The sequence below is a fragment of the Hyperoodon ampullatus genome, assembly GCF_949752795.1.
Source record: "Hyperoodon ampullatus genome assembly, chromosome: 4".
NCBI lineage: Eukaryota > Metazoa > Chordata > Mammalia > Artiodactyla > Ziphiidae > Hyperoodon > Hyperoodon ampullatus.
This window is the reverse complement of record NC_136917.1, coordinates 21796205-21868293: the sequence shown is the minus strand read 5'-3', so window position 1 is coordinate 21868293 and position 72089 is coordinate 21796205. Positions and strand designations below refer to the sequence as shown.

Here is a 72089-nt window from a genome sequence, read left to right as displayed (position 1 = left end):
ACTCTTAATGAAACTTAAGCAAAATAAACATGAAGAAAACTACACCAAGCCATATCATAATTGAATTGCTTCAAACCAGGGATAAAGAGAAAATCTTAAAAGCGGCCAAAGAAAAAAGACATTATATGAACAAAAGAAACTCACATATACTGCTGATGGGAATGTAAAATGGTACAATATTTTTGAACATTGGTTTGGCAGTTTATTAAAAAGTTAATCACACATCTATCAGACAGTCAACCATTCCATTCCAAAGTATTATACCCAAGAGAAATGAAAGTATATTCCATACAAAGACTTGTACATGAATGTTCATGGATGTTTATTTGTATCAGCCTCAAACTGGAAATAACAAAAATATCCATTAACAGGTGAATGGATAAACAAATTGTGGTATAGCCATATAATAACAGTAATGAAAAAGAATGAACTAACAATTATGCAAACGAATCAAAGAAACTCTCAATAATTATACTGAGTGAAGGAAACCAGGCTCCCCTCCCCCCACAAAGAATACATACTGTGTGATTCCATTCCAACAAAAATCTTAACAAGAGGAAAGCTAATTAATTGTGTAGAAATCAGCAATACTTGCATGGCAGGTGGGAAAGAATGGAAGGGAGAGAATTCAAGGAGTGAAAAGGAAAGTTTTGAGGGTCATGGACATGTTCATCTGTGGGGATTTCACAGGAGTACACATATGTCAAAATGTAGCAAATTACACATTTCAAATATGTGGAGTTCAGTGCACTTCAAGTATAACCTAACAAAAGCCAAAGGACAAAAGCACCCAGGTCCTGGCTCCCACAGGCTTGGCCGGCTGGTGGGGCAGGCATCCTGGGCTAGGGAAGCATCAGTTCACCACCCTGAGCCTCAGCTTCCACCTCGGTGTCAGGTAAACATCACAGCAGAGCCAGGTGAAGACAACCAGTGAGACCAGCTAGCCCAAACCAGGCATTTGGCAGGAGCTCAGAAACTTTTCTCTTAGGAATGTGGGTTTAATCAGTGACTCCCATTGGCATGCTGAGTGAGTCTCTTCTAAACCACATCCGCAAACATTTCCTTAAAGGTCCCTGTTCAGTCCCAAAATACAGAAGTGTGTTTTGAAAGGTTTGGTCTGCAAGCAAAATGCAAGTCTTCAGTAATCGTTAATTCACGTTCCCATTCATTATTTTTCAAGGACACACACATGACTTCCCATCAGAACCCACTTTCTAAGGTTCATCACACTGGCCTGACAGAAAGAAATCCCATCAACAGCCATGGGAGGGGAATGAACAGTTTCCATCATGGCTTCTCCTTTTTCTTTTAAAGCCATACAGAGAGCCTTGTGGGATCTTAGTTCCCCAACCAGGGGTTGAACCTGGGCCCTCAGCAGTGAGAGTGTAGAGGCCTAACCACTGGACTGCCAGGGAATTCCCTCCATCATGGCTTCTGACATGTTGAGGAGAGCCCTCAGGCTGCTCCCATGTGTGGCCTCCCAGCCTCCTCCATGCCACAGCCCAGCTGCCATGTCAGGCCTGCTTGAATCCCCACACTGGGCTCCACCTGTTCCTGCTGACCCTTGCCCTCTTCATCCTGCCCACACTGAATGTCTGGAGTTTCCCTGATGTGTCAAGTCTGATTAGATGGTGGTATGGGCTGAATCGTGTCCCCCGCCAAAATTCATGTGTTGTAGTCCTAACCCCTGATCCTTCAGAATGTGGCTGTATTCGGGATAGGGTTTTTAAACAGGTAATTAAGTTAAAGTGAGGTCAATAGGGTGGGCCCTAATCCAATATGACTGGTGTCATCTCTTTTTTCTTTTCTTTTTTTTTGCGGTATGTGGGCCTCTCACTGTTGTGGCTTCTCCCGTTGCGGAGCACAGGCTCCAGACGCACAGGCCCAGTGGCCATGGCTCACGGGCCCAGCCGCTCCGTGGCATGTGGGATCTTCCTGGACCGGGGCACGAACCCACATCCCCTGCATCGGCAGGCGGACTCTCAACCACAGTGCCACCAGGGAAGCCCCTGGTGTCCTCTTAAAAAGAGGAGATTCAGACGCTGATACACACAGAAGGAAGACCATATGAGGACACCGGGAGAACATGGCCATCTGCAAGCCGAGGAGAGAGGCCTCAGGAGGAGCCAACCTGCTGACACCTAGATTTTGGACTTCTAGCCTTTAGAATTATGAGAAAAGAAACATTTGTTGTTTAAGCCACTCTGACTGTGGTACTTTGTTAGGGCAGCACAAGCACACTGACACAGATGGGGTCCCTCAGACACCCCGACCCCAGCCCCATGCCTCCATCAGATTCCCCACCACCCCCAAGTGAACTGAAGTGAGAGAAGGCTGAATGGACCTGGGGCCTTGATGCCAGGCAGACTGAGAAGTTTTCACCTTACCGGCCCACAGGTGATGAGAGGCTCTGAGGGTTGATGGGGTGAGGAGATGGAGACACCGCTGAGAATATTTAGGGAGATGAGTGAGAAGAATGCGCAGTGGCCATACCTGCCTACGGCTTGGACTCAAAGAGGCAGCACTAACTGAACAAAAGCCCAGGAAGAAATCATCAGCAGAACCAGGACCAGCTGGGCTGAGTTATCCTATGGTGCTTCTTCCAGCTCAACTCATTCAAGGCCACGCCTAAGGTGTGAGCTTCATCACAGGAGCCAGAAGGAGGAGGAGGAACTGTCCCCAGGAAGGACCTGGCACTGATGTTAACAGTCCCAGCAGCCCCGAACCTAGGATTAGCCAAGTGTGGAGTGGTTAAGGAGGGAACTCCCGGCCCCTCACTGTCCGGGGCAGTCCTGGGAAGGGGCCTTACTGTTCCATCCTCACAGAAAAGCAGTGAAGCAGACACCATCACCCTTTTTCCAGAGGAGGAAGTTGAGGCTTGGAAAGCCAACTGATTTGTCCCAGGACACAGTGGCCAGTTTAGAGGCAGCTCCAGGCTCAAACCCAGGTCTCCCAGCTCTGGAGCAACAGTATGAGCTGTGCCAGGCCCAGTCAGGGGGTCTTCAAAGTGGGACTTCTGTGGGGAGGCAAGAGGTCAGGCTGGTCTCACCCTTCCTGCTTCCTTCCCAGCTCCTATGGGCACATAAGTGTGCATATGTGCATGCACACGCTCATACACACCCCCCACACACTTATATTCATATACACACTTAGACACATATGTGCACTCACATGTATATACACACTCACATACAGGAAGCATGCTCACATACACACCCACACGCATGCACACCTTTGTGCTCTCCCAGCCCTCGCACTGGCTCACCCTCACACACACATACTCTAATCCCATTGCCATGTGAAGTTGTCCTTTTTTCGTCTGAACCACAAGATGTGTCTGAAAACAAGATGCTGTAGATGATAACAGCCCATATATCACACAAAAAGGCACAGTTAAATAAATGGACAGACGCTGGTTTCTGTGTGATGATCCTCCTTGGAGGCCCAAGTTAAGTAGATTTTATTTAAATTGTCTTCTGAAAACACCAGAATTCTTTCTAACTACTTTATGATTTGTTTCACAACATAAAGTTGGAAGGAAATTCTGCTTTAAAAGTTCATATTACCCATTGGAAGGCACTTTCCCCACCCAAGGTTTTGTGGCTACATCAGAAAAATAAAGGTTTTCTCATTTACCAATATGAATCGAAGCAGATGTGTGTGAGGCCTCCAATTCATTAGTTTAATCATGAGCATTTGGGAGAATTTGTGCCATATTGCATAACCACAAAAACAGACTAACATTAATTAAAGCAAATTTATTGGCTGTTTGAAAAATCCATATAATAATTTTTGTGAATACTTAGATTTTTATTTTGGTCAAAACTGAAATTTTTTATTTAAGTGGAAAATCTCATTCTGCTCAAATGAGAGATTGAAAAAACGTGGCTATGAAGCTAATGCAGTCTTTGGCTTTCTTCAACAGCCAAGTCACATTTCTCCATCATTGACTCAGAGACTGGACATGTGTTAATACCTTTTTCGCTTCTGTATGGCCTTAACAGGATGGCAGAACCCCAGTGGTAAAAAGATCTTAAGATCATCCTTGTAACCACAGGACCTCCTGTCCAATTAGCAAACAGAGACATTCCTTCTGGATTCAGTCAAAGAAGAATTCCAACAAGAAGAACGATTTTCAGGATGTGTATGATCCACTGAGCTCTTCGGACATATCAACTTCTTTAATCCCCACAGAAACCTTATAAGGCAAGTAGTATAATCCCCATTTAACGGATGAGCAAACTGAGGTTTGGAAAAACAGCCATTTACCTGAAGCTACACAGCTGAGAAATGACAGAGCTGGGATGTGAACCCAGTTCTGCTTAAAGCTAAAGTCTTCCCCACCACCCTCCACATTGGACACCTGTGGAGGATGTCCACACTGGCAGAAAAAGCTGCCACTGCTCCAAGCTAAAGTATTGTTTCCATGGGGGGCTGCTGTGAGGCTGCAGAAAGGGCTCAGAGCTAGGAGTCTGGTCACCCAGGCTCGGGCGCACACTGCCACCTGGGGCTGGTCACTGTCACTTCTGGGAGGGTGAAGCCTATCTCTCAGGGGTTGGGATGGGGCTGTTAAGAAACACCACAAGGAAGAATACATGACCCTTCTGTCCAGGGCGGGCACTTGGGGGGCCCTCAACTGTTTCCCCTGTAGTCTCCAGGAGTACAGTGACACGCCTTTCTTAAAACGATATCTGCAGGGAATTCCCTTGTGGTCCGGTGGTTAGGACTCCACACTTTCACTGCCGAGCACCCGGATTCAATTCCTGGTCAGGAAATTAAGAACCCACATGCCATGCAGTGCAAAAAATAATAATAATACATAAAATAAAATCTGGTAGGGGAGACATAATATTTTTTAAAAAAACTGTATCTGCAAATTTATTTTTTCTCCCGGTGTTTGGTGCTTAGTACTGAAATATGTTTCCAGACATGATGAAGGATGTTCTCTAAGTGTCTGTGTCAATAATTAAAGATTAATCCTGATCCTACACATGGAGAAAATCGATTGGGGAGGAGCTGGCGGTCGTGTGTGGCCTACAGAGAAGTTTACCGAACAGAGTTACATTTTCTCACAGAATTAGAAGTCGCAGAGCAGACCAAGTGCAGTGCCCGGTACTGCAAAACACTACTCAAGGAGGGTTCTGCACCAAACCAACAAATGAGCCTAATTCTGAGATGAAATTTTCAGAGTTCTTCCAAATCTTATTTTAAGACTTCTTTATCATTTGTTTTTGCTTTTTGCTTTTGCTTTCAAAAACAGCAAGAGACCCAACTGAAATGAAAGTTCAACCAAAAGACAGATTGAATCCACTTTTCCCATCATAAAACTTGAAGCATGATTTCACAGTGGTGTAACAGTTTTGGAATTCCACAGGAGGATGAACATGTATGTCATGGACAAACTTGGAAGGTCCAAAATCAAGATAAAAAACAAGCCCTAAAAATGATCCTCTTTAGGCAGGTACTCTACATCATAAAAAATAACAGAAATAAGAAACTTTCCCCATAAAACCCTCAGCTGTACTGTGCCAACGAAGATGTGGAGAGGCCTAGATGCCGTGTTGATAGAGGGATGCAGATTCCACTGATGGAATCCTATGTGGTCATGAAACATGACCATAAAGACTGTGCAGCACCTGGAAAAATGTTTTTGATAAAAGGTTGGAATATACAGAAGCAAGGTGTAAACGGTGTGTGCACTTAGGTACACATAAATCTGTCCATCCATATAAGAATTTGAAGGGATCGTGCAAAAGGTTAAATGTCCTTGTTTTAGGGTGGTGGGATTATCAATAATATTAACCATGTTAAATCGACATACATCTTGGTTATTTAAATTTTTAAAATGGAGGAAGGTGAAGGGTTGCCAAGCAGGTGTGCTATATTTCCCAACATTGGGTCTATCATCCTAAAGGAGGTGGCCACAGCCCAGGAGCAGTGGGAGCTGGGGAGCTGCTGAGCAAAGAGCAAAGGGTTTGAAAGAACTCTGTCTCCCACCAACACCTAACAATGCCTAGTGGGTTGCAGGGGTCAGAATAATTAAGGGAAAAGGGGGAAATGTGTAGAAATCTGTGGTGAAGAAGAGGGTTCCCTAAAGGTATAGGATTACACCAAAGGCCTTTGGGACCCTGACACTGAAGAACAGCAGGATCTAGTGCTCAGAGCTCACCCTGGGCTCTACAAGCTACTCTGTCCAGCCCTCTCTTCTCTTCCTGAATCACCATGGCCTCTCCCCACAGGCTGAGCAGTGCTCTCAGCCCTGCCTCATGCATAGAGAACTGAGGCTCTGGACCAGCCTGAGCCACACAGCCAGCAGGTGGTGGTGGCTGCTACAGACTGAATCATTCAGCCCCTGGCCCCCCTGTAATGGGATTAGGTGATGGGGGCTTTGAGAGGTGATTAGGACATGAGAGTAGAGCCCTCATAAATGGGATTAGTGTTCTTATAAAAGAGACCCCAGGGAGCTCCCTCAACCCTTCTGTCTGCCATGAGAGGACACAGGGAGAAGACCGCCTATGAACCAGGAAGCGGGCCTACACCAGACACCAAATCTGCTGGCGCCTTGGTCTTGGACTTCCTAGCCTCCACAACTGTGAGAAATAAATATCTGTTGTTTAAGCCACACAGTCTGTGGTATTTTGTAACAGCAGCTTGAACAGACTAAGGACAGTGGCCTTCTGATTCCTTGTCCAGAGCGCTTCCTCTTCAAACTCAGGCCCCTCAAGGCCACCATGACACAAGGCACCAGGCAAAGCTGGGCAACCTCCTGGCCTCACTGCTCCTGGTCACTGGGACTCAGGGCACCCCAACAGATTCCTCCACCAGTCTCAAGAGGAGCCTCCTTTCTCATGAGTACACTCCTAAGAAGAGAACTGTCCCTGGGAAGGAGATGAAAATGGGCTGAAGGGGGACTTCCCTGGTGGTCCAGTGGTTAAGACTTCGCCTTCCAATGCAGGGGGTATGGGTTCTATCCCTGGTGGGGGAGCTAAGATACCACATGCCCCACAGCCAAAAAACCAAAACATAAAGTAGAAGCAATATTGTAACAAATTCAATAAAGACTTAAAAAAGAAAAGAAAGTGGGCAGAGGAAGGTGGGCCCCAGGAGCAGGCGGCCCTGACTGCCCTCGGCTGGACATGAAACTCATATAAAGGGTGGAGAGAACACACCCGTCCTTATCACTCCTCCTTCCAAGGCCTCCTGCTGATCTGAGGGAGCTCAGGCCTGGCCTGTGTGCCTGGAACAGGTCATGGCCTCCCTCTTAGTGACATTTCTCCCTTGTAAAACAATGGCAATAACCTCTGTCTTCCACAATTCATCATGCTGTTGTGGGAAAGTTTTAAGATTTTAAGTTATCCTATAACTTGTTAAGCTCACATTTTGTGATTGCATTATAGTCAGAGAGAAATACAGATTTTGATCCTACAGATAAACCCAAATTTATCAATATACATAAACACCTGCAGAACAAACACCTACCAACCTACTGCCTAGCCCATTAGATCAAAAATCCTTTAGCTGGATTTCAAGCCATTGAGGAAGAATTTCTCCAGAATGTGGCTCCAGCTTGTTGCCCAAGCCTCTCTCTTGTTATTCCTTGGATGGTCATCTACTTGGTTTTACCAGCCCCCTGTCTTCTTCCCCTTCTAATAACAACACTCCAAATTGTCCTTTGGGGACCATCCTCCACTCCTGGTCCTTTCAGCTCCAGTGGGGTACACACAGATGTGCACAGTTGCACACAACACCCCCCACACACACACACAGATCAGAGATGCTGCTTGACTCATCTCAGTGACTAGTGCAGGTAATCCATATTGACCATTGGAGTGAATCAGTGGGACTATTGGGAAAGAGAAACTCTAATGCTGAGGATATGGACCTGGAGCTGCTGACAGTTGCCCTGCCACTTCATGGGAAAGAGTGAGGGCATCCTTCACAAATATGGAGCCAACACAAGGAAACACAAAATCAAGGCACCTCTAGCTGTGCCTGAGCAGACATTTCCCTGGACATTTCAGTTAAATTCCCTTTTTAATTAAGCCAGTCTGAGCTGAGGTCCTGTCACGTTGCTATTTGAAAGTATAAGGTTCCAAAGGCAACTAGAAAGGTGGAATCTAATGAGATGATGCTCAATGAAGGTAAAAGAGACACCCTGCTCTGGGGACCATGATTCTTCCATGATCTCTGGAAGGGGATTTGGAGGCCACAGTGAGATATGGCTGTTGAAAAAGCCAAGGGGGCCTATGGCTGGGATTGGGGTGAGGAGGGGGAGCAGAGCTGCCTAGGCACACCTGATGGGTATAGGGCACCACACACGTTTTCAGGTACACTGATCTCCTTGGTCCTCGGAGTGGCTGGGCCAGTTCCCTCCAGCCCGAGCAGCCTCTTCCACTTACTGCAGGGTGATGTGCAGGTGTCCTCGTTTTTTGTGTGTGCCACGATGTGGAAAGAGCTGGAAAGCAGGACCCTAGAGTGCCATCACCAGTGAGGAGGCCACTCCAGTCAGTCACTTTGGGATCAGAACAGCATGCACTTAAGGGTTAAAGACCACAAACTACAAAGCATGGGACTGAGCCAGAGAGAACCCCAAATGCATCAACCTTGCCTTTGACTACTATGGCTAGATGCAGGGCTGGAGAGCAGGACCCTGAGAGAAACAGAAATTTTGCAGCTGGAGAGTGTTCCCAAAGTGTGGAGCAGTGAAGGGGGCATGGTCATGAAAACTGCAGCAGGACAATGGATGACTTCCCCCTCCCTCCACCCCCGCCCTGTCCTCCTCCAGGGTAACATTCTAGGGCACCCATCTGACACTGTTGGTTGCTCCCCAATAGCCATTCCTAAGCTCCCTTCCTCACAAAGCTACAATTTTGTTCCACTGGCAACATGCCCAGACTCAGAGGATTCACCAACCTTGGCCAAAGTCTCCTGTGGCAACCCCATCACCCCTGACAGGATGATGGTGATCACTGGCCCTGGTTCTGGCTGGTGGCTATAAAGGAAAGTTCCCTAACTCAAATAAAAAAGAAAGCCTCTCAAGAAGATAGCTTTTTCCTGCCCTCTTCCCTTCTACCTTGGCTATTCTTGTGTGAAGACATGTGCTTGGAGCTGCAGCAGCCATCTTGTGACCATGAGGAAAGACCAAGAGAATGGCAGCATTGTGTCTGTGTTGAGGCGTCAGGAGGACCTAGATCCGTGTGCGGCACCCTTCGAGCGGCCTGAGACCCAGACTCAGTTCCCCTTGATCGCCCAGCGCCCCCAGGCCGCTCCCGGGGCTCACGATACACCAGAAATACATCTACAAGTGGAACAACTCCTACAGAACACCTACTGAACGCTGGCAGAAGACCTCAGACCTCCCAAAAGGCAAGAAACTCCCCACGTACCTGGGTAGGCAAAAGAAAAAAGAATAAACAGAGACAAAAGAATAGGGACGGGACCTGCACCAGTGGGAGGGAGCTGTGAAGGAGGAAAAGTTTCCACACACTAGGAAGCCCCTTCGCAGGAGGAGACTGCAGGTGGCGGAGGGGGGAAGCTTCAGGGCCTTGGAGGAGAGAACAGCAACAGGGGTGGGGAGGGCAAAGCGGAGAGATTCCCGCACAGAGGATCGGTGCCAATTGGCACTCACCAGCCCAAGAGGCTTGTCTCTCACCCGCCGTGGCGGGCAGGGCTGGGAGCTGAGGCTCTGGCTTTGGTCGGAGTGCAGGGAGAGGACTGGTGTTTGCAGCGTGAACACAGCCTGCAGGGGGTTAGTGCACCATGGCTATCCGGGAGGGAGTCCGGGGAAAAGTCTGGACCTGCCGAAGAGGCAAGAGACTTTTTCTTCCCTCTTTGTTTCCTGGTGCGCGAGGAGACGGGATTAAAAGTGCTGCTTAAAGGAGCTCCAAAGACGGGCGCGAGTGACGGCTAACAGCGCGGACCACAGAGATGGGCATGAGATGTTAAGGCTGCTGCTGCCGCCACCAAGAAGCCTGTGAGCAAGCACAGGGCACTATCCACACCTCCCCTCCTGGGAGCCTAGGCAGCCTGCCACTGCCAGGGTCCCAGGATCCAGGGACAACTTACCTGGGAGGACGCACAGCGCGCCTCAAGCTGGTGCAACGTCCCGCTGGCCTCTGCCACCGCAGGCTCGCTCCGCATCTGCACCCCTCTCTTCCCCGGCCTGAGTGAACCACAGCCCCCCAAGCAGCTGCTCCTTTAACCCCATCCTGTCTGAGCAAAGAACATACGCCCTCCGGCGACCTACACACAGAAGCAGGGCCAAATCCAAAGCTGAGCCCTGGGAGCTCTGAGAACAAAGAAGACAAAGGGAAATCTCTCCCAGCAGCTTCAGGAGAAGTGGATTAAAACTCCACCATCAACTTGATGTACTCTGCATCTGTGGAATACATGAATAGACAACGAATCTTCCCAAATTGAGCAGGTGGACTTTGAGAGCAAGATTTATTATTTTTTCCCCTTTTCCTCTTTTTGTGAGTGTGTATGTGTATGCTTCTGTGTGAGATTTTGTCTGTATAGCTTTGCTTTCACCAGCTGTCCTAGGGTTCTATCCGTCCTTTTTTTTTACTTAAAAAATTTCTTTTTCTTAATAATTATTTTTATTTTAATAACTCTATTTTATTTTATCTTATTTTGTTTTATGTTATCTTTTCTTTCTTTCTTCCTTCCTCTTTTCTTTCTTCCTTTCTTTCTTCCTTCCTTCCCTCCCTCCCTCCCTCCCTTCCTTCCTTCCTTCCTTTGTTTCTTTCTTTCTTTCTTTCTTTTCTTTCTACTTTTTCTCCCTTTTATTCTGAGCCATGTGGATGAAAGGCTCTTGGTTCTGCAGCCAGGAGTCAGTGCTGTGCCTCTGAGGTGGTAGAGCCAACTTTACGACACTGGTCCACAAGAGACTTCCCAGCTCCACATAATATCAAACGGCGAAAATATCCCAGAGATCTCCATTTCAACACCAGCACCCAACTCCACTCAACGACCAGCCAGCTACAGTGCTGGACACCCTATGCCAAACAACTAGAAAGACAGGAACACAACCCCACCCATTAGCAGAGAGGCTGCCTAAAATCATAATAAGTCCACAGACAACCCAAAACACACCACCAGACGTGGACCTGCCCACCAAAAAGACAAGATCCAGCCTCATCCACCAGAACACAGGCACTAGTCCCCTCCACCAGGAAGCTTACACAACCCACTGAACCAACTTTAGCCACTGGGGACAGACACCAAAAACAACGGGAAGTACGAACCTGCATCCTGATAAAAGGAGGCCCCAAACACAGTAAGATAAGCAAAATGAGAAGACAGAAAAACACACAGCAGATGAAGGAGCAAGATAAAAACCCACCAGACCTAACAAATGAAGAGGAAATAGGCAGTCTACCTGAAAAAGAATTCAGAATAATGATAGTAAATATGATCCAAAATCTTGGAAACGGAATAGAGAAAATGCAAGAAGCATTTAACAAGGACCTAGAAGAACTAAAGATGAAACAAGCAATAATGAACAATAAAATAAATGAAATTAAAAATTCTCTAGATGGGATCAAGAGCAGAATAACTGAGGCAGAAGAACGGATAAGTGACCTCGAAGATAAAATAGTGGAAATAACTACTGCATAGCAGAACGAAGAAAAAAGAATGAAAAGAACTGAGGACAGTGTCAGAGACCTCTGGGACAACATTAAAGGCACAAACATCCGAATTTTAGGGGTTCCAGAAGAAGAGGAGGAAAAGAAAGGGACTGAGAAAATATTTGAAGAGATTATAGTTGAAAACTTCCCTAATATGGGAAAGGAAATAGTTAATCAAGTCCAGGAAGCACAGAGAGTCCCATACAAGATAAATACAAGGAGAAACATGCCAAGACATATATTAATCAAACTGTCAAAAATTACATACAAAGAAAACGTATTAAAAGCAGCAAGGGAAAAACAACAAATAACACACAAGGGAATCCCCATTAGATTAACAGCTGATCTTTCAGCAGAAACTCTGCAAGCCAGAAGGGACTGGCAGGACATATTTAAAGTGATGAAGGAGAAAAACCTACAACCAAGATTACTCTACCCAGCAAGGATCTCATTCAGATTTGATGGAGAAATTAAAACGTTTACAGACAAGCAAAAGCTGAGAGAATTCAGCACCACCAAACCAGCTTTACAACAAATGCTAAAGGAACTTCTCTAGGCAAGAAACACAACAGAAGGAATATACCTACAATAACGAACCCAAAGCAATTAAGGAAATGGGAATAGAAACATACATATCAATAATTACCTTAAATGTAAATGGACTAAATGCTCCCACCAAAAGACACAGAGTGGCTGAATGGATACAAAAACAAGACCCATATATATGCTGTCTACAAGAGACCCACTTCAGACCTAGAGACACATACAGATTGAAAGTAAGGGGATGGAAAAAGATATTCAATGCACATGGAAATCAAAAGAAAGCTGGAGTAGCAATTCTTATATCAGACAAAATAGACTTTAAAATAAAGACTATTAGAAGAGACAAAGAAGGACACTACGTAACGATAAAGGGATCGATCCAAGAAGAAGATATAACAATTGTAAATATTTATGCACCCAACATAGGAGCACCTCAATACATAAGGCAAATACTAACAGCCATAAAAGGGGAAATCGACAGTAACACAATCATAGTAGGGGACTTTAACACCCCACTTTCACCAATGGACAGATCATCCAAAATGAAAATAAATAAGGAAACACAAGCTTTAAATGATACATTAAACAAGATGGACTTAGTTGATATTTATAGGACATTCCATCCAAAAACAACAGAATACACATTTTTCTCAAGTGCTCATGGAACATTCTCCAGGATAGATCATATCTTGGGTCACAAATCAAGCCTTGGTAAATTTAAGAAAATTGAAATTGTATCAAGTATCTTTTCCGACCACAATGCTATGAGACTAGACATCAATTACAGGAAAAGATCTGTAAAAAATACAAACACATGGAGGCTAAACAATACACTACTCAATAACGAAGTGATCACTGAAGAAATCAAAGAGGAAATTAAAAAATACCTAGAAACAAATGACAATGGAGACACGACGACCCAAAACTTATGGGACGCAGCAAAAGCATTTCTAAGGGGGAAGTTTATAGCAATACAATCCCACCTTAAGAAACAGGAAACATTTCGAGTAAACAACCTGACCCTGCACCTAAAGCAATTAGAGAAAGAAGAACAAAAAAACGCCAAAGTTAGCAGAAGGAAAGAAATCATAAAGATCAGATCAGAAATAAATGAAAAAGAAATGAAGGAAACAATAGCAAAGATCAATAAAACTAAAAGCTGGTTCTTTGAGAAGATAAACAAAATTGATAAAGCATTAGCCAGACTCATCAAGAAAAAAAGGGAGAGGACTCAAATCAATAGAATTAGAAATGAAAAGGAGAAGTAACAACTGACAGTGCAGAAATACAAAAGATCATGAGAGATTACTACAAGCAACTCTATGCCAAGAAAATCGACAACCTGGAAGAAATGGACAAATTCTTAGGAATGCACAACCTGCTGAGACTGAATCAGGAAGAAATAGAAAATATGAACAGACCAATCACAAGCACAGAGATTGAAACTGTGATTAAAATCTTCCAACAAACAAAAGCCCAGGACCAGATGGCTTCACAGGGGAATTCTATCAAACATTTAGAGAAGAGGTAACACTGATCCTTCTCAAACTCTTTCAAAATATAGCAGAGGGAGGAACACTCCCAAACTCATTCTACGAGGCCACAATCACCCTGATACCAAAACCAGACAAGGATGTCACAAAGAAAGAAAGTTACAGGCCAATATCACTGATGAACATAGATGCAAAAATCCTCCACAAAATACTAGCAAACAGAATCCAACAGCACATTAAAAGGATCATACACCATGATCAAGTGGGGTTTATTCCAGGAATGCAAGGATTCTTCAATATATGCAAATCAATCAACATGATAAACCATATTAACAAATTGAAGGAGAAAAACCATATGATCATCTCAATAGATGCAGAGAAAGCTTTCGACAAAACTCAACACCTATTTATGATAAAAACCCTGCAGAAAGTAGGCATAGAGGGAACTTTCCTCAATATAATAAAGGGCATATATGACAAATCCACAGCCAACATCATCCTCAATGGTGAAAAACTGAAAGCTTTTCCACTAAGATCAGGAACAAGACAAGGTTGCCCACACTCACCGCTCTTATTCAACATAGTTTTGGAAGTTTTAGCCACAGCAATCACAGAAGAAAAGGAAATAAAAGGAATCCAAATCAGAAAAGAAGAAGTAAAACTGTCACTGTTTGCAGATGACATGATACTATACATAGAGAATCCTAAAGATGCAACCAGAAAACTATTACAGCTAATCAATGAATTTGGTAAAATAGCAGGATACAAAATTAATGCACAGAAATCTCTTGCATTCCTGTACACTAATGATGAAAAATCTGAAAGTGAAATCAAGAAAACACTCCCATTTACCACTGCAACAAAAAGAATAAAATATCTAGGAATAAACCTACCTAAGGAGACAAAAGACCTGTAAGCAGAAAATTATAAGACACTGATGAAAGAAATTAAAGATGATACAAATAGATGGAGAGATATACCATGTTCTTGGATTGGAAGAATCAACATTGTGAAAATGACTCTTCTACCCAAAGCAATCTACAGATTCAATGCAATCCCTATCAAAGTACCACTGGCATTTTTCACACAACTAGAACAAAAAATTTCACAATTTGTATGGACACACAAAAGACCCCAAATAGCCAAAGCAATCTTGAGAAAGAAAAAGGAACTGGAGGAATCAGGCTCCCTGACTTCAGACTATACTACAAAGCTACAGTAATCAAGACAGTATAGTACTGGCACAAAAACAGAAATATAGATCAATGGAACAGGATAGAAAGCCCAGAGATAAACCCACGCACATATGGTCACCTTATCTTTGATAAAGGAGGCAGGAATGTACAGTGGAGAAAGGACAGCCTCTTCAGTAATTGGTGCTGGGAAAACTGGACAGGTACATGTAAAAGTATGAGATTAGATCACTCCCTAACACCATACAGTAAAATAAGCTCAAAATGGATTAAAGACCTAAATGTAAGGCCAGACACTATAAAACTCTTAGAGGAAAACATAGGCAGAACACTCTAGGACATAAATCACAGCAAGATCCTTTTGGACCCACCTCCTAGAGAAATGGAAATAAAAACAAAAATAAACAAATGGTACCTAATGAAACTTCAAAGCTTTTGCACAGCAAAGGAAACCATAAACAAGACCAAAAGACAACCCTCAGAATGGGAGAAAATATTTGCAAATGAAGCACCTGACAAAGGATTAATCTCCAAAATTTACAGGCATCTCATGCAGCTCAATAACAAAAAAACAAACAACACAATCCAAAAATGGGCAGAAGACCTAAATAGACATTTCTCCAAAGAAGATATACAGACTGCCAACAAACACATGAAAGAATGCTCAACATCATTAATCATTAGAGAAATGCAAATCAAAACTACAATGAGATATCATCTCACACCAGTCAGAATGGCCATCATCAAAACATCTAGAAACAATAAATGCTGGAGAGGGTGTGCAGAAAAGGGAACACTCTTGCACAGCTGGTGGGAATGTGGATTGGTACAGCCACTATGGAGAACAGTATGGAGGTTCCTTAAAAAACTACAAATAGAACTACCATATGACCCAGCAATCCCACTACTGGGCATATACCCTGAGAAAACCATAATTCAAAAAGAGTCATGTACCAAAATGTTCATTGCACCTCTATTTACAATAGCCAGGAGATGGAAGCAACCTAAGTGTCCATCATTGGATGAGTGGATAAAGAAGTTGTGGCACATATATTCAATGGAATATTACTCAGCCATAAAAAGAAGCGAAATTGAGTTATTTGTTGTGAGGTGGATGGACATAGAGTCTGTCATACAGAGTGAAGTAAGTCAGAAAGAGAAAGACAAATACCGTATGCTAACACATATATAATGGAATATAAGAAAAAAATGTCATGAAGTACCTAGGGGTAAGATGGGTATAAAGACACAGACCTACTAGAGAATGGACTTGAGGATATGGGGAAGGGGAAGGGTAAGCTGTAACAAAATGAGAGAGTGGCATGGACATATATGCACTACCAAATGTAAAATAGATAGCTAGTGGGAAGAAGCCGCATGACACAGAGAGAGATCAGCTCGGTGTTTGTGACCACCTGGATGGGTGGGATAGGGAGGGAGATGCAAGAGGGAGGAGATATGGGAACATATGTGTATGTATAACTGATTAACTTTGTTATAAAGCAGAAGCTAGCACACCATTGTAAAGCAATTATACTCCAATAAAGATGTTAAAATAAAGAAATTAAATGTAAAGTTGTGAGAGGAAAAAAAAACAATAAAAATAAATAAAAATAAAGTGACAGGGAAAACAAAACAAAACAAAACGAAAAAAAAAAAGAGAATGGCAGAGAATGACCTGGCGCCCAGTCATGGCCAAGTCATTGAACTAACCCAGGATCTGCAGGCTGACTTCCAGGATTCTCAGGTTATGCAAGATAATTCAATGACTGTACTGTTTAAGGAATCACACTTGGGGATTTTCGTACTGACCATCAAAGACTTACTGACTACCACTTTCCTCTACATTATCTTATTTACTCATCAGTACACAGGTAGTTGCGACCATCATATTAGGGAAGAGGAAGCTGGAGCTCAGGAAGTTGAAGAGGTTAGATGCCAGGACTAGTAAATAGTGGGACTGAAACCCCATTTATCATCTACCCCTCTCTGCCTGCTGGTATAAATTCATTCAGTTTTCAGATCCCCGAACTTCAGGAGCGATGTTGCAAATCTTCAAAGCTAATGTGTAAAAGTCCAATTCAACAATTCCAAAATATATCTGTGAAAGGAATGTCCCAACAGTTGGCTCATTCTAAATATGCTGCTATTATTATAAAGCTCTCCTAAACTTCTGCCAAAAAAACAAGAAAAAAAAATGAGTGGAGAGATAAAGTGAGCATGCCAGGAAGTAACTATAAACTTCTGTGGTTTGGGAGCCAGGAAATGTCAAGCAAACAAATGTAGCTATGATTTATACTCCATCTCCAGTTGTGCCATGGGATTCAAAAATTGGCATTTTTATTAAAGCATACACCTTAGAGCAGTCCTGATAAGTGAAAAGCTGCTACGAGGCCAAAAAAAGCTACATTTGATTCTGGGTTATATGGTAAGTTAACCAATATATATAGTTGATGGTAGGGAAGGAAAGAGCTTGAATTTTACCCTGAGCCTCTGGGTTTTTCTTCTTTTCAAACTGATTGGTCTGGAGAATGGAAGACCAACAGCCAACAATAAATCCATTGTAAGCTGAAAATAGTTTCCTCTGAATACAACTAAATATTTCTTTAATTCTTGCATTAAAATTTTTGCTGTAGTATAGCAGCTATTTTATTTACTCTAAAATTTAAGCTTTTATAAAACTGTAACTATAGGTATAACTAATGGGGGGGTTGATTACTGAGGCAAGCTCTTTAAAGCACTTTAAAAGCATAATATAATATCCTTGTTTTGCATTTATATTTTTGGGTCATACTGAAGATGCTATTGTTAATGACTCTTGCTCAAAAATCTTGCTTTTATTTTCTGAAAACCATTTTTTATTTTGTACCATGGGAAGGGTCTTTAATAATGACGAGTTATCATGAATATCCCTTTTTTGTAGCTTCTATATCTACATTATCAGGCACATCAGCCAGTCCCAAATAAGTTATTTCACAGTTCTGTTCCCAAGGGAACAAAGACAGTGGGTCCCATATTAACAGTGGCTTCTGTTGGCTTATTGTTTCCTTATTTTTTTCTGACATTAAAGTTGTGTATGGTTGGTAAGGATTTCTATTCTCTGAAAACAAGCTTGTTGGTAAAAGGGCAAGCTGCAGGCATCCTCACATACACAACTACTTCAGCACAGGCTGAAAGGATGCTTCACTGAGAACAAATTAGAACTGAAAAACATGTTCAAGTACAAAGGTTCTTTCTTTAAGAGATTTTCAGTTCATTATTTATTTGTCCTTCATATCAAATAGTTTTTCTAAATTATCTTCACATCTATTTAAACCCAATTACCAACTCCCACTATGCACCTCCCATGACTCCCCTCATCTCAGCCAGGGACTCTCAGGGTCACTGGCCAGGCCATGTACATTTCCCATCCAGTGACATTTGTAAGAAGAATGGCTAGGAGCAGGAACAGACTGGTGCCCTGGGAAAGAGATGACTTTTCAGAGGGACACTCAAACAGCCAGAAGCTGAACCCCAACTGCATTCATAGTGTGGCATCTCAGATGCTCCAAGTAGAGACTCCTCAACACCAAATTTGGTTACCTAGTAGCACGAAGTGATAAGATGTGTCCTATGCTAATGGTATAGCCTGCAGAATGCTAGAGCGAATTTCAAGTGGAAATCCCAGGATTTCAAATTTTCCCTTCCCCTTACTAATGAAGAGGAAAGAAGTGCGGGGGTGGGCGGGGGGAGGGTGGTATGGAGAGAGAGAGAGAGAGAAACAGAGAGGGAGAGAGAGGGGGAATACTCTGCCCAGTAACTCCTTGGAAGCAGGATGAAGCCTCCTATGATCTGCATAGTTCAGGACTTGAAAATCTCAGCAGTGGCTGCTTTCCCAGGACTCCCCTCCCTATTAGAATGGACACAATTTGCAAGTTCCTTCTAAAAGGTTTTACTGCGATTTCTGATTTACTCAATCAAAGCTTGCAGTTTATTTTTTATTAAGTAAAAGGGCCCCCCATTCGAAAGAACAGCCACAGTTATAGCACTAACAGGGAGAAATTTTACTGGCCCTCCATAAATCAATTCAACATCCTTGTCTCTAAGGATTTGCAATTATGAAAACATCACCAGGAGTTGCCAGCAGGGCTCCAGAGAGATTTCTAAAGTCTGCAGGCACTTTCAAGAGGAACATAGGAAATCACTTCATGAAGCAGCAATTTTGCCCAAAACCAAGTTAGAAGAGATGTAATACTGGCTTAAATTAAAGTGACTAAGAAATAGGTACGGTGAACACAAAGGCATGGTACAGTCTTCTCCCATTCACCTTAAAGAATCCAAATTAACTCAAAAATGGATACACAGCTACATTAATAAAGATCACAGCTGGGCACAGTTCAGGGGAAATGGTAGTAACAGCCCTGCCCATCCTCTCCTCTACCTTGAAACACTGTGGTGCTATTCATACTACAGTTGAGGATGCCCCTTTGGGGAGTATGCTTGCGACCTTGGGGTAGCTGCCTTTCCTAGGAAGAAGAGGATGGCTCAGGCAAGGGAGGCCAGCACAAACAGGGGCACTCTGGCCAGTCTACCACCACTGTTCTATGGGGAGGTGCCCTGCTGGAGGTTTTGATCAGCATGATGGGTGAGAGATTTGAAGTCCCAACTGTGGCTCCTGCTTTGAAGACACATAGCAGCAAACTTAACAGATGTGACAGAGAGTCTCATATGATGCTTCCGGCAAGGAAACTCAGCATCTGCTGTGTCCACAATGCCCAGGTGGCATCGCCTAGGTGGCGTCGACCGAATCCAGCATCTGTTTTTTTTGGCCTGGACTGTTTTTTCTTCCCCTCACCCTGCCAAGCTGATGTTGGCAACCCCTCAGGTCTGGGTTGCCCTGGGTGAGTGCTGAGTCCAAGCAACCCCAGGCACAGCACAGCATCTCCAAGATGGAGCTGTTCTGAAACATTTTCGTGAGGGGCCATAGGGTGGACAGGGCAGGTTGGATTGACCATGTCCCTCCAAGGGCCCCAGCCACGTTCTGACTGAGGTTTCCTGCCACCAGGAAACCTCCGGTCTGCTGAGGGCCCCACACCTCTGCAGGTATATCAGCGTTGGGAACAGTAGCTGCTACCAGTGACAGAAGTCACCACACACTTCCCGCAAGAGCTTCTTCATTATCCCGGTACAGGTAGGAGGGCAGGCCCTTAATGCAGGCGGGAAGCCACCGGTCCGAGCGCACACCCGTGGAGATTCGCCCCCAGATCTGTTATTTCAAAGCCCGCAGTCTTTCCTCTTCCTCCCCCTGCTCGTCCCCGAAACAGCCCTTCTAGGTTATTTTTCACGCAGGCCGACCCTGAGGCTGGAGCGGGAACAGCAGGACCCCTCGGCCGCCAGCATCCCAGCCTCCCTCCCCGCCCCACCACACCCCCGACCCCGCGCAGGCTGCTCGGACGGACTCGGGCGCTCACGGCTGGCCGGCGGCCGCTCCTCACCACGACGGCTCCCGGTGCACGGACAATCCAAGCCCCATGCTCGGCGACTTACCTCGCGCAGCAGGCGCTCCAGTTGCGGCTCGGCCCAGGCGACCAGGGTGTCCAGCGACCCCGCGCGCCACAGCAGCTCCCGCTCTTCCTCGAGCGCCGCCACCCGGCCCTGCAGCGCGGCAGCCTAGACGCCCAGCAGCAGGCAGGCGACCGCCGAGCCGGCGGAGAGCAGCAAGCACAGCGTGCTCACCGCCCAGGCCCCGGCTGCCATCGCGGGGAGCCCCGCACCGCTGCCGCCCGTCCAGCAGCCCTTCCGCGCGTCGCCGCTTGCGCCTTGGCCTGGACTCATGGTGTGCTCGTCGCTGGTGGACTCTCAGAGGGGACGGTGCACAGAGCCGGGGTCGCTGGCTGAGCGTGCTGGAGAGCCCGAGGCACGAGGTCGGCCCGGCACGGGGCTTGGCCTCCGGGCAGCAGCGGACCACGGCGCACGCCCCCTTCGCTGCCGCCAGCTCCTCCACAGCGGCCACTTTGGGCAGTTTCCTCTATGCAAATAGACTCTGCCAGAAAAGGAGCCGGGACCCACCCAGGGGAAGAGCGGCGACGCCGGCACCGCTCGGCGAGGGGCCGGGGGCGGAAATGGAGCTGGCTCCTCGGAGCCCCACAGCGCGTACCTGGCTGACCACGCGCGCAGCACGCACCTCCGCCCTCACCTGGACGCCGGGCTGCACCCACTCCCGCGCATGCACCTCTGAGACTCCGCAGCCCGAGTTCCAGCTCCCATCCCAAGAGGTCTGTGGTGCACCCAGAGACTCAGAGCGCCTTCTGCAGCATACCCCTGGCTGCGGCATCATTCATTTGTTGGGAAAATTCCCCTCGACTTGTGAATTAACCTGACACTTTGAAGTGTCAGAAGTTTTGAAGTACGAAACTTCAAACGCTGTGGAAAACTTAGTGAATCCTTTCTAGATGGTGCCCTAGCGCCGCTTGGTGGTGGAAAGCGACCTCTTGTGCATTCATATTTACAGACGCAGTCAGGGTCGGGATTGAGCCTAGTGGAAGGATGCCTCTTAGAATATTTAATACTCTCACCATTTATTATGTGCCAGACATGCGGTGCTGGAAACAAATTGTAAGACCTTGTTCCTGACCTAGAGAAGTCTTTCATTTGAGAAAATTTAGGTTTTAACAAATGCAAAAGATAGGGGAAAAGAACTCCAACTTTTGATGAGCTGATGGCTTAATTCTGTAGTGGAAACACAACTTGGCCAAAAATAATCATCTAGTATGCACCACATTTAATCTATACTGCGATTCTGATGCAAATGTACACCCCAGGGGTAAAGTAGGAAAGCCTGAATGAGAATCAAATGGCCGGAACAGTCTTTTTCAAGAAAGGGGGGCAAGCCTGGAAGTCAAGCACATTCTCTGCTGGCTCAGATTCCTACCAGGCATGTTGTATCCTAAAATGGGTCCCACAAAACTCTCCCACTAACTCCAGTAATAATCAAATAAAAACAACAGACTTGCTTGGACCTTTGTAATTTGGGAAAATCCACAGCCGTTTTTGGAAAAAAGACCTGTTATATCTTCCCACTCTCTGGGTATCTTTGGATTTATTAGCATCTTTGGATAGGTTACTTATCTCTTAACGCTGTTGAGGACCTTCAGGTGACATATTCCTCCTTAAATCCCTAATTTGGAGCGGAAAGTTACCTCCAAGATTGGAATAAAACAAATGGTTGGCATCTCACCTCTGCAACTTTGTAGCTGTGACCTTAGGTAACTTGGGGTCACAGTTAAGTGGTTATACAGAGATAGGTCTTGCTAAGATCTAGCGTATGCCCAATAAATTGTCTGAAAACTACTTGCTCAGCAAACTGGATTGTCTTCTTTGAAAAGAGGCCAACACCATGTTACAAGTTGGCACATCATTCTTGCTACAAACACATAGACAAATTGCCCATCACCTGCATGTATTGTTCACCATATTCCAGAAGCTTCTGTGTATTAAACAAGCCAAGCTCCTTGGTCAATTTGGCCTCTGCCCTTGCCTACAGCCTCACTATCTGGAATATCCTGCTCTCAGACCTTTGAGCAAGCTCCTCCTTCAGGTCAAGGTCCTCAGGTCCTTAAACCTCACTATCTCCAAAAGACCTACCCAGACTATCCAATCTAAGGAGGCTTCACTGGCAGTCCTCAGAAGGATTACTCAGGAAGATCATTTATCACTGTTTGAAGTTACCTTTTTATTAACAAGACAAAGTTATCCATTTGTCTTGTTCACCCCTGTTTTCTCAAAGAGCAGTATAGGATCTGGCAAATATTTGTCAAGTGAATTAAGGAAAGGCGAAAATATGTTTACTGTCTACAGCTTAATTTAAAAGACAAGGCAGAAAATACTCTATTTTGTAAGCTGGGGTCCTGGAAGGAACAGATGGCATCCTCAGACTGAAGACAGTCTGATTGTAGGGACTGTCTACATGGTGGGACAGATAAAGGGAAGCCAACAGGGGATGTTGAAGAAGCACTCTGGAGTATAAACAGTGGGAGGCCATTACCATCTCTAGCTACAGGGGGGAGAAGAAGGAACTGTGTGGGAGCCCGGTGAATGCTCAGAGCTAAACAAAGGTCAGCTCAACAGGAGCTGCGGCCTTTGGTCAAGGGATACCACCTCTGCAAAACCATGGCTTGGAAGGTAAGGAGCTGGGGGATAATCTCTCTCTCCTCTTACTCTCTGATCTGCTGGGCCTCCCACTGACCAAACCTACAGGGCAAGGGAGCCCAGATGATGCAATGCAAAGAGGTCAGCCTCCTAAGGGCAGAGAGCTGAGTCAGAGTGGTGGAGAGCAGATCTGGGGGGTGGGCAGGAATCCACTGCATTCCCTAACATGCATATAGATTACCAAGGTCAATCTAGCTACTGCTGCCTCTGAAATGGCTAACCTGTCAGCGATAGGCACTAGTCCTCAGGGAGACCAACTGGCTACTTGGTGGCAAATCAACTACTTTGGACTCCCTTCATCCCAGAAGGGCCAGCAATTTGTCCCTCACAGGGGTGGATAGCTATAGTAGGTATGGGCTTGTCTTCCCTGTTTGCAGAGCCTCAGGCAGCACCACTATCCATACAGATTCCCCATTCCACAGGTGTGGAGTCCTATATAACAGAGCATCTGACCAGGGAACCCACTTTACAGCAGAGGAAGAGGGGGAGTGAGCCCATGACCATGGAATCCACTGGTTGTATTACATCCTGCACCAGCCAGAAGCAGCCAGCCTCACAGAACACTGGAACTGCCTTTTGAAGGCACAGGTGAAGCACCAACTGAGAGTATTCAGAGGCAATATGTTAAAAGACTGCAGTGCCATCGTTCAGGATGTGGAATACGCATTAAATTAGGGACCTCGGGCTTCCCTCGTGGTGCAGTGGTTGAGAGTCTGCCTGCCGATCAGGGGACACGGGTTCGTGCCCCGCTCTGGAAAGATCCCACATGCCGCAGAGCAGCTGGGCCCCTGAGCCATGGCCGCTGAGCCTGCGCGTCCGGAGCCTGTGCTCTGCAATGGGAGAGGCCAAAGCAGTGAGAGGCCTGCGTACCACAAAAAAAAAAAAAAAAAGAGGGACCGCTACATGACACTTTTTTTCCAATAATGCATAGGTCCAGGAACCAAGGGTTAGAAGCAAGAGTAGCTCCACTCACCATCACGTCCCGTGACTCACTGGGGGATTTTTTGCTTGCTGTCCTCACAAAGCTGGGCCCTGCAGGATTGGAGGTCCTACTTCTCAAGAGTATTACACTTGCAAGGGCACACAACAAGGGTCCATTCAACTACAAGCAATGGCTGCCCCCCAGGGCACTTTGAACTCTGTGTCCAGGGACCTGAAGTCTAAGAGTCACCATTTTGGCAGGAGTAACTGTCCCTCAACAGTAGGGAGAGGAGGCTGCTTTTATACAGTGAGGACAGGGTGGAATATGCCAGGCACATTCTGGCACTCCTTTGCCCATCCTAACTGTAAATAGCAAGTGCAGCAACCCAGCCTGATGATTGTCGAGGGCTCAGACTCTTCAGAATAAAAGGGCATTATAAAATATTTTATTCAAAAGGGATTACTTGGATCAGATAGGGTTGATAACCACTGTATAAGATTATAAATAATGTTGATAATGAAGAGGTTCAGATATATTCAAAATGCTGTGTTTAAGAAGGCAGGGGTACTTAAACATTTTTTAAGAATTTCCAACAAAAATGGTTCAAATTAAGCTTTAAGTCTTAAAAGGATAAGTTTCAATTACATGAGGAAATTGTTACTTAGAAAAGGCAGTATGATATTGTGGAAAAAGCATCAGGTATTGATGTATAATGCCTAGATTCCAGTTCTGGTTCCACTAATAGCTCACAGCTACTTACTATTTCAGACCCCCAGTTTTCTAGTTTGCAAAATGGATATACCAACAGGGACTAGACTTACTCTATCTGAAACTAGAAAACTAAACAAACTATATGAAATGGCAGTTTTCAAGATACTGGACATCAGGCAATGAGGGACAGTGACCCTTGGGAGATGGTGGAAAAATGAAGTGAGCCCAAGGATTGTCCCACCTTACTCTATGGAGAGATGTTTTCAGGCCACAGTGCAGGAAGGGGGACCCAGGCAGAGCCACCCTAAGGTGAAGGAGCTGCAAGTCCAAAGAAGCTGAGGCAGTTAGAATTTGCAGGGTAGAGGACTGGAGAGCAGAGCTGCACACAGAAAGAGAACTCTCCGCCTGAGATCATCACATTTGTGAGGAAACTACTGGGGCCAGGACAGAACCACTCAAAAGGATGAGACTCTAATTAGAGAGGAAGCAATCCCCACAGCCCACAGGCCAGGGAGAGCTCTTCTTCCCACCAGCCAGCATGGAAAACCTTATAATTCAGAGGGCATTGGGTAGAGTACTCAAAAGATTTTGCATCAATAGTGGGCATAAACTAGCCCTAGACTAAATGCTGCTCTGGTCCTGCCTGATAAAGCTTAAACCCCAAACCTGAAAAGATCAAAATGATTCAAGTAATTTAATCATGTTCCATAATAAAGCTCAAGTGAATATAAAAATACCCAAACCAACAAGGTAAAACAAAAAGCCAAAATTACCAGGCACACAAAACAGCAAGAAAATATGACCCATGATAGGAGAAAAAGCAATCAATCAAAACCACCTCAGAAATGAAAGAAATGATAGCATTAGCAGATAAGGATATTAAAGGTTATACCTATATTCTATATGGTCAAGGAACTAAGAGGAGAGATTGAACATGTTAAGTAGAGACAAAAGATTTTTGTTAAAATATCTAATCTAGAGGCTAAAATGACAATGTTGAGATGAAAATTAAACTGTATGGGATTAAAGGTAGGTTAGACACAGCAGGAGATTAACAAAGTTGCAGTAGATGGGACTTCCCTGGTGGCTCACTGACTAAGAATCCACCTGCCAATGCAGGGGACACAGGTTCAAGCCCTAGTCCGGGAAGATCCCACATACCATGGAGCAACTAAACCCGTGCATCACAACTCCTGAGCCTGCGCTCTAGAGCCCATGAGCCACAACTACAGAAGCTCGTGCACCTAGAGCCCATGCTCTGCAACAAGAGAAGCCACCGGAATGAGAAGCCCGCATGCTGCAACGAAGAGTAACCCCCACTCATGGCAAATAGAGAAAGCCCGTGCACAGCAATGGAGATCTAACACAGCCAAATAAATAAATAAATATTTTTTTAAAAAAGGAAAATATAGCAGTAGAAACTATCTAAAATGAAACAGAAGGAAAAAGCTTGAAAAAAAGAAAAAAAAGAACATGTATTATCTCTTTAAAAGATAATAGATGGCTTAAGGCAAAAATAACAAAGTATTGCAAGGTTTTAACATATGGCTAAGTAAAATGTATGGCAAAATGGTATAAAGCCCAGGAGGGGAAAATGGTAGTTTACTGTTACAAGATTCTTTTACTCTATGTGACATAGTATAATGTCAATTACAAGCATACTGTGATAAGGATGTATACTACAAACTCTAAAGCACATGCTAAACACACACACACACACACACACACACACACACAAACACATACACACGGTTTAGCTAATAAACCAGCTAATAAAGTAGAATTATGAAAAATACTCAGTTCAAAATAAAGCAGAAAAAGGAAAATGGGAAGAAATGGGAAAAATAAAAAAATAGTCAGATGGTAATCTAAACCCCAAAATATCAAAAATCCCATTAAATATAAATGGTCTAAACACAACTAACAGGCAAAGATTGTGGCACATATATACAATGGAATATTACTTAGCCATAAAAAGAAACGAAATTGAGTTATTTGTAGTGAGGTGGATGGACCTAGAGTCTGTCATACAGAGTGAAGTAAGTCAGAAGGAGAAAACAAATACCATATGCTAACACATATATATGGAATCTAAAAAAAAATAAAAAATGGTCATGAAGAACCTATGGGCAAGATGGGAATAAAGATGCAGACCTACTAGAGAATGGACTTGAGGATATGGGGAGGGGGAAGGGTAAGCTGGGACAGAGTGAGAGAGTGGCATGGACATATATACACTACCAAACGTAAAATAGATAGCTAGTGGGAAGCAGCCACATAGCACAGGGAGATCAGATCAGTGCTTTGTGACCACCTAGAGGGGTGGGATAGGGAGGTTGGGAGGGAGGGAGACACAAGAGGGAAGAGATATGGGGATGTATGTATATGTATAACTGATTCACTTTGTTATACAGCAGAAACTAACACACCATTGTAAAGCAATTATACTCCAATAAAGATGTTTTAAAAAAAAGATTGTCAGATTAGATAAAAATGCAAGACCCAAATATATACTTCCTACATAAAACACTTCATAGATAAATAAATAAATAAATGCATGGAAAAAAGATGTACCATGGTAACATAAAAATGGAAATAGTATCTATTTGTGCTCATTTCATATGGTTCCTATAGGACTAAAACCAAAAGGATAGGAAAATCATTTATAGACTATAGAATACTGTATAAATCAAGAATATAGGGTATAAATCAAGAAATGGTGAAAATAACAGCTACTTTATATAAATTACCTTATTTAATCCTCACAACCGCTCTTGGGAAGTTAGGTATTAGTATTTCAACTCATAGATGAGACTACAGAGAATACCTAATTTGTCTACCTATACAGGGAATCCCAGGGTCTAAATTCAATCTGACTCTGCAGGCAAGCATTGTCACACAAGCCATATTGTTCTCATGTGTGCAATTATTGTGAGGACGCACAACATAACTTAAATGTTCCTAAAAATAATTTGAAAAAATAGTTAAAAAATAATAGCAAGATCTTTAAAAAGTAAACTCCTCTATTAATGACATACTCTCATCATTTAGGCCTGTTATTATCAATCATTCTCAAAACTGTACCTACCGATGTTGCCTTTAGTTAAGAGTAAATCCAGCAGCGTTTAAAAGCACTGGGTTTTTTTTAAAAAGGTATCTAAATTGGAAGGGAAGAGGGAAAACTGTCATTATATGCAGATGACAATGATACTCTATATAGAAAACCATAAAGACTCCACACAAATGCTATTAGAACTGATAAATGAATTCATCAAGGTAGCAGGATATAAGATTAACATACAGAAACCTGTTGCACTTCTTTACAGTAATAATGACATATCAGAAAGAGTAAGTAAAAAACCAATTCATTTTATAATCACATCAAAAACAAAAAACAAAAAACCTAGGAATAAACCTGACCAAGGAGGTGAAAAACGTATTTGCTGAGAACTGTGAAACATTGATAAAAGAAACTGAAGATGACTCAAAGAAATGGAAAGATATCCCAGATATCCCATGTTCTCAAAGTGGAAGAATTAATATTGTTCAAATGTCCATACTACCCAAACCAATCTACACATTTAATGCGAGCCCTATCAAATTACCCATGACATTTTTCACAGAATTAGAATAAATAATCCTACAATTTATACAGAACCACAAAAGACCCAGATTTGCCAAAGCAATCCTGAGGAAAAAGAACAAAGCTGGAGGCATAACCCTCCCAGAATTCAGACAATACTACAAAAGCTACAGTAATCCAAACAGTGTGGTATGGGCACAAAAAAAGACATGGATCAATGGAACAGAATACAGAGCCCAGAAATAAACCCACCCACTTATGGTCAATTAATCTTCGACAAAGGAGGCAAGAATGTACAATGGAGAAAAGGCAGTCTCTTCAGCAAGTGGTGTTGGGAAAGCTGGACAGTCAGCTGCATGTAAATCAATGAAGTTAGAACACTCCCTCACACTATACAAAAAAATAAACTCAAAATAGCTTAAAGACTTAAATATAAGACATGACACCATAAAACTCCTACAAGAGAACATAGGCAAAACATTCTCTGACATAAATCATAGCAATTTTTTCTTAGGTCAGCCTCCCAAGGCAAAAGAAATAAAAGCAAAAATAAACAAATGGGACCTAATCAAACTTATAAGCTTTTGCACAGCAAAGGAAACCATAAACAAAACAAAAATACAACCTATGGACTAGGAGAAAATATTTGCAAATGATGTGACCAACAAGGGCTTAATTTTCAAAATATACAAACAGCTCGTACAACTCAATAACAAAAAACCCAACTACCCAATCAAAAAATGGACCTAAATAGACATTTCTCCAAAGAAGACATCCAGATGGCCAACAGGCACACAAAAAGATGCTCAGCATTGCTAATTATTAGAGAAACGCAAATCAAAACTACTGAGGTATCACCTCCACCAGTCAGAATTGCCATCATCAAAAAGTTTACAAAAAATAAATGCTGGAGAGGGTGTGGAGAAAAGGGAACCCTCCTACGCTGTTGGTGGGAACATAATTTGGTGCAACCACTATGGAAATCAGCATGGAGGTTTCTCAAAAAACTAAAATAGAACTACCATATGATCCAGCAATCCCACTCCTGGGCATATACCCAGAAAAGATGAAAATGAATTCTAATTTGAAAGGATACATGCACCCCAATGTTCATAGCATCACTATTTACAATAGCCAAGACATGGAAGCAACCAAAGTGTCCATCGACAGACGAGTGGATACACACAGACACAGACACAAACACACACACACACACACACACACACACACACACACACACACTAGAATATTACTCAGCCATGAAAAAGGAATGAAAAATGGCATTTGCAGCAACATGGATGGACCTAGAGGTTATCATACTAAGTGAATAAGTCAAAGAAAAATATCATATGATATCACTTATATGTGGAATCTAAAAAGATGATACAAATGAACTTATGTACAAAACAGAAATAGACTCACAGACATAGAAAATAAATGGTTACCAAAGGGGAAGTGGGGTAGGGATAAATTAGGAGTTTGGGATTAACAGATACACACTACTATATATAAAATAAATGACAAAGACCTACTGTATAGCACTGCGAACTATATTCAATATCTTGTAGTAACCTATAATGGAAAAGAATCTGAAAAGGAATATATATATATACACACATATATATGTATATATATTACTGAATCACTTTGCTGTATACTTGAAACTAATACTTCAATAAAAGTAAAATTCAAAGCTCATGATAAAAAAAAGGAGCACTGTTTTTTTTTAAGTTAAAAAAACCTTAATTTTCATTTATATTGGTAATGGGAAACATTTTAAGTCACTGGGAGGAGGGGGTGCATGGGAACTCCTCCAAATCTACAATTAATCTTTAATCTCATTACATGTAACTGCTGTTGATAGTATCTAAAGAACTAGACCTATGAGGTGTCTGCTCCTTTGGGATATTTAGGATTTAGGATTAAATATCCTAAAGGGACAACAAATTGTCCCTTTACAATTAAATCTATGCTAAAGTCTTTTAATTATATATAACTTCTCCCCAGAATTGCAACATTTAAAAACAAACTAAAACCAGGAAAGGAGTGAATATAAGAAAATATATCTGAATAGTTGACCATTCTTGATTGGTTAAAAAAAGAAAAATTCTTTGAAAATTCTTTGAAAATTCTATTCCCCCTTCCAGTTTCAGTGAAATGTCACAATAAAAACTGCTATGATAGGGAGTCAAAAGTAGAATTCTTGGGCTTCCCTGGTGGTGCAGTGGTTGAGAGTCCGCCTGTCGATGCAGGGGACGCGGGTTTGTGCCCCAGTCTGGGAAGATCCCACATGCCGCGGAGAGGCTAGGCCCGTGAGCCATGGCAGCTGAGCCTGTGCGTCCAGAGCCTGTGCTCTGCAATGGGAGAGGCCACAACAGTGAGAGGCCCGTGTACCGCAAAAAAAAAAAAAAAAGAAAAAAAAGTACAATTCTTGATAGTTTTGTAATTCCTGGTGCCCTAAAGAGGAACAACCAACATTACTGGGAAAATTAAAAAGACATGAAGTCACCTGGGTTAAAGCATTTATAGAAAGCAAAGTAACTGCTATTTACTAGGGGTTAAAGCATTTATAGAAAACAAAGTACATAACTGCTATTTACTAGTGGGTCTACTAAAAGCCAGGTAATCTGCTAGATTAAAAAAATTTTTAATTTTTGGCTGTGTTGGGTCTTTGTTGCTGAGTGCCGGCTGTCTCTAGTTGTGGTGCACGGGCTTCTCACTGTTGTGGCTTCTCTTGTTGCAGAGCACGGGCTCTAGGTACGTGGGCTTCAGTAGTTGCAGTGCGTGGGCTCAGTAGGTGTGGCGCACGGGCTTAGTTGCTCCATGGCATGTGGGATTTTCCCAGACCAGGGATTGAAACTGTGTCCCCTGCATTGGCTATTAGATAACAGATATTATCCCTCAGTAATTCCAAGTAAGGAAGTACAGTTACTTTAAAGTAACTTACTCCTCCAAACACAGAGAAGACCTAGGACTAAAGTTGAAACCATGCTGGTAAGAAGTCTGAGCTCTTTTAATTCATTGAACTGCTACCCCAAAGAATTAACAGACAGGTAAGAAATGAACAAAAAGGGTCGGGATGCTTCTTTATATTTCAATTTCAATCTACAGGCTTGACTAGATCCAAATTCAATTTTTTTGTTTTAAAGGCAGTGATACCCCACAGGTGCTGTGAATTTCCTATTGCATCACCTCAGACGCATATCAACACATCTATCTGGTTGCCAACCTGAGGATCAGCCTGATCCCTTCATTATAAAGTTCTCCATCAGTTTTCCCCTCATGGTTTTAGCATCCACTGATGATTGGTGCCCAAATATATTATTTCACAAAGAGTAGCAACACAGTGTATTTCTAACATCCCTTCTGTATTTATCAGAAGGAATACTATTAAAAAACTTCATTAACTATCAGTTTACAGGATAAGTGGGGACTAGAGGAAAGGACACCACTCCAATGAAATATTGAATATGGGAAATTCTCTAAAGACAAATGACCAAGTTTCAATTAGCAAAGAAATAAAAAGAGGAGAAAAAAAGGCACATAGTGATTAAGAGATCTGAGACAAATTAGCTATGTGTGGACCCTGACTCGGTACTGATTCAAACTAACTTAAAATAACTCTTTAGACAATCATGAAACTTTATAGACCCTACCAGATAAGGAATTATTTTGTTAGGTGTGATACTCGCATTAGAAACGATTGGTAAAAGATATACAGTACAGAAATATGGATGAAATGGTATCTGACATTTTTACTTAAATGCAACAGGAAAATAAGTTGGGGAACTGATGAAACAAAATTTGCAAAATGCTTTTGATTTTTTAAGCTGGGCTATATATATTTAGAGGTTCATTATTCAACTTTTGCATTTTATTTTAAAAAATCACTAACATAAAACTGTCCGCAAAGGCTAGACTGGCCAAGGAGTTGTAAAGCCAATCTGACTTAAAACTTTCCCTTCCCTCTATGAAAATATGGAAAAAATAAAACCAATTAACTAACTGATTGATCATTTGCTCAATTAGTTGATCATTTGATCAACTCTTTTAAGAATTAAAATTGTTTCTACCTATTTATTTGCAAACGTGCAATCTACTAAGCCAACAATTACTGACGCTATTAATACTGTTAATGGCTCATGAATTCTTCTGTTCTATTTGAAAAGGTTGCCTTTTTTTGTTGTTGGCTGCTTGGCATGTGGGATCTTAGTTCCCTGACCAGTGATTGAACAAGTGCCCCCTGCAGTGGAAGCAGAGTCCTAACCACTGGACCACTAGGGAATTCCCTGAAAATGCAGCTTCTTAAACGAAGTACTAGATGTTCAAATTTACAAATTTTAAAAACTTATTTATTTTGTCTGTGTTGGGTCTTCATTGCTGTGTGTGGGCTTTCTCTAGTTGTGGTGAGTGGGGGGTACTCTTCGTTGCAGTGCGCAGGCTTCTCATTGCGGTGGCTTCTCTTGAGGAGCACAGGCTCTAGGCATGCGGTCTTCAGTACTTGCAGCACATGGGCATGCGGTCTTCAGTACTTGCAGAACATGGGCTCAGTAGTTGTGGCTCTCGGGCTCTGGAGCTCAGGCTCAGCAGTTGTGGCACACCAACTTAGGTGCTTCCGCCATGTGGGATCTTTGCGGACCGGGGCTCGAACCTGCGTCATCTGCATCGGCAGGTGGATTCTTAACCACTGCACCACCCTGGAAGTCCCTGGATGTTTAAATTTAAAATACCTTACTTGCACCAAATTTTGTGGGAATCAGAAATTTCAAACTGGAAATGAGTTAAAAAGCAAGGCCACTAACTGACAAAGTGTTTCTTCATTCCAGGATGTCAAGATAAGTTTAAATATAGGTTATCTGCCTATCTACTTAAAACAGAGAATATTTTCAAATTATCATACCATTTTAACCATTTTGGTGGTTGAAGCTATGTATCAACTACTAAAGAAAAACGTGAGAAAAATGGAATCCAAGTAATTAAACTATTAGCCATTACATTCATTTCATCCCATTTCACAGAACCATGAACAAGAATCAAACTGAAGTTTTTAACTCAGTAAGGTGTATTATCGCAAGAAGGCACAATGCTAGAATCTAGGATACCTGAGTTTAAGTCACAATTCAGCCGCAATTATTAGGAGTCGTGGCTGAGTCATTTCTAATTTCTCTAGCATCAAGCCCTTCAAGATTATTCAGAGGAATAGTTTTCAGTTGTACGAACTACAAAACTCCACTGGGTATTTTTCTACTGTCCACTGCATAAGTCAATTTTATTCGTCTACTCCAAAAATTTTGATGAATGCATGGATGAGAACACCTGAGCAAATAAGCAGTAGCAGAAAACACTGGAAATAACCTATTTAGCTGCACTTTTAAAACTAGGTTTGACGTCAATGGAATTTCTAGAAATAGTAAACTATGAGACATCAAATCATGAGGGAAAATACCCAGTTACAAACAATCCATATTTATACACTGGCCATTCTAAACCTTTCCTGTTAGTGCTGAAGCTCCCAACACTGTCAAATAAAAACCTGGTGCTTTCAGAAATTGACTCCAGAAGTACAAGGAAAAAGGCAAATAAGAGTAGGAACCTGAGAGTTCACAGAAGATGGGAAGGAAGCTTAGCAGTAGACACTCATATGATACCAGAGGTACCATACTCACCACTAAACTTTTCTTCTATCCTACCTAATTCACTGAAGTTTCACTTTAATTCCTAAACTTCCATGAATTAGGCCTGGGAACTAGCAAATACCTTTAGTGAAGAATGTAAATACTTTTCAGCAGGGAAAGGGGTTAGCAATCATTAACTTCTTAGTAAGAAAGAGTGTGGATATTTTTCTTTCCTCCTATATCCTGAGATCAGCTACTCCAAAGGAATGAGTTTCTGATGGGGGAGAAAGTAAACATTAATTTGGGAACTTGGAGCACTTGTAGGGAAAGGTCGGGAGGCTTAGGTAGTACAGTGGCACTAGCAGTATGGAAATGGAGAGGAAAATAAAGGATGGCTGACTTCTTAATCTCTATAACGAGATTGCTGTGTTAAGGAAAAACCTTTTCTTTACATCAAATGCTCCTTTAAAAAAAACCTTATAACATATAACATAGTTGAACTATATGTGGACTGCATCAGAGGCCTAAGAATAATTTATGCAGTGATACTATGGAAAAACTTATTTCAGCTTTCTTAAATTCCTAGTCAACTTCAGGAACATAGATTTACTATATGTGCAAATGCTACCAGCGGATCATGTAGAGAAACCCACTTGGTATCACCCTTGTCATACCAAAAAATTACATGCATTTTATGTTCAGAATACAGATGAAACTAAAATCTTTGGTAATGCACTTCAGAAATGGGAATACTTTTAACAAAAAACTTTATCTGGATGAGCAATCATGAATTCTACAACAAAAAATATATTTACCTGGCAGACTGTTCAATAGTTTTGGGGGTTTTTTTACTAAATTAACATTTACCATGTAGTTTTTTTTTGTTTGCTTGTTTGTTTTTTTTTGTGGTACACGGGCCTCTCACTGTTGTGGCCTCTCCCGTTGCGGAGCACAGGCTTCAGACGCGCAGGCTCAGAGGTCATGGCTCACAGGCCTAGCCGCTCCGCGGCATGTGGGATCTTCCTGGACCGGCGCACGAACCCGTGTCCCCTGCATCGGCAGGCGGACTCTCAATCACTGTGCCACTAGGGAAGCCCCTACCATTTAGTTTTTCATGTGTAAACAGGTAAACAGAAAAAAATACCTACAGACAAACAAAAAGTTCATTATGTTAACCAATCAGGGTCTGGAAATTTCTGCAGTTTTCTTCCCAAGTGTTCTCCGATCAAATCATCTTTTTTTTTGTTTTCCAGTAAACAGTAACATAAATACAAATTGTTTAATAATAACCATAAAGTCTCATAGGCTGAGGTTTAAGTATTTATACTTCATATGGTAAGGAGACAGATATTGGACAATTTCTAGACTCCTGAAGATTTGGCATTAAAAACAAAAACCTCAGTCAACAGAATTCCTATTTCTACGTTTGTGACTAACTACATAAATAACCATTGGAAAACAGGACTTTCCAAGCTAACTTTCCAGTTAGACTTTAATCTTAAACGAAGTGTGTATGTGGTTTTATTAATCTATTACGATGCACAAGTTGGATGTCTTTCCATGAATGCTACTTACCACCACTGACATCACCCAATGAAACAGAACACAATACTTACAATTTAATGAAATTCCAACAGCAAACAGTTCCTATGGGTTTTGGTTTCTAATACCTGCCTACCTAAAGTTAATAATACTTATTACCTGTTCAACAATTACAGAAAAATCTTTTAAAGTTAAGGAAAGTTTGAGGTAAATAAAGAATATTCATTTAAGAATGAAGTAGTCAAGATTTCCTTTTACTCAAAAAAAAACAAAAAAAAAACACAAAAATCACTTCCAAGAGTCAACCTCCATGTACAAAAAGGCAAGATCAATCACTGGACACAAAGGATATTCCAAAGGTCTTTAAAAATGGTAATTAATCTCAAAAAAGGAAAATTTAGCTTTTATATTTCATTCATTATCAAGACCATATTTGCTTAACAAGATAATTATGCGATTGATACAAAACATACAGCATTTACACTTAACTGTACAAAATAATTTAAGGTTTATAAAAATATTAGAATGTTTAGAGTTGACTGACACAGTCTTAAATAATCTCTTCTAGAGAAGTATAGTAAGACCACTGATTTCCATTTTATTTCTTTTTTAATAAGTCAAAGAAAGGATGCTGCAATGCTTCATCCAAGGTAATTCTTTTCACTGGATCATATTCTAACATTCTTTGAATCAGGTCAAACAGTTTCTCATGTTCTTCATCATGACAGAGCATAAATTCCTGAGGGGAAAAATGACTTTGTTTAAGAAAGACAATAAAAAATAGTTAAAACAGGTTTTTTTTGGTTTTTTTTGTTTTACCTTTAATGGTTTGCAGCGTCTCGTAACATATCTACCAGCAGAACTATGTTCCTCCCAATCCAGCTGATTATGATGAAAATACTTCTGTTTCCTATAGGAAACAGAAGTATGGATTAAATTTTAAGAAAAAAAACCCCAAAACCCACATTCTTACCATGCCCCAACCAGGGGATTGGGGGAAAAGATGGAACCATAGATATCTCTCTATATATACATAAACATACAATTTCTAAAAATCTCAGCAATAATTTTATCGGATACCTTATATGGTATTTTTCCTAATCTTGTACCCTCTGAAGTTTTAGTATCCCACCTAAGTTGTACCATATGTGAAACAATGCCAGCTTCAAAAACAGAGGTTCCTAGATCCATTCCTGTAAATTCTGATTTCACTAGATCTGGAATGGGGCTAGAAATCTTTAACAATTCCCTGGATGACTTCTGCAGTGAAGCTATGTTTTGAAACCACTTATACTATTCTTGTCCAAAGACGTACATGAGGTTTGCAACAGTCTGGAATTCAAATTTAGATAGGACTCCAAAATCAAGCTCTTTTTACTACTCTATGTATTATTTTTAAATCAACCTAGGAAAACATTTTTGCAAGTTTAACTTGAGTATAAAAACACCACTTTATTTACTGGATCACAAAGTAAATATTGCATTACTTTTCAAAAACTTGACTTCATGAAAAAAAATTCAAAATCTACAGTCTTTGGAATAAGCAAGAACAACAAAGATGGGTTTTCTATAGTTTGAATATAGGCCACTGCATGTACCCAGTAAGGACTTTAATCTTAAAAAGCATACCTTGTTTTCTGAATCATGTGTGTTGGTATGGGTCCTAATATTCGTTCCATCATTGCCAGGTGTTTTTTACTGTGATGAGTCTAAAAAAATAGGAAAAAGAAACTTAGCACTTTCCATTTCCCTACATGCACATAAAAGGAAAACACAAGAAAACAGTGTTTCTGGGACTTCCCTGGTGGTCCAGTGGTAGAGAATACACCTTCCAATGCGGGGGACGTGGGTTCGCTCCCTGGTCGGGGAACTAAGATCCCACATGCTGCGGGGCAACTAAGCCTGCACACCACAACAAGAGAGCCCGCGAGCCACAAACTACAGAGCCCACACACTCTGGAACCCGCACACCACAAGTGGAGAGAGAAAACCCATGTACCACAACGAGAGAGAAGCCCACGTGCTGGAATGAAGAACCAATGCAACCCAAAAAAAAAAAGTAAATAAATAAATGTTAAGAAAAAAAAAGAATATAGTGTTTCCATAAAAGGACTAGATTAGACAGCTATACAATTTATATTACACTCTACTTCAAAGATGGAATAAAACTGAATGAGCTACACTGAATGTCTGATTTCTGAAATGAATTGGTAAGGTCTGTATAGCTGATTGAGGAACAACTTTTTAAGTATATTTTACTGAAGTACAGTTGATTTACAATGTTCGAATAAGTTGTTTAATGTAAAACAGTACACTTTTTCCTTATTTGTATTACTTGCACCGTTTAACTGAGGGATGACTGGGAAGATTACCAAAAACCTGGCTACTCATTTTATCGGTTGCTTAACTAACCTCCATTACCCAATGGATAGCAACTTTCTAACACTAATCCTAGACAATAAAAATACAGTCCCAATAATTCTTACAACAACCTTGAGCTAGCAATGTGGGAACATAACTTTCAAAGAGGTTAAGATACTAGCTCAAGCTCATATAGCTCATCAATGAGGAAACCTGAGCTGTGAACCCAAGTCAAAACTCCTATTCTTAAATTACACAGTAACAGAGCTTTGGCTAAAGTAGAATAAATTGTTAAACTAAATGGTACACTCCTAAGCAGAGGCTGGCAAACTTCTTCTGTAAAGGACCAGATAGTAAATATTTTAGGCTTGGATGGTCACAGATGGTCTCCACCACATATTCTTTTGCATTTTTTAAAGCAGGCATCAGATAGGATATAGTTTGCCAATCCTTGCTCTGAAGAGCAGAGTCTATGTGCAATGCTTTTTAAATCCATTAACTACTGTGCCTAGCACACTGCTTTCAAAATGTTCTTAAGTCATGACAGGAATAAATAATACAAGCTCCATTATCTTCAAAAAGTTCCTTAGTTGAAGACTATTTTGGAGGGTGGAATTAAAATATAAACCACATCTCAAACCAAAGTTAATAATCGACGCTTAAGATCTCAGAATGATTTACAATCAGAAAACCATCTGAAGGATTTTATATGTGTCAGAATGAAGAAAGCATGCACTGTGCTCAACTTTTTCCTTGACCCTATAGCCTACTACCACAAAACCAGACACCACCCCCTAGAAATGTCCGACAGCTATGTTCTAGATATCAAACTTATCTACAAACTCAGAGTATTTTTAACAGATCTCTACGGAGTAGACAGAAGTTTGGTGAGGTGCCCCATAGCAGTGAACACATATATTCTGCAACAGCCACCTAAGTGACTTATAATTCATCACAGCTTCCTCCCTCCTCATCCTGCATTGCCATAACCTCAAAGCAACCTTCACAGTATTAGCCAGGAACTTCCTAACCACCCTCACCCCATCCAACAACACACCTTGATCAAATCACAACCCTCTTAAAGTTCTCCAATGGTTACACCACTTGAAGCTTTCAAGACTTTTAGTTTTCCGACATAAGCAAAATTATGAGGAAAACAAGTAGAGACCTAAATAACATTTTCTCCTTTTTTTTCTGCCAAGTAAGTCAATAACTATTATCATTTCATAGAAAGAACATTTTAATACCAAAAAAAACAGGAGAGATAATTTCTAAATGAAAGCCAGAACGGCAACCCTACAAAATCATTTTCATTTTAGACCGGTCTACATTTGGAAACCACTGACTCCTAGGATAAAACAAATACCTTTCTATGGCAAACAAGTCCACTATGAATCAGTACTTGCCTACTGACACCATTTTCCTATTTATCCAAGACACTCTGGCAGCACTATTTGTCCTTCCTCAACTAGAGTAGCTTCCTTTATGCCTCTTGCATTTATGAATACCATTTCTTCCTGATATGGCCACCACACACTCTAGTTTTCTGACAAACTCTTACTCTTCCTTATAGCTTGGATTAAACTCCCTACTCCTCAGTGATGCCTTCTCGAAGGAAACTTAACCGTTCACCTTTTCTGGGTTCCCTTCTACATTGTTCCATTATAGCAAGTATCACATTGTACTGTACGTTTTCCCATGTCTATCCTGTGTATGTCTTCCTTGAGGAGAGAGATGCTGTCTTTTCATTTTTATACACACAGTGCTTAGAAATGTGCCTAGGGTGTCATACATGCTTAATACAACTTACTGTTTCTGAATTCTTTTAATAAAAGTGCAACATAACCAGAGCTGAATTAAAACTGACCATTGTAACACTAATGTAAATTTTCAAGGAGCATCACAATAAAATGGATCATATGAAGTCAATATGAACCATGTGTTTAAAAGGTCCACATGCAGAATGAATTATGACCATTCACTGAGAGTATTTCATTCAACTATGGTTTTAGAGAAGGATGACTATTTTGCACATGTAAGTTTACATCTTAAGAATAATGACACTATGGCAACTTTCCAATATGGAAACCAAAACTTTAACATGCCTTTAACATTAAAGCTCATTATGAATCAGTAAGTAACATTTACTAAACACATACCTGAAAGACTGTGAAACCAAGGTAATATTCAATAAGAATGCAACCTATGCTCCAAACATCACATGGCTGAGACCAACCTAAAGCTATTTAAAAACAAAACCAAACATTTTATTATGCAACAATTTTTAACTGCCAATACACAATATCTTTTCCTATGTGGGTGCTCTCTTTATATAGCCCATTTAGGAGAATATGATAGTAAATTCAGGGTTTACATTTTTAGTTTTATACCAAACATTATTCAGTATGCTTTCAGAGTCCTCCATATCCTTGTGTCAAATTACAGTATTTTAACCTGGGGGAGAGGAGGCATTTTATGGAAAGTAAGAGGGGTTAGCAAATATTCCATAGTCTCTGAATTGCTTGTGCAATGAGGAGCACTGTTATACCCACTTAACGGTTGTTCTATGAAATTTTACATTTTATTAGTGCAAACATAGGTCAATAATTATCCTCAGAGTGTAATTACTAACCCCTTATCAATTACCATCAGCTTGATATCTGAGTTTATTTCTTCCATTAAAAGAAATAGTAGTGTCACATAAATTATGTAAGAATTATAATGGATATTATAAGCAGTGTCACCCATAAGCAGAATTATACAGATATTTAAAGTTCACATAGAGAGGTATCTATATATGTACTTTCAGGTTGTCTATACATGATCATATATTTTCTCCTTCAGAATTCTCAATAGTAACATTATTCAGAAAAGAAAAAAACACCTAGCCTTAAGTCTATATCTAGTTAGAAAGGAAAAGGGTAAACCTAAAACCTAAAACCTACAGATGTTTTAAACTTTTAAAGATTAAGTTTTTAATAAAAAAATAATGTCCAAATAAAACCTACTTTAAAAGACATTTCAATTACTTTCAGTAACATTACTGAATTTAAAGACAAAGGAAGAAACAATATATTCAAGGAACTTGACTATGATTTAGCCATTTTTGTTAACCCTCATCGTACTTATCACTTGAACAAAAGGAGAATGGAGCATGGTTTCTACTTACAGTAACACAAACAAAATCTGCAAATGATAGAGCTTGGATCTAAGATGAAAGTTTTCTTTTCCAGCCACTCCTGTCTCCCAGTCCAGCTTTCTCCCAAGTGACTGTAAACTACCTCATTCTCTTATGGCGCAGCTCTCATACTCTTTGGAATTTCACATCATTCACTTTTACCAACTTCTGTTTACTACCAACACCCAACACATGAGACCAACTGCCCTCCTCAGTGGTGGCACCTGACAACATCTTCCTCTTCAACCTAATTCTGCCTTAATCCTCAGGAGTAACACTTCACAAACACACAAAGAACCCTTCTAATCTTCCCATCTGTTCATTTCTTTTCCTCAAGACCAATAACCCCAATTTCAGATTTATATCAACTATCCCCAGCCTGGCCACACATGGGACTGTATTATTACTAAGAATCACTGTATCTTACGCAATCTAGGAGGAGGCCATTAACTAACTGTAAGATACACCACTGTTTTATGAACCAATAACAAAGAAAAAATGCCGTTTTGTCTTATGTTTCCTCACATGTTAAAATGTGGAGAAAAAATTTCTTCTTAAAATTGATAAAACACAGCAAGTTATCTCTTTTTAAGCTCTGAAAATACCTCTCTGTCCACAATCTCTTCCCACACTCTTTTCTTTTACCTTCATTGCAGCCTTCAGTCCTCAACCATGAATACACTTTCTAAACTACTGCAACACAGCAGCTTCTTTCAGACCATACTAAGCAGAAATCCTAGTAACATCAATCTCAAAGATGAGCTCCAAACCTGTGCTATCCTATGTGGTAGCCACTAGCCACATGTGGTTATTTAAATCTAAAAGTTTAATTAATTTAAAATTCAGTTCCTCAGTCACACTGGCTATACTGAAAGTACACAGTAGTCTACGTGTGGCTACTAATGGCTACCATGTTGCATAGTGCAGATATACAACATTTCTATCATCATGGAAAGTTCTACTAGCCAGCACTATATACTATTCTTAATTTCCTGTCCCTTTTACTAATTCTTTACTCTAGGTAAACATCATTAGTTTGCTTTCACACTCATATTCTCAACTACCAAGTCCTCTTAGATAAAAGGTAAAAAGTGGAAAAGACTGATTCCACAAAGATGTTTTACTATCCAACCTCGGTTGAAACTTACTTTTGGCAAAGTAATATGCTTATACCATTTAACTATCTCCCAATATCACCTGATCTGAATTTTTCCCACTGTCTCCAAGCCCCCAAATCCATCTCTGACTTCCTTGCTCTATCAACATGACTCGGTCTCGAACTTTTAAATTTTGAGGCATAAGATGCGCTCTCCCTCACTGAGTTCCCTTTTATTAATATTGAAAAACCCTGCACCTTAACTAATTTCCCATGTCAAAGATGATCAAAGAAGCTCTCCTCTTAGACTAGCCCCTCTTTCTTCTCCTCTTAACCTCCATCCACCCTACATCTAGACGTCTGCCAGCCAAATCTTTAGCATTTTCACCAGCACCATGCTTTGTGATGAGACGAAAAGAGGTGCCCACATCGCTTCAAAATCACACTGCTGTCATGTACTTAGCCAATACAGCTTGTTCTCTTATGATCTTCTAAGACTGACTTGTTCAAAAAGAACCACCACCTGGAATATCTTCACAGATGATATCACATTTTTCCCACTAAGGAAAAATATTTATAGCAATGTCCAGACAGCTTTTATGAAAACAGAAAACATTTTCTGTACACTGCTAAGAAAATTACAGCTATCCCCCAACTACCTGCCTCCCAATAAAAGCTATAGAGAACAAAAATTCTCTTTTTCAATTAAAATATCAGGAAGTCTGGTATCTACTAACCCAAAATGACCTCTGGAGCTCTGTACTGCCGTGTAGATACCAAAGTGCTATGATGTTCATCATCGTATGTTGCACTTCCTAAGTCAACAATTTTGATATCTGTGTTTTTCAGTGTGCGTTCATCACGTTTCTAGAGATACAGTTAAGTAAACACAAAGATCAATAAAGATATGAAATATTTTATAGCACTATCCAAAAGGCTTGCACATGAATTCTCTTTTTGATTTTCAAAATAACCCCATGAGAAAGGCAAAGGATTACCCTTATTGGGTTAAACGTCAGGATATAATAAGTCTCAAAGGTAAAATTCCTCATCCAAGGATCACCAAGCTAAATTAATTTTCAAGACAACTACCAAAATTCAAACAAGTGTAACTTACCATTTTTGAATTATACTTGACTACATAGTCAGACTCCACAAATAAAATATTTTCAGGCTTCAGATCTGTGTGGGTTAATTTATTATGATGCAAAACTACAAAAGAACCAAAAGACATTATTAGTTTCACTTACAAATTTAATCTGTACTGGGGGAAAGGAGAATTAGTAGTAGAGGTAGGGATCAAAAGTGCTTTCATCTTTATTGCAATGTGCATTTTTAGTGACAATGGTTTGATATGTTGCTTGTCCAATAAAACCTTTAATTTACTGGTATTTAAAAATTTAACAAGTACACTTACAATTTATTGACTGACAGATCTGATATGCCATTTGCCTGATATGGTCAATTTGAAATGGCAGAAAGCTATTTTCTTTAATGAAATCATAGGTACTAAGTCCCAGGAGTTCGAACACAATACAAATATGACCATGATGATCAAACCATTCTAGCATCTGGACACATCGGCTAAAACAGATCAGAATAAAAATAATTCAGTTCACAGAATTCTGATTATTTCATGTAACATAAGGGATCACAGTTCCAAGTTTATTACTTACAAGACATTATTGGGATCAGTACTATTTAAATGCTCTAATACTTCGATTTCTGAATGAGCTGCTTCATGATATCGTCCCATATTTTTTATGATTTTCACTGCTACATGTACGCCACCCCTTAAAAACAAAATGAAAATGGTAAATGTACAGAAGGGCGTTGAAGACATGTATCCTCTAAAGCAGTTGTCCCCAACCATTTTGACACCAGGGACCGTTTTCATGGAAGACAATTTTTCCATGGTTGGGGGGAGGGTGTGATGGTTCAGGTGGTAATGCAAGCTATGGGGAGCAGCAGATGAAGTTTCACTCGCTCTCCCACTGCTCACCTCCTGCTGTTAGGCCCAGTTCCTACCAGTCCACGGCCCAGGGGTTGGGGACCCCTGCTCTAAAGCATCATCTTGTTAAGTACCAATCACTCTATGCTATTTTCCTAAAATAATCTTTCAGGGTATATTATAGCAGATCTATAAACATTTTTTCAAAACATTTTGACAAAATATACATTATACAGAGTGATGATTTCTCTTAATACTTATGAACGTTAATGTTTGTTTCCAAAAGTTTAAATTTACCTAGATTTTATAAGTAGTTTTTTTTAAAAAAGGATAAAAATATAAACCTTGAACATACTACTGCTGAAAACATTCACTCATTCACCAGGCTAGACCGACTGTGCCAGATGTTGCATTGGAATCACTGTTAAAAAGAGCTTGTCCCATGTACCTCACAGTCTAATGGAAAAGACAGACACTTGAACAACTTATCATAAGGTTAGAAGTGCCTGGTATAAGGAATAGAGAGAAGAAAGAACCTAACCATCAGAGTTAGGGGAGCTCAGACTTCTTCAGAGAAGAAAGACAACTATCAGTTTGTTAGATAATTCTGGCAAAGGAGACACCATCAATAAGTCATCAAGCCAAAAAAATGTTTAGTGCATTCACTGATGCAAATAGGTATAAATAGCAACAATGTAGGGCAGCGTGTTTTAGACCGGGGCATCTGTAGTACTTCCTACAAAGTACAGAGGGAATTCCCTGGTGGTCCAGTGGTTTACGACATGAGCTTTCACTGCCGTGGGCCCAGGTTCAATCCCTGGTCGGGGAGCTGAGATCCCGCAAGCCACGTGGCATGGCCAAAAAAAAAAGCCGTAAATGATTTTGAGGAAGAGGATTTCCAAAACTTCAGCTTCCTTCTGTCCTCTTTTCTAAACCTGATCTTCTTGAATACAAGCCAGCAGTCAACCCTGCATTTTTCACTATGGCCTTCCCACATTACAAAAGAGAACCCCATGCACGTGAAATTAATATGGCAAGTTTTGTGCCCTAGGCTGCTTATAAAAAAGAAAAAAAAATCTTTGAGGCAAAAATTTTTCTAGTGGCTGGATAGCAAACCTATTCTGAACTCATTTCTTTTGACAAGGTCCCAATGAAGTTGTGGGCTGATATATAATCATCAAAATAAATTTTTAATGATTTATCTCCCTATGATGTATAGCATATATCTCAAGTCTTAAAAGAATTACTATAAAACTGCTGTGACAAAACTTCTTCTAGTCTCATCTATTTCATCATATGGACAAGTTCTCTAACTGCTAATAAGCTATAAAAATGAACAGTGCTAATAGCTATAAAAATGAAAAATGGATAATGGTGTTAGCTAATGCTACTATAGTAATCATATTGCAGTATATAAATGTTTCAAACCAACGTTATACACCTTAAACTTATAAGCTTTCATATTACTTGTCAATTAAAAAAAAAGAAAAATGGAAACTTAATGTTAAAACAGTAAGATTTATCTATGGACACATGAACTCATTTTTAAAGGCCTCAACCATCTCAATAAAAGATATATTTTCAATTACATTGTATGTTTTAGGTCTAATAAGTATCAAAATTTGTAACATATTTGTACTTGATCCATTGAATACTATTCATTGGAATATCTCAAATACTCAAGTCTTGGAACCTCAAGAAATTTTTAAAAGACCCAAATGGGACAACTAGTGAAATGTGAATCAGGTTGTAGATAAGCTGGCAAAACTTGAAAATACATATAACATGTAAATATAGAGAATGATTAAACACTGTAAAATGTTAACATTTGTGGAATCTGGGTGAAGAATAGATGGGAATTCTTAGCAACTTTCCTAAGTCAAAGTATTTCAAAATATCTTAAAATTTTACTTTATGTTCACATTTTTGTCATAGAGAGGAAAGGGTGATAATAAAAGACATTTAGGATAATGTTCTTTATGAAAAGTGAAGTAAAAGTTAAGTTCAAGATAAAGCATTTCTAAGTATTCAAGAAAAGTTTGTTCATGGATGACAGGAGGTATCAAGCTGCTGTATTTAGATTCCCCCAAACATATTTAGAAAGAGAGATATGTTTTTTTTTAAAAATCACCATTTACAATAAGCTGGAAATTACATCCTCAACTATTTTATGATGAAAAGTTTAGATGTCAATTTAGAAACGTGCAGTTTCCACTAAACTGTTTTAAGACGTTCACTTACAAAACAATTTGCAACCGCAGAATAGAGATCCTAGAGGAAAACATGAAAATGAAGCAGAGAGGGTCAAATAACAAAAAGTTTAGTATAACTCATTAAAGAATCTGGACTTTATTCTGTAGGCTTCAAGTAATATAATTTATTTATAGTTTGAGAAGCTAACCCTAACGTGCAAATATTATCCTTTGGAAATAAAAGTTTTTGAACCAAGAAGTTTAGACATGCTAATTTATTGTCTCTGCAATTCAAAAGTAGGGTAAAGCACCCCAAATCTCTTATAGAATGCTAAGGACCTAAGTTCTGGGAAAGTCTTCACTTGAACACTGACATTAATTTCAATACACTCCATCTGATAAAAATTTTCAGCATTCTTGGTCAAAATCCATACTTATGGTAAATAAATCATACACAGTTCAAGAACTTTTGAATACTTATACCTCCCAGGAAAACACATAGCTACCACTTAAATTCCATTTCATCTAAATTATGGATCCTTCTCCACCAAAAATATCAGAATGTTCAAAAAAGAACAACAACAAACTTACATGCCATGATCAATGCACTCTACAACTCTGCCAAAGGTCCCTTCTCCCAAAGTGTTCACGATTTCATCTAAAGTGAGGGGGGAGAAAGAAGTGTAAGTACATGAGTACAAATTATCAGTTATTCAAATAATGAATGCTTAAGTGTGGAATTTTTTCAAGTGCTCTCTATTAAAGCATAATTAAGGTTCCAGCACTCAAATTATTTTATTTTCAGCTGCTACAAAAATAATTTAGATAGAGCTATCTTTCTTGCTCTAATCTCAAATTCCACTGATTATTTTGGAACTTTAGAGTAGAAATATTTAAACTCTATAGAAAAGAAGAAATACAAAACAACAACAAACAAACCCACAAAAAACAAAACAAAAAAGCAATGAACAGGTCTTTAGCTCCCCGCTGACAAACTATTCTTAAAAAGATTATTCTGTCTGCAAAGTTTTAAAAGTGTTGAAAAATATTCTATACATCTTGCTTTTAGAACGTCTCCACTTTGACAGATAAGGTGACCCTCTTCATCATCTTCTATACTCCTGGATCTTTTCCTTTGGTGGCTCTTCTGGAACGGCAAGTGGGCAGCACCAAGATCGTCCAGCCAATCAATATAGCAGAGTGAATTCAGGGCAGAATACGCAATTCATTCAGCGGCGAGATATTCAGGCATTCAGATAAGAACCAGGCCACGAACAGTTGGCAGGAGCAATTTCAAATACAGTCCCCAGAAATTCACAGGACACAGTTTATGTTACAGAAGAAAAACATGGCAAGATTTTCAGATAAGTTACTTAAAGTGGCAATAGAAAAAACAATACAATTGTCTCTAAAATACTGACTTAATTGAAGTCTGAAATTTAAAGAATGCAATGTCATGATCTATTAATCTCGTTATAAAATAGCCTATGCTGTGAGTTGAGATGTCTAGTTTGTCAGGAAAATGTTTTAAAATGTCAAGATTAGTTCAAATTGATACTTAGCAATATTTTTAAACATACTTATTAAAATAAAAGGGGAAAATAAAGGCTAATGTCAATGTTTGATCTAATCAATGATAGTTCTACTGAAGAAAACTTGGGGAGGAAAATAATAATTCATAGTTTACTGCAAACAAGTGAAGATTCATGAGTGTAAAAAAAAAGGGCAGGCTTTCTGGACAATAATTTCCCCTTCAGCACCCACTTTCAGAACTCCAATGGAACTAATTGCAGATTGTGCTATACACAGGGTAAGTATCCCCAGTGCAACTTTCTACATTCGTCTCCAAGTACTGGGAAAGGGGTTTCTTTTAAAGTAAAAAATGTTTAAGATGAAAGAAAAGATGGGTGCTTCATCTTTTCATATGATTATGTTATAAAAGATAAAAATATTTTTAACATTAAAATCAAGAACCTCATGATCTGGTCTGCAGAAAATGAGTAAATGTGGGCAAATGAGGACTAACTAATAAATGCAGATTAGTTGTAAGAATTTGGAAGTTTCCTTTAAGGATTCAAGTAATATAAACACAATTATATTCATATAGTATTATAAACTTTTTCAAACTTATTGGCTCAGTAAGAGCTTTTACACACAAATAAGTATCCACCCAAAATAAACACAAAATCAATCATACCGAAAGTGGCTGATTACTTGAACAGTGTCTATTACGCTTCCTTTTAGGACTGCTTCTCCAGCTTCGGACTGAAGATTTACTGCAGTGGATTCGATAACTGCTTTCAACGTCTCTGTGATAACGTCTAGGAACATATCTTTTGCAGTAGTCATTTCTGTATTCATCAATGTTAGGAACATATATTTTGCAGTAGTCATTTCTGTATTCATCAATGTTGGGAACATATCTTTTGCAGTAGTCATTTCTGTATTCATCAATGTTAGGAACATATCTTTTGCAGTAGTCATTTCTGTATTCATCAATGTTAGGAACATATCTTTTGCAGTAGTCATTTCTGTATTCATCAATGTTAGGAACATATCTTTTGCAGTAGTCATTTCTGTATTCAGCAATGTATCTCTGGTCCCGATAATATCTCTCGTTCAAGAACCTTGCTCCTAAATAATGACTGCAAACACATTAAAGGATTTAAAATTACTCTCTTCATTCTAGAACGCTTTAACGTTTAACCACATTTTAACGTGGTTAAAATAAAACATTCTCTCAAGAATTCCTGGTTTATTAAACAGCTAACTCAATAAAAGAAAAAAATACAAATTGATGAATTAGAATTTATATTTAACTCACAAAACTTAAATAATTTTACTTTAACCAACAAGCAAATGGGTACATATATCTCTATTAATATATACTGCTATAAAGGAACAAACCTTGGGTCAAATCATTCAACATATTCAGTGTTTACTTGATTAAGTGTCCCTTTACCTTCTGGTGAAAGTTAAGACCAAAAATTCACAAAACTGCTCTTCTGAAATTCATCCATCTTATGATATATGCATCTGTAACCAAGCTCTCTTCCTTTTTGCAGAGCCACACACAACATGAGGCAGGCAAAACAGGATTCCTTTCCTTCTTAATGTAAGTTAGGTATCTCTGGCACACAGAGTTCTTTCACGAAAGGTGTATTAGAGCTAAAAGGAATCTTAAATATATTTCAGGCCTTTCATTTTACAGATGACTACACTGAGATCCCTAGAAGGAAAACGATTTGCCATGGTTGTAGAGCACATTCTAAATCCTATTGTATGTGCCAGTATTATTATACACACCACCTATTCCATCTCCTCTCCTCTATTTCGAGCTTCCTGTATCTTTCTGAGAAATAGACAACACAGTTTTTGAAGGCTGCTTCATGTGCCAAAAATATCTAAAATATATCCCCCTCAAATGAGAAAAGGTTCTTGTAATTGCTTGCTTAGGATTTCCCAACCCCCTACTTCCCTTTGCATTTTGAATTTCCTGTCACTCCTGCTTGTGAAATAAACAAGAATTCAGGGAAAACAGCATCATGTGGTGCCATAGTGCTTAACTTCCTTTTTTTATTTTTTTATTTTTTTTGCGGTACGCAGGCCTCTCACTGTTGTGGCCTCTCTCGTTGTGGAGCACAGGTTCCGGATGAGCAGGCCCAGCAGCCATGGCTCATGGGCCTAGCCGCTCCGTGGCATGTGGGATCCTCCCGGACCGGGACACGAACTTGCGTCCCCTGCATCAGCATGCGGACTGTCAACCACTGCGCCACCAGGTAAGCCCCATAGTGCTTAACTGCTGAATCTACAGATCCCTTTGAAAATCTAATTGAGAGATATGGACACTCTGCCCTAAGAAACACACAAATGCGTAAACAAAACTTGGCAAGGAATTTCAGAGATCATGGACCTCGGGAAGTCAATGGATTCCAGTTAAGCAGCCTTGATTTGATGGAAAGAAAAAGACAGAGTCAATTGGCCCAGTTTCCCGTCCCCCTCTCTACCTGGGATGAGTATCCTTTTCAACAGTGTGAAGCTTCAAGAGGGATGCACGTGGAGCACTGAGGGAGAGAGGGGACACCTGCCCAGTCAGACACACCAGCTAAAATAATCCTGACAAGCAATGGAGTGACAGATGTTAACTAGACTGCCCTCACTAACCTTGTTCTTTTTCCCAGAATACATTGTCATTCTTTTTTCTCAGGAGGCTGGTTTATGCAAAAATAAAGGAGAAGCATCTCTAAAACTGCTACTCAACAGGGCTGGCATCAAATCCAGGCTGGGGTGGTGCAGAAACCCCCTTTCCCCAGTGTCAGCCTTAAGTTCTAGCCATTGGAGAAACAACTCAGGATATTAGGGTCTAAATCTGGGGCTAAGTCAGGGATCTGATCAGTTGCTTGGAACCGTTAAGGGAGAGATCTACAATACGTCAAACTAGAAATTACCTTACTCTAAAGGGCATCTGTTTAATTCTGTAAGGCATCCTTCCCATAAAAGTATCGGAAAACTCTAACACTAATAATCCTTAGCTGGACTAGTGCATGAAATTAGAGCTGCTGATAATCCATAAATAATCTATAGAATAACAAACATGGAGTGAAGTAATACTATGAGGATAAACTAAAAAGATGAGGACCTCTTCAGCCTACAACAACCAAGGCTTAGAGATTATATAAACAAAGTCTACAGAATTATAAAGGCTATATGGACAGAGTGAACAGGATGAACAGACTGATTGAATTTCTAAAAATAGTCACTGAATGTCCAGTGAATATTTCACTGTAGTTCTTTAAAACAGCCAAGACTAATGAGGCTATGGGCATTCGTTTTTATTTCCACATAGGTCCTGTGGAAGATTAAAAATATATGAGGCAAAATCCCTGCCAACAAATAACCGTTCAATTTGAGATTACTCACACAAAAATAAAACAAAACTCAACAATGCAGAAAATGCCGAAAGCCTGGATATGAGTGCTTAGGAGAAAAAACTCAAAATGCTTAAAATGGTCAGGGAAGATTTTGTGAAAAAGAAGGGAAGAGTTGCATCTTATAGGGACATCAGGATTTGGACAAAGTAGGAAGTAGAAGAAGTGCCAGGAAAGAAAAATGGCATATTACCATCTTACATTTATAGAGTACTTTTAGCCAGAATGGTTTAGAGATGAGTTTGTCTACATGTTACTTAGGAAACAGTAAGTAGACAATTTCAGCAAGAGCAATTTTCACATAGGGGAACATAGGCAAATAAATAAGCTGGGAACAGATCATCCAAAATCTTGCATGCCAGGCTAAAGGGCTTAAAACGGTGTTTCTCAAAGGGTGGTCTGTTTATTAACAGTATCAAAATACTGAATTTTTAAAAATGAAGATCCCTGGACCCCAGGTCAGACTCACTGAATAATCTGGTAATATGCATTTTAAACATACCTCCAAAGTGATTCTATTCACACTAAAGTTTGAGAATCACTGGTTTAAGGCTTGATACTCTATGTTACAACAAGACATTTAAGGATATAAAATGTGTTCACAGTGTTCACAGCCACATCAGTCTTCCTGTGTAGAACTAATTGATTAAGCCTGTAGGAAGGGAGCAATTCACAGGCTACTTACAAATCAGAAAGAAAAGACACTCTGAAATATATAGGAAAAAACGTAAGATAATTGATATACAATAAAAGCGCTGATAAATCATAAGAAAAATATGCTTTAATAGAAAAAATAGGCTAAGAATACAAAAATAATGTTCACAATCAACTAGACTTCAATTAAAAAAATATTCAAGTGTTCAATAAGCACATGACAGAGGACAAATTCAGCAGAAATTTAAACATTCAAATGAAAAGAAAACACTATTCTTGGCATTTCAAAATACACAAGACTGGTGACAGCATGTCGTAGGGAGTGTAACTTGGTACAAACTTTCTAGAAAAATATGTGGAAAAATATGTGAATATGTAGCAAGAGCCTTATAAGAGTTCACACCCTTTCACTTGAAACTGTCCCTTCTTAGAACCTATTTTCAGGAAATATTCAGAGGCAAAGATTTGTATACAAAGATATTTTTCAGAAGAAATAACTTTACATCCAAATGGGGGACTAGCATCCTACCAAGAGTACCTTCTTTATATGCTTCTGTATTTTTCATTTTTTTTCCAATAATTTTACAAAAAAACACTCTTATAAAGTTTTGAATCTTGAAAAAGACTATTAGATTACTCCAGATTACGGAGAGCAATTACCACCAGACATCTCTGGTGCCAATATCAAAGAAGAAACTATTGGCCTAGTGGTTATTGCACTGACTCAGTATCATCTTTATGTGGTTAATTATGAATATGAATAACTGTTCATCATTCATATCACTTCCTTTCAACACATACAATGCATAATAAATCCATGAATGGTTAGTACTATATATTAAGCCTTACAGAGTATTTTGTAGTTATCTTAATATAGGGTACAGATATTCTTGTATAATACATTAATTAGCTCAGCTCACTGAAATCCTGGCATAGATTCTCCCTCTTCCCTCCATATGATAGTGTGTGAAGAATGATTCGTCTGCACTGATTAACAACGAGCTCACTGTTCTACAGAACAAGTCTGTTTTGGCATGGAGAAGGAAAAAAATTGCATACTGTTTTTTAAAGTAACCCCAGTTGGCTAATTTAGAAAGCAATCTGGCAAACAGTCCCAGTGGAACATCTGCACAAAACAAGGAGAAAACATAGAACCAACAAAAACAAATGAGAAAGGGAAATTAACGGAGGACAGAATGAAAGAAACTCTACTCACCTAGGCTTTGTTTAATCATTTAGGAACTTGAAAAATTCCTTCAATTCTATATAAACATAGTACCTCCAAATTTTACACTGGTAAGAATACAACAGAACAGGACACATGCCATTGGAAATTTTTATTGAGGCCCTTCTTACAACAGCCAAGCTTCTAAAAATCCCAAACATATCCACTGGCCTTATCTACAAATATAACCTGTAGAATACAGTATAAGCAACTAATCCCCAACACACTTTAACATTCTCACACACCACATGCTATTTTTCTCATCTGGATGAACTCTTCCCCACCCTTCATTAGCTCTCATTTGTGGAACCCTAAATAAGTGCCCCAATGTACAGTTCTCCCTACTACATACAAGTTAAAGGCACTCACTGGTCCTTTAATCACTTACTTTACTTTCATGTGTCTCATTTCCCACAACTATATTACTGGCAGCTGGGACTCCATCAACTGTCTCCTACAGCTCCCAAATGGACACAGATATGTGAGAGTAGGAACTCTGTTCTATTCACAGCAGTGTCTAGCATATAATAGGCACTCAGTAAATATTTTCTGAATGAGTATTTGTTGACTGATGTATAAAACAATCTGACAGATGAAAGCTATATAAGCTAAAGACAAGTCAGTAAAACTATTAGTGTTAAAATGGTACTAGTTCAAGCGTAATTTACCAATAAGATTCTTTAAGCTGGCGATGTGGTTTACAATGTCTGTTCTCTTGTGTACTACTGTGGGATCTCCTCTTCCGTTTGTGACTTCCACTGTAGCTTTCATGTCCCCAGCTTTCTCTGTTATCCCTGTCAGGGCAGGGAGTTCTTTTGGAATGCCTCATCTGTTAATGGAAATGAAAAGTGAGTTGTGGAATTTACAGATGGTTATATTTAGTAAATAAAATATTTCACATTAATATTAATTAAATAGAAAAACCCCAGCACATGGGGTCCTACAGGTTCTAAAATCTTCGTAGGTGATGGTTCCCAAGGCATGGAGGCACTATCCCACTGGTATGTCAGATGATTCTAAGTGGCATACACACCTAGTACTAAATGATAACACTGTGAGACCTTAATGCATTTTCTTTCCATTCTTCTGGATAAATTCTCAGCTTGGTGCATATCTTCAACTAACACTTGCTAACTGCCATTTTTAAAAAAAGAGTCAGGATTCAGGCTTACAGCCTTCAGTAGACAACAATATCTAGCTAGAAATTAATAACTTTTTTGGTTTTATTTTTATCATTACCTTCTTTCTATGGTAAATTATTACTAATCTCTTAGGTTATTGATATAATCAAATTATTAAGTTATTGATGTTAACTTTAAATGTGAACTAATTTAAAACAAATATCACAAGTGTCGTGCAGCTTTGTTGAAATACTGTGATACAAATAACTGAAGTCAGAGAAACACTTAGGGATAGAATATAGGAGATGAATGTTTATTTTCAGATCATCCTGTAACCATTCTTAAAATTAAGCATATTTGTTATAGATCTGGGGTGACTAAAGAAATGAACCTATAAGGATGAATATGGTCACACTGAAATCAGATAATTGTGACAATTCCTTGACTCCATCTACATCCTCACAGGCTCCATTCAGGATCAGGATCTGTGTTCTAACAATGTCATCCCTATCTGCCTCTTCCCATCTTAATTCTTTCACAAAGCAGTTAAGTTTTTAACAGTGATGTCCAAACTGTTGAAGAAGGTGAGGTTCACAACTCAGCAAGGAGCTGAAAACAGGTAAAATGGAGCAAAACCAACTTAGTTAACCTCCTTCAGTTAGCCCAAATGACTCAGTAACAAGCAAACAAATTCAAGTAAAAAATTTGAAAGATTTGAAATGAATTAAAAAACTTTAAAATGAGGCATCTCCTGGGAGGTATTCCCTAAGAAAATGTAGGTATCATGCCATCAGGGACCGAAGCCACCAAATATTTAGATCTTTTAACTCACTTCTCTTGTTGATTCTTAGGTCCAACAAAAATCCTAAAACTCTAGTCAGGGTTCTCACTGGAAACTGATAAGTGAGCATTCTGATTTACATAGTCATTTGAATATGGGAAACTGAAATAAATGACATAACAAATTAACCTGAGCCAAAAGACCATCAGAAAAGCCATCAAAAAAATTATATTTCTAGTGGAATTCTTCTAACCCTTCAATTACCCAAATTATATTTTAACCACATAGGAACTCTTTAAAATTGTTTAGTTGAGCATTCTTAAATCATAGCAAGCAAAATTACAACATCTGATGACTGAGGTTTATTACTATGATTATTATAATGCATTTTTTGCAAAACACGTGTGTCTGCTTCAGTTTTGTTTTTTCCTTCTACTATCAGTAGGCCATAACTAGCTCACCAAGGCAGAATTCTTAAATAACCACAGTTATCAATATGCAAATATTAAAATAAGCATCTTGGGAGAGCCAAAGGTTTTAATTTCTCTAGCCAAGGTCATTACTTTAAATTTAATTCAGCTGTTAGGAAGCTGTCCCCCTCCCCACCACCACTACAGTTCAGAAATATTTTCTCAGGAGGCCAAGAGAAGAATCCCAGATCCAGGTTATACAGATTAGGTTCCTTCGCATACAAAAAAAAGAAAAACTATCTAGAATTATCACACTATTTCTTATTAACAAAGAATCCTACATGTTAGAATCATTGGACATCCTTCAATAAAAACATCAGATACAATAAACATCAGATGTTTATATCCATCTTAGAAACCTGATTCTCTACTGCCCTTTAACACCCTATATTACCCAACAATTTGACGTTATCTCTATAAAAATATCTGTATAGGTTAAAGTTATGATTAGATGGCTCCAAGAGTACTGTATGTAATGCATAACAAGAAGCCTGTGGGTGTATGTATGGAGCACAATCATACAAAGATAGCTATAAAATAAGACCAGGTGGTTGACGTGGTCAGTTTGGAGCACTGTTTCCTAAGAATAGTATAAGCATTTCACGGTTACTTAAGTAATCAAGGACAGGGTGATCCAAAAGTATCAGAAATGCACATCTGATGCAACAATACTATGCTCCACTTCAGGAAAAAAACAGTTCGCACAAAGGATGAGCCTCTCCGTATTTACCTCTCACAAGCATGAGCTAAATTCCACCACCTGGACTCGCAAACTAGCAGTTCCTCAGATGCCCAGTCCCCACCCCCCGCCTCTCCACCAGGGCACCTGGCCAGGGCCTTTGGCGCACTCAGAGGCAGAAGTCTGACCTCGGAAAATCCCAGAATGCTACAAACGGCCGAGGCCAGGGACCCAGAGTAAGGCTTGATCTAGGACAACACTTGCCCCAGGAGGCTCTCACAGGGTCTCACTCTGATCAGCGGGACGGGTCACGGGACTAAGGAGCCGTGATATGAGTGGCCTGGCCTCTCTGAGACAAGTCAGCGGCAGAGCCGAGGCCTTTCCGCCCTAGGATTTTAAATCAACCATGACACCAGGACAACTTTAGGTTTCAAATGCCACGAGCAGAGCTGTGCCCCGAAGAAACCCCGGTCGCCAAGGCCCCGAATCCCGTCGTTTTTCTGACACCTGGCTTTCGAGACCTAAAAGACTGGGAAACCGCCCAGCCCAGAACACCCTATCCGAAACCTTACCTCCTCAAAAGCAAAAGGCCCTTTGGCCAATAACTGTCACCAAACCGCCGTCTTCTCTCCCTGTCGCTGCGACAAACACCCTACAAAACGACAGCAAAACCATCTCCCCAAAACCCCACCGTCGGCCTCTAGCGCCACTTATATAGGACGAAGGCGCCTATGTAACAGAGCTCCCGCCCCTCCCCTAAGGGGCGGGGCCCAGTGTGACGTCAGGGCCGCGCCCGGCCCTCCACCACGCTGATGCGTGGGCGGAGCAGTCCCGGCCCCGAGATGTGCGGTGGCTGAGGCGACTCCTTAGATTGTTTTCGTTGCGGGATAACCTGGGTGAAGTCAGGAGGAGACGACTTAAGCCTGTGGCACGTGTCTGCTGCTACTCGAGGAGTTATTCTGAATGCAGCACCTCTCAGCAGAGCCAACCTTGGCTCCGTTTCCTGCTCTCCCGCCCCAGTGGGCCGCACCACGGCTGAACTGCAGGCAGAGCCACCGTGCAATAGACAAACCCCAAACCGGATCGGTGCTAGGCCCAGACTGGTGCTGGGGTTAGCTCAGTGAACGCAATTGTGTAGTCCAGCCCGCTTGGAACGTCCTGTCTAAAAATGGATTCTGATAAATAAGATGTCTTAGGAAACAAGCTCAGAGGTGCTTATCTTTTGAAGGCCTGTGTTCCTGATAAAAACAACAAAAAATAAGTTTCAGTTGAGACTCCTTACAGAATTTTTCCTGTTGTGGTCCCTGCCTCCTGGGCAGATTCGGTAGCTGGAAGTTTCCCTAACAAACTTTTCCCCATTATTTATTCCTGTGTGTCAGTTTTATTTAACCAATGCAGAGTAATGTCTGAGAGCTAGTGAGCCCCGTTAAGGGGCTTGCTTACCTCAAATAAGGTATTTCGCAGTTCTAAGGATCCCCAGACAGTTTCCCGTTGTGAGCGTGTAGAGTGAGAAGAGAGAAGAGGGCCAAAATCTGAGCCCTGGGGAGCACTTAAGGGACAGAGGAAAAGAGCCTGAGAAGGAATGATCAGAAGGAGAGGAGAACCAAGAGTTTGGTGTCAGAGTAAGCGAGAGAAGGGTTTAAATGAGGGAAAGGCTGACAGTGACAAATGCTGGGAAGGAGTCAGGTAGGGTTGGTCCTGAAAAGTGTCAAGGGGATTTTGTGTTCTGACAAACATTCAATGGATAAAAGAGAAAGTCAGAAATCAGATTTGGGAGGGCACGGTTGGACTCTTGCAGGCATAAATCCAATAGCATGTGGGTTTGTACCTTGTACCTTGTTAGGTGAAAGGAGGGCCCTGTCATTTCATGATCTAATATTGTAGAAAACGTGTGCCACCTACTTTGGATAAATTGAATTGTTATGGAGATTGTACCCCATGTTAAGAAGTGAAGAAGTGAAGTTGAAAAGATAATTGGAAAATTGGAAGTGAAAATTCTTTATGCTGTAGAATGAAACAGACGTTATTCTCCTCACCTGGAATAGCCACCATTTATGCATCTACAATTGTAAATCTTACCCATCCTTTGAGGTCTGTCTCTAAGATGCTATCTCTGACTACATGAGTTCCCACCCATCTCCCTGCTCTTGACTACTCTGGTTAGAGATGAGGTCCTTAATCAGTTGGCCAAGGCACACTGGTGTGCCTGGAACCACCAAAATATGATGACCAATTTTGCCCATAGTGTGAAATGTATTGGTTCTACAATTGATTACACCTACTATTTCAGGGACATCTATCAGTTGGAATGTTTAGCTGAGTAGACTGGGCCATCTTGCGAGGTAAAGTGGGACTCAGCTTGAGGCATATAGAGGCATAAATTAAGCTGGCAGCAAAGAAAGGTTCCCCCTTTTTCCTGGCGCATGAAGGACCTTTGTCTTGTGAGGCTAAAAGAGAATGTGGTCAGGACAGTGCACAGTTTTGCTCAAACAACAATATAAAGTTAAAAGACAGCCAAGTGGAAAGGCCCCATTCAGAGGGATTTATAGACATCACAAAACAACGTTACCCAGTAGTGGAGTCTGCTTTGTAGTTGCTGCTCTCTTACTTTAGTGTCATTTTGAATATTTAAGTTTGTCTGCCACTTAAATATTAAGGTCTAATATTTGAAAGTGTGTCATGATCAGGAGGAGGTCGACATGTATGGTGCTCCTATTTACTCTCTGTGGCTTATGTGCTTTGACTGGAGACAAGGACCTGATTTATATTATCTTTGGTATCTCAGTGGCTACAACCCAGTACATATTTGTAGGTTGTTTATGGAAGCTGCTTTTGGTTGTTTTGCTCAGTTGGGTTAAGTTGGATTAAATCAAAGGTTGAAATTTACTCCCAGAATCCCTGGGCCAGTTGGCTTAATAATCTTACCTGGCACCTTAACCCTTTCTATTAAGTCAGTTACCTGGAAAATGAATACCTTGTGTCAGAGGACTTAATAAAAAGTCTGTCTAATTTCTCAGAATCTACTACTAACACCAGAAAAACTGTCCAATCTGGTAACTTTGTCTCAACACAAGAACAAGTATGTCTAAGAAATCCTTAAGTTAAACCATATATAAAGAAAATCTTAGCTTTGAAGAGCAACCAGAGGAATATTCTTATCATATATTCTAGCACAGACATTCTACAAATTTAACTTCATATATAGGAAACAGTCATCTCTGAAAGCAGAGTTCCAGAGTAAAAGTCTAAATTGTTGTGTAAATTACGTTTAACAAAAGATTGTCAGCTATATGGAGAAATCTTTTCAAAGGTATAAACCTTTATGGGTTTATAATTTCTAAGTTGCTATTACTGATAATTACCAATCTGTATTTAATTAGATTTTTTGTGTATTTTTAGCTATCAATTAAATACTCATTATGTGCTAACTACTTTGTATACATGATCTCATTTAATAATCTAAACAACAGTGTAAAGTGATCATTGGTTACTTGCTTGCAGTCAAGTTATCAAGTATCAGAACCGAGATTCAATCTCAGGACTTACTTGCTCCAAAGCTCTTGTGTTCAACCCATTCTACTGGCTGCTTTAACTCATACAGCAAAGTACAAAGCAACTTACTTTACTTAGTCATTAGGGAAACCAGGCTGAGTTCATCTTTCAGCAAGATCAAAGGAGTTCGTCTTTAAAAAAGCACTTTTCAAGGTGATATATCATCAAGGGCTCCTCATGATGAAACAATGACTCAGTTTATCTCCAGCACATCAAGGTCATCAAAGGTCCCAGGGTGCCTTCTTCACTGTTCAACAGCAAGTCACAAAGGGTCTCCCATGCATCCCATGCTGCCTAAGATGGATAACATCCCAGGTTTCTCCAATATTTCCTGAGACTGGTTGTGAGGAGAGTCACACAGCACACCATGAAGCAGGATCCAATCATCAAACAGTGCCAGAAACATTCCCTGATACACAGTGCACTTTTCAGTGTATCAAAGGTGGGGAGTGGAGGGGTGCCAGGAGTGATTTAATTCAGAGGTTCTTTTGGGAATAGGATAAGCTGATCTTTCCAATCTCCTTGTCAATTTTCACTACCTCTAATGAAAGGGCTTTGGAACTAGGTTAATAAATTAGTTTCTCAACACCTGCTACCAATAGTCTCAACTATCAACCATCCAGTGAAACCACTGAAGGGAATATATATTTGCCTAAGTAAATACCTAAGTTCTAAATTTCCTATGAATATTGTAGAATCCTACCTAAGCATATGAAAACATGTAATATATATTTGTCTCCAAATCTTCTGGGGTTACCTTTTATTTTAATGTATAAATACCAAGTTCCTATTTCATGTAATTGTAGGAATTACAGTATCCTTCAGAGTATTCTGATGATTTCTATAGAGGTGTTAACTTCTCTGGTGGCTTCCTGTCACCTCTCACTCTAAATTCCCATTCCTGGCTCTATCCCTCAGTTCCCTTATACCATCTCATCTGCAGTTGCTGTCCTTGCTTCATAACATTTTGTACCAAGTATTGACACAGACTTCTCCTTGATTCTCCAAAGACTAGGTAGCTTTTATGAGGAATAGGCTTAACATTTTGAGAATACCAGAGGGTGGGTACAGCACAGAAATCAAAAGAACTGAAATTTTGTATCAGAATTCACAATTCTGAAGGTCCCAATCATTTCTTATCACAGATAATTTCTTACTGGCTTTCATCTCCTTAGGACTCAACTAGGGGAATGGATATAAGTAAAATGGATATATACTACACATTAGTTAAAAGCAATGAACAATTTTGGTAAATTTACGTTAAATTGACATATAGCAATATAAATAGACCTAAAAAGTTAATGCTGAATGAAGAAGAAAATGTGATTTATAAAACAATATCATTTAGGCAGATATTTAAAAACTGCAACTACACCACATGTTTTCGAGGATACGTATATATTTAAATAAAGGTTTGAGAGTTGTCTGGAAGGACAATATATTAAATACACTAGAGATGTGCTTCTCAGAGTTCTGAACTTTAGACTAGGAGACCATTTAGGCTATGCACTCAGTTTACTTTGTAGCTTTGTTGCCCTGGGTCTAATTTTCAACACAGTCTTCCCTGTGGCTACAGGAGACAGCTGACTCAATAGTGTGCCTTAAGTTGACAGCTGGCTGACCTGATCTTCTCAGTTTCCTTTTTCAGAGCTTTTAAAACAACTGACCAAAGGCAGACAACTCAATAACTCTTAAAACTGCAATTGTCCCCATACTATTCAAGTGCCTCCAGCTATTGCATAAGCCGATGTTTCACCTCCATCTGAACCTCATCCCAGTTCACCACCAGTGAGAGTGTTTTCCTGGACCCAAAGGGCTATGTTCTTTATTCTGTTTCACCACCTTCTCTCTCTTAGAAGCAACAATAAGGGACATCTTTGCCTTACTCCTGTTTGTAAAGGGAATGCTTCTAAAGATTTAGTTAAGTTTCATGTTGTAACTTTTCTTCTCAATGTATTGTGGAAATAGGTCCATACCAATTAATACTTATATATAACCAATCCTCATCATTGGTGGATTCAGCTACTCATTAAAATTTATTTGTAACCCCCCAAATCAATACTCATAGTGCCTTCATGCTTATTCATGGGCATGAGCAGAGCAGCAAAAAATTTCTCAATGTGTACATTCCCAGCTGAAGTCAAGCAAGGCAATGCTCTGCCTTCTTTTCCAGTTCTCATACTGAAAAGAAGTGCCTGTTTCACAGTCTATTTAATAGTACATTTTTGTGCTTTTTCCTGGTGACGTCCCTGTTTAAAATGGCCCCTAAGTGTAGTGCTGAAGTGCTATGTAGTGTTTCTAAAAGCAAGAAAGTTATCATGCACCTTATGGAGAAAATATGAATGTTAGATAAGCTTCATTCAGACATGAGTAATAGTGCTTTTTGTCATGAGGTGAATGTTAATGAATCAACAAGGTTTATTAGATAAGGTTTTGTTGTTGTTGTTGTTGTTTTTGTTTTTTGTGGTATGCCGGCCTCTCACTGTTGTGGCCTCTCCCATTGTGGAGCACAGGCTCTGAACCCGCAGGCCCAGCAGCCACGGCTCACAGGCCCAGCCGCTCCACAGCATGTGGGATCCTCCCGGACCGGGGCACGAACCCGTGTCCCCTGCATCGGCAGGCGGACTCTCAACCACTGCGCCACCAGGGAAGCCCTAGATGAGGTATTTGTAAACAGAAAACCACATTTCAAAAATTATGGGCTGATTGGCTGATGAAAGTATTGTGAACCAGAGGCTCACAGAAACCCAACCTTACTTCTCCTAGGAGTGATGAGTAACTAGTCACCAATTCAGTGATTTCAGCAACGTTATAAAACATAATTCCTACAAATAACGAGAATCATCTACATATATTAAAATAAAAGAAACATTACATGGGACATACTTCTACTACAAAATAATTTATTATTTATCTGAAACAAACTCTACATATCTAAATTACATCTCTTTAATTATGTTTCCCTGATGGTTTGGATCTCAACAGTTCCCTGTTTTGTAGAATTTGCTTAGACATTTAATGCAGTTATAATCTGTGTTCCATTTAAATTGTACATAACCTTTCATTTTTTTACAGTTTCTTTAATGTGGACCATTTTTAAAGTCTTTATTGAATTTGTTACAATACTGCTTCTGTTTTTGTTTTTTTTGGCTTCAAGGCATGTGTGATCATAGCTCCCAGACCAAGGATTGAACCTGCATCCCCTGAATGGCAAGGGGAAGTCTTAACCACTGGACTGTCAGGGAAGTCCCTTATTTCATTCTTTTGTCCACTAATATTCTTTAGTGAAAAAAGACTCTCATAATCAGCATTATGACCCACTATACTGAACATGTATTGGCATAAAATTGATAACTGAGAATTGACCTTCCAATTTGATTTGTTGAAGTGCATAACACTATCTTTCCTTTCTTCAGTATTACTTAGCATCTCTTCATCAAACTCTAGTTAAAAAAATAAAGTTTTTCAAATAATAAAATCCATTTCCAAAGATAGTCATGGCAAGTTTCATAAAAATTATCTACGTCAGATGAGAAATTCTTTTCCATTTTTATGAGGTCCCTCTCAAAAAGTGTCTTGACACTTAACTCTCTAACACCATACACAAAAATAAGATCAAAATGGATTAAAGATCTAACTGTAAGGCCAGAAACTATCAAACTCTTAGAGGAAAACATAGGCAGAACACTCTAAGACATAAATCACAGCAAGATCCTCTTTGACCCACCTCCTAGAGAAATGGAAATAAAAACAAAAATAAACAAATGGGACCTAATGAAACTTCAAAGCTTTTGCACAGCAAAGGAAACCATAAACAAGACCAAAAGACAACCCTCAGAATGGGAGAAAATATTTGCAAATGAAGCACCTGACAAAGGATTAATCTCCAAAATTTATAAGCAGCTCATGCAGCTCAATAACAAAAAAACAAACAACCCAAACCAAAAATGGGCAGAAGACCTAAATAGACATTTCTCCAAAGAAGATATACAGATTGCCAACAAACACATGAAAGAATGCTCAACATCATTAATCATTAGAGAAATGCAAGTCAAAACTACAATGAGATATCATCTCACACCAGTCAGAATGGCCATCATCAAAACATCTAGAAACAATAAATGCTGGAGAGGGTGTGGAGAAGAGGGAACACTCTTGCACTGATGGTGGGAATGTGAATTGGTACAGCCACTACGGAGAACAGTATGGAGGTTCCTTAAAAAACTACAAATAGAACTACCATATGACCCAGCAATCCCACTACTGGGCATATACCCTGCGAAAACCAAAATTCAAAAAGAGTCATGTACCAAAATGTTCATTGCAGCTCTATTTACAGTAGCCCAGAGATGGAAACAACCTAAGTGTCCATCATCCAATGAATGGATAAAGAAGATGTGGTACATGTATACAATGGAATATTACTCAGCCATAAAAAGAAACGAAATTGAGCTATGTGTAATGAGGTGGATAGACCTAGAGTCTGTCATACAGAGTGAAGTAAGTCAGAAAGAGAAAGACAAATACCGTATGCTAACACATATATATGGAATTTAAGAAAAAAAAATGTCATGAAGAACCTAGGGGTAAGACAGGAATAAAGACACAGACCTACTTGAGAATTGACTTGAAGATATGGGGAGGGGGAAGTGTATGCTGGGACAAAGCGAGAGAGTGGCATGGACATATATACACTACCAAACGTAAGGTAGATAGCTAGTGGGAAGCAGCCGCATAGCACAGGGAGATCAGATCCGTGCTTTGTGACTCCATGGAGGGGTGGGATAGGGAGTGTGGGAGGGACGGAGATGCAAGAGGGAAGGGATATCGGAACAGATGTATATGTATAACGGATTCACTTTGTTATAAAGCAGAAACTAATGCACCATTGTGAAGCAATTATAATCCAATAAAGTTGTAAAAAAAAGAATTCCTGAGTCGAACGTATGACTAATTTGTTTATTGATAATTTTCACTTGAGGTAATCAGTTAGATATCCTATCTTCACTATGTGACTAGACTCTGCAGGAAACTGTGCCTGAGCTCTCCTGAAACCAAGTTTCAGCACATGTACATCAGCACAAATAACAGCAGTTTCATTCAGAAATGATGAATCATGTCTTCAGGCAAATAAGGACATTGGGAAACTTGTTCCTGGATGTTTCGTTGAATTATCTTGCTCCTGTTGTCTTATATTATTTCCCTTTATTAAAAGCATTATATGATTATGTTCAAAAAAAGTAGAAATAAATATATTTTAAAAATAAAAGTAAAAAATAAAATTAAAAGATATAAAAATTTAATAAGTAATAATTTTCCTGGTGCCTCTGCTATTATTGTCCTTGCCCCAAAAGAGAGCTACAGTCAACCCCTGACTCCCCAGGAGGCCCTTCAAGACCTCTAGCTAGGTCTCTGAACCTGCTTTGTCTGCCCCACCTCTGCGTGTGTTCCTCTTACAAGCTTCTGCTCCTGAAGCTGGCCTGGAGCATGTGTGCTAGTGTAAGCCATCTGGGGCGCAGGCTTCCATGGGCATGGCCACAGGGGACGGCACAACCCACTGGGACCTGCATGGCCAAAGGAGGCTTTGGAGGGGGATGGCTCACAGCCCACTGGGGCCTGCATGGCCAAAGGAGGCTTTGTCGGGGGCAGCACGCAGGCCACCAGGACCTGTGCTGCCTGGCGGAGGTTTTGACTGGAGTGGGGGTGGGGTGTTCCTGGTATTTGTTTTGGATATATCTCATATCTTTTTTTGTGCCTCTGTCCTCTTTTACTTTCTTCTTTTGTGTTAAACAGATATTTTCAAGCGAGGAATAAAATATGCATTTTAACTTAAAAAAACAATTTTCGATTAATGTTAACTTAATTCCAATATTACACAGAAACTGTTCAAATATGTTTCTCTTCCTACCCCCTCCTTTGTGCTATTTTCATGTAAAGTATATCTTTAACATTATGAGCCCAACAATGTTTTATAATTGTTTCAGGATACGTGCTGCTGAAGTGAGCACTATAATTATTGTTTTATGCAATTGTTTTTAAAATTATTTGAGGAGAAAAGGGTATGCATCATATCAATAGAATGAAGGATAGAAACCACTTAATCATTTCAGTAGACACAGGCATTTGACAAAATTCAATGTGATAAAAGCACTCAAGAAACTATGAATACAGCTTCCATTGTGGTGCAGTGGTTAAAAATCTGCCTGCCAATGCAGGAGACATGGGTTCCAGTCCTGGTCCGGGAAGATCCCACATGCTGTGGAGCAACTAAGCCCATGCACCATAACTATTGAGCCTGCGCTCTAGAGCCCGTGAGCCACAACTACTGAAGGTCATGTGCCTAGAGCCCATGCTCCAAAACAAGAGAAGCCACCACAGTGAGAAGCCTGCACACCACAACGAAGAGTAGCCCCCACTCGCCACAACTGGAGAAAGCCCGCGAGCAGCAATGAAGAACAAATGCAGCCATAAATAAATAAATAAATAAATAAATAAATAAATAAATAAATAAATAGATGGAAACTATGAATACAGGGAAGCATCCTCAGCCTGATAAAGAGCACCTATGAAAATTCATGGTTAACATGATACTGAATGGTAAATGACTGGATGATTTCTACCTAATGTCAGGAACAAGGCAAGGATGTCTGTGCACATCATTTTCCTTCAACATTTTACTGAATGTTCTAGTCAGGGCAATTTAGACAGGGAAAAGTTATAAAAGGCATCTGTATTGAATAAGAAGAAGTAGAACTATATCCATTCACAGATGACATGAAATTATGTACAGAAAATCTCAAGGAATCCAATAAAGCATTATTAAAACTAATAAATGAGTCCAGCAAGGTCATAGGATACAAGATCAATAAATAAAAATCAATTGTATTTCTATGCACTTTCAATGAATAATCTAACAATGAAAATAAGAAAACAATTCAATTTATGATAACATGGAAAGGAATCAAATTCTCAGGTGCAAATTTCACAAAAACAGTGGAAGACTTGTATACTGAAAATAACAAAATATCATTGAAAGAAATTAGAGGGTCTAAATAAATGGAAAAATATCCCATGTTCATCAGAAGATGAACAGTATTGTTAAGATGACAGTACTCCCCAAATTAATCTAATGATGCAATGGAATCCGCATCAAAATCCCAGCTGGCTTCTTTGTAGAAACTGACAGGCTGATCCTATAATTCATGTAGAATTGCAAGGGACCTTGAATAGCCAAAACAAGCCTGAAAAAAAAGTTGGAGTATCCATATTTCTCCATATAAAAGCTTACTACAAAGCAATGGTAATGAAGATGGGGGAAGGGTAAAGGCATACAGGTAGATATCTAAAACAGTAGAATAGAACTGAGCATTCAGAAACTCATAGGTCCATACTCAACTGATTTTTGACAAGGGCATCAAGGCCATTCAATAGAGAAAGAGTAATTTTTTCAATAAGTGATGTTGGAACAACTAGATTTCCACATGTAAAAGAATAAAATTGGACCTTTACCTCATAACTTATACAAAAATTAACACAAAATGTATCAAAGACCTAAATGCTAAGAGCTAAATCTATAACACTCTTAAAAGAAAACATGGGGGTATATCTTCAGGATCTCAGATTTGGCAATATATCCTTAGACATGACATCAAAAGAATAAGCAATAAAAGAAAATAAATTGGGCTTCATCAAAACTAAAAGCATTTGTGCTTCAAAGGACACTATCAAGAAAGTGAAAAGGCAATCTCAGAATGGAAGAAAATATTGGTAGATCATATATCTGATAAGGGCATTGTATATAGAATATGTAAAGAACTCTTACAACTCAATAATAAAAAGACAAAGAACCAATTAAAAAATGGGTGAAGGATCTGAATAGACATTTTTTCCAAGGAAGATATACAAATGACTGAGAAGCACATCAAAAGATACTCCACATACTTTCAAGATTCTCTCTTTGTCCTTTGGCAGTCTGACTGTGATGTGTCAAAGTGTTGTAACATTGATTATATCCTATTTGAATTTCATTGACTTCTTGGGTGTGTAGATTAATGTTTTTCGTCAGATTGATAAATTTCAACCATTATTTCTTCAAATATTTTTTCTGCCCTTTTTTCTCTTGCTTCTCCTCTGGGACTTTCATTACACGTTGGTTGATATGCTGAATGGTATCCTACAAGTCTCTGAGACTCCATTCATTATTTTTTTTTCATCCCTTAACTTTCTGTTCTTTAGACTGAATAATCTACATTGATCTACACCAAATTCAGCTGATCCTTTCTTCTGCAGCCTCAATTGTGCTGTTGAGCCCCTCTAGTAAAATTTTCATTTCAGTTATTTTACTTCTCAACTCCAGAATTTCTCTTTGGTTGTGTGTGTGTGTGTGTGAATTTTTGTCAAGCTTTCATTTAACTCTTTAAATATGGTTTCACTTAGTTCACTTAGTTCTTTAAACATATTTCTAATACCTATTTGATGTCTCTATGAATTGCACCCAATATCTGGGCTTCCTTAGGGACAGTTTCTATTGACTGCCTTTTTATCCTGTGTATAGCCACACTTTCCAGTTTATCTGCACGTCTTAGTTTTGTTGTTGTTCAAAACTGGACATTTTAGATAATATATTGTTCTGATACCACCTCCTGGGGTTGTTGTCATTTCTGGCTTCCTAGGGATTACCTTGGGTCAGCTTAGCTTAGTAGTCAGTCAGATGGAATGCTGCTGAACCCGCACTCCTTGAATGTGACTCGAACTCAGCCAAAACTCAGATTGGGACTTGAACCCATGAGGAGAGGACTCAAACCCACTGTCTTTTAATTGAAACTGCTCACCTGGTGTCAGGACTTATTGAAGCTCAGGTTCTTTTTTCTCAATGCAGAAAGAATTCAGTGTGAGGCAAAGTGATTGGCAAAGAGTGAGCTTATTAGCATAGGATGCTTGTGAGAGATACAAATGGGCAGGCAAGGGAGCACAGCAGCCCCAAGAACAAAGCAGGCTATGTTTTTATAATCAAAGAAAAAGTGGGGAGGGGAGAAGATCACCTTCTTCCTCATTTTGTGGTAGACATCAAGGCTTACATCATTAGTTCCTCCTTTGGCCCTATATGGTCTAAATGGGACTGTCATGGTACTATTTAAACATATGTATATTAGCAGAGGGGTGGTAACATATACTAAAATATGGTACTTCATATCAGGTTTCAGTATAATGTCCCCTTTCACCTAGTTTTTTTCCCCTTTCACCTATATTCCTGCCTTGGCCACATGCAGAAATGCTACTCTTCAAGAACCATTAACTCCCTGAATTCATGTAACAAGATTCAGAACCCATATCTACTGTCTTGCATTTTAAGTATCAGGACTTGTGGCTTGAGTGTGCCTGGTGCTTGAATGTGCCTGGTCTTCCTTCAAGTAGTGTAGATTGTTGCTAGGTTACTGGATTCTTTTCTTGCATGGTCATTAGCTTACAACAGTCTTGCAGACTCCCTTAAAATTCTCTCTCTGTCTTCAATCCTCCAGTGGGATATTCAAATTAACCATTTAATTACCCTACTCTATCACTTTGAGTTGGTTAGGCTTCCATTCAGTGCAAAGGTGATCTATGTATGGGTTAGGGAATGCATTCAAAATTCAGGGAGTTAACAAGTCTGCCTGGGCTTTCACTTCTTGCTTGCACAGGGTCTAAATGTCAGTCAGATATGCACAGTAGACTGGGGTCCTCTCTGGTGTTTCCTGTGTGTGAATGTAGGCCTACCCATGTGCACAGCGTTCCAAATCAGCAGGAAAAAGTCAGAGTTTTCATATCCTTATTTGAACTGTCTTATTCCCTTTATTTTAAACTTTTGGCTGGTCTCTTGCTTGCCCCAATTGTTATTACAGCCTTAGGCAGCTTCCGTGTTGGCCTTTGACTGTTTGCTACCAGGCACTATTGTTTTTAACAGAGCTGTGGACATGGGGCTTTTCCTTGGAACTCCAAATCATATCAATCCCTTCTGGCACCAGCAAGGTCTATAATACCATGTTGTTGAGTCGGGGAAAGTGAGGATGGAACAAGTTCCAAGTTAAAATGTCACAGACCCTATTGTTCTTACCGAGGCTCAGTAGTTTTTCTTGAATAAATGTTTCTCAACTTGCGTACCTTTAGTTAATTTCCAGAGTTCTGAAATGGTTGTTTCTAGTAATTCATCAGTTTTTTAGTTGCTTCTTTTGGAGAAAGGATTTGTCAAGGTCTTCTATCTGCTCTTCTGGAAACTCTTCATGAGTATAATTAAAATTTTTCTAATATTTACGTTTAAAACATAAAAAGAACAGGTAAAATTAATATTAAATTGTTTTATTTAATCCAATATATCAAATTATCATTTAAACATGTAACTTATATAGTTTTTCCAGCTTTATTCAGATATAATTGACATATAACATCATGTAAGTTTACGTTGTACAATGTGATGATTGCTACAAGTATATATTGTGAAATGATTGCCACAATAAGGTTAGTTAACACATTCATCACCTCATATAGTTACCATTATTTTTTGTGCAGTGAGAACATCTAAGATCTACTCTCTTAGCAACTTTCATGTATACAATATGGTATTGTTAACTACAGTCACCATGCTGTACATTAGTTCCATAGAACTTATGTACCTTATAACTAGAAGCTTGTACCATTTGACAAACATCTCCCCATTTCTCCTACTTCCCAGCCCCTGGCAACCACCAAGCTACTTTTTTTTTTCTGTGAATTTGGCTTTTGTACAGTCCATATAAGTGAGATCATATAGTGTTTGTTTTTCTCTGTCTGACTTATTTTACTTAGTTAATGCCCTCAAGATTCATCCATGTTGCAAATGGCAGGATTTTCTCCTTTATTACAGCCGAATAATATTCCACTGTACATATATCAAATTTTCCTTATTCATTTAAATTTTGAAGGACACTTAGGTTGTTTCTATGTCTTGGCTATTTTGAATAATGCTGCAATGAACATGGAGGTGCAGATATCTCTTTGAGACAGTGAATTCGTTTTCTCCAGATGTATACAGAGAAGTTGGATTCCTGGATTATATGGTAATTCTGTTTTTAATTTTTTGAGGAACATCCATAGTGTTTTCCATAGTGGCTGCACCAACTTACATTCCCACCAACAGGGCACAAGGATTCCCTTTTCTCTATATCCTTGCCAACACTTATCTCTCTCACTCTCTCTTTTTTTGATAACAACCATTCTAACAAGTGTAAGGTGATATCTCATTGTAGTTTTGATTTGCACTTCCATGATTAGTGATGTTGAGTACCTTTTCGTGTACCTGTTGACCATGTATATCTTCTTTGGAAAAAAAAATGTCTATTCAGGCCCTTTTCCAATTTTTAAAGTGGATTATTTGTTTTTGTTTTTTTGCTATTGCATTGTATGACTTCTTATGCATTTTGGACATTAACCCCTCATCAGATATATGGCTTCAAACATTTTCTACCATTCAGTAGGTTGCCTTTTTATTTTGTTAATTTTTGTGTGTCTGGTGCAGAAGCTTTTTAGCTTGATATAGTCTTATGGGTTTATTTTTGCTTCTGTTGCTTGGTGCTTTGGTGTCCAATACAAAAACTCATTGCCAAGCCATGCCAGGAAGATTTTTCCTGTAATTTCGTTTAGAAGTCCTATGATTTCAGATCTTACACTTAAGTCTCTCATTCATTCTGTGTTAACTTTTGTGAGAAGTGTAAGAGGGGGGTCCGATTTTATTCTTTTGCATGTGAATATCCAGTTTTCACAACACCATATATTGATGAGACTATCCTTTCCCCATGAGTGTTCTTGGCTCTCTTGTCAAATATTAGTTGATCATATACATGTGGGTTTATTTCTGGGCTCTTGATTCTGTTCCCATGAGTCTCTGTGTCTGTTTTTGTGCCAGTACCATACTGTCATAATTACTATAGCTTTATTAGTATAGTTTGAAATCAGGAAGTGTGATGTCTCCAGCTTTGTTCTTCTTTCTCAGGATTGCTTTCGCTATTTGGGGTCTTTTGTGGTTCCCTATGAATTTTAGGATTGTTTTTATCTATTTCTGTGAAAAATGCTATTGAAATTTTCATAGAAATTGCATCAAATCTATATGGCTTTAGGTAGTATGGACATTTTAACAATATTAATTCTTCTGATCCATGAACATGGGATATTCTTACATTTATTTGTGTTCTCTTCAATTTCTTTCATCACTGTCTTATAGTTTTCAGTGTAGAGATCTTTCACCTCCTTGGTTAAATTTATTTCTCAGTATTTATTTATTTATTTATTTATTTATTTTGGCTGTGCCTCGTGGCTTGTGGGATCTTAGCTCCCAAACCAGGGATTGAACTCGCACCCTCGGCAGTGAAAGCACAGAGTGCTAACCACTGGACCACCAGGGAATTCCCAATATTTTATTGTTTTTGATGCTATTGTAAATGGGAGTGTTTTATTTGATTATTTTTAGCTAGTTT

The 72089-nt window shown here is 39.9% G+C and overlaps 1 protein-coding gene across 3 annotated transcripts; it reads right to left on the bottom strand.

Moving 5' to 3' along the window:
• Positions 1-36017: 36017 nt before the first annotated feature.
• Positions 36018-53833, bottom strand: LOC307051677 (dual specificity protein kinase CLK4-like; the record flags this gene model as incomplete). Of its 3 annotated transcripts, none has more annotated exons than XM_079702182.1 (14): positions 36018-36158; positions 36239-36329; positions 37049-37128; positions 39940-40022; positions 42792-42921; positions 43172-43266; positions 43472-43638; positions 43731-43847; positions 46789-46855; positions 47254-47344; positions 48395-48562; positions 48788-48842; positions 52839-52905; positions 53673-53784. In XM_079702182.1, the coding sequence occupies 14 exons, from the start codon at positions 53773-53775 to the stop codon at positions 36018-36020; spliced, it is 1455 nt and encodes a 484-aa protein (XP_079558308.1). The 3 variants fall into 3 exon arrangements, with proteins under 3 accessions (XP_079558308.1, XP_079558307.1, XP_079558306.1); XM_079702181.1 differs by having other exon boundaries at positions 48395-48530; positions 48756-48842; positions 53673-53775; XM_079702180.1 differs by lacking the exon at positions 52839-52905 and having other exon boundaries at positions 48395-48530; positions 48756-48842; positions 53673-53833.
• Positions 53834-72089: the final 18256 nt, after the last annotated feature.